Genomic DNA, 59,799 nt, shown 5'->3' on the forward strand with positions numbered 1-59,799 from the left:
ACGGAGGTCTTACGGGCTTGGAACGACATGAGGGTGAGTCATTAATGACATAATTTTGATTTTTGGGTGAACTAACCCTTTAAGCTTAGTAGTGAATGTTTTATGAGCAGTAGTAGGATAATCTCTCTCTCTCTCTCTCTCTCTCTCTCTCTCTCTCTCTCTCTCTCTCTCTCTCTCTCTCTCTCTCTCTCTCTCTCTCTCTCTCTTTAGTTATGAGAAAGAACCATATTCATCCGCACAGTCACGTTGAGCTGAAGCACAACCAAAACAATGTTCTTCCGCAAAATGCATGCAGTTTTGTTTTTTAAAAGGGCCAAAAGCTAGTCCTACATCGTGTACCCATAAAACAGTTTTGAAAATAATTGAAAATGCCAATTGTATTGAGTATATTTTGATTAAAATATAAACTGGATTTAAAAGTAAATTCATAGTAATTAAAAAAAAATCATTTTCTATTTGTGAATAGACCTTTTGAATCATAAAATTGAAAAGCACTCCCAGTACAAAAAAAACATGCAGATAGCAATAGATTTCTCTCCAGAAACAGAGCTTGTCACATATTTATGTGTGTTCATCACAGTGTGTTGGCCAACAAAGAAGTGATAATCTGTTATCTCAACAGCTGCAGCGGGGATGGAATTTGGACATCTGGAAGCTCCAGACACCTGCAATCAAAATATATTGATTTTGGCTGCACATTCTCATGTATGTGTGATTCCTCAGGTAGTGATTTGACATCCGCCAAGTTTATGTTTCCATTATGGATCTTAAGTAATCTCAGCTCAGAGCTTAAAAAAGGTAAAATGCAAAAGTGTCTAGTTTAACGTCTATCATTACAGCTTTTGGCAAGGCAAAGTGTGTGTAATGACACTAATGGTCTTTAGCTAATGCCATCGTAAAGCTTTCGAAATCCTTGTAAGCTTTCAAAATCCTTAGCAAAGGTATTGTTATCACTTACTGAGTTTTTTTACCTGCTTGTAGAGAGTTTAATAGAATAGAATAGAATGGTAATATTTATTTGCAACAGCGGTAGGCCTATTTCAAGATAAATAGGAAACATCTATAGTGAATACCACGAGGACATAATTAACAGTACATTTTTCAACAGGTCTGATGAAGGTAAGAGACATTATTATTAATTATTGATTGCCAGGTATTTTTTGTGGCCTGGAAAGTATGCGTGGCTATTCATTTTCTCTGTTAGCTTCATAAGGATATCCTATCAGACCAGAGCTCAGTTAGTCTGGATATAATATTTGCCTCTTCACGATGACTCGCTTGGTTTAGTCCTCAGTTGTAAGTCGCTTTGGATAAAAGCGTCTGCTAAATGACTAAATGTCTCTCAGTACATCATTAATAAATTATCAAAAGGAATTCCCGCTTTTATTTAAGCCATCAAACTTTAATATCAAAGGGAAATATTAACAGATGACAAAGTATCAGTGTGAGCTTCGAAAGTAAATGCAGAATGCATCTTAAAATCACACAGTGCTTTTTTAAATTGATTTATACAACTATTCATGCATTTTAAGATTGGAATCAATCTGGATATAATATAATATAATGTGTGTATATATATATATATATATATATATATATATATATATATAATATAAAAGCATCTTATATATGCCACACTTGTTTAGAAAGTAATTTGTGTGGTACAATATAAGCCCTCAAATCAACTGCAGTGCTGTATAAAGTTCCTGTGAAATTACTCTTCAAGTGAAGTCGTGTTTTACTAAGGATTTCGGGGTTTTCAACAAGGATTTTTGAGCTTCCAAAAAGACAGATGAGAATAAAAATGTATGAATTTGTAATCATATATAAACAATTACCACATAGTTTGTCTTCAAACCGTTCAATCCTTCCTCTGTCAACTGAGGCTTTCACTTTGAAGATTGTTCACAAGCCTCGACATAGAAAAGTTTTATTCCATCAACACCACATTGAATCTCTGTAGCTGTTTAAGACAAAGCATCAGAGACTGCTAATGATTACTGGAATCTTTCACCCTAAAACTCAAATTCTGTCTCATCGTTTACATCATGACATTCCAATCCTGTAAGCTGTTTTATTTTATTTGTAATATCTGTCCAAACACAGAGGGAATTTTAAAGAATCTCCAAATGTATACATGAATGCTTACATGCTTGCATGCATTCTGCTCCTGAATGAGTCATTTCAGAACTGTCTCTGCTTGCTTGGTCTCTACGGTTACCGACGACAAACCATATACACATCCAGAGACGGGATAATAGTTTTGCTGGATACATGAGACATGTTCTCACATCTATTTCCCAACAGGAAATTTTTCTATTTTTCTATTTTCACAACAAATGTTCATGAGTTCAGGTTCCTCATACCATGGAATCAAATTGCTTTGAATCAAAATGCTTGGAGATAAAATAAGGAAATTATATATATGAAAACATACTGCAACTTTCAGAACTTAAAACGTACTCTCCAGTAAAAAAGAAAAAAATAGAAGTGCAGTCATCAAAACTAGCACCATAATTAAATTCAATTATGACTGTTTGTGGCACACACAAAAAAGAAAAATATGATTTGACCCGTTTTAATCGGGTCTGCTGGCTTTACATGAAGCACAGAGATTTCAAGAACACCCCTGCTACTTTTCTAAGTGGGACTCCTCATTGATGCTAACTAATCACAACATGTGCTATAATGTATTACTGTTATTTGACTGTTTGCACATGCTATTTATGGATGCATTTTAGTAGTCCAAGAAAAAAAACTGACAAATAAACTGAGCTGTTCCCTTACAAAAAATGGTTGCAGAATAATAAATATAATAAAACCATACATTTAACTGACAATAAAAGACATGAGAAATAATATCAGTCCACATATACAAACTCAATCAAGTCATTTTCTAGAATTCACAGTTGATAGGATGTCTGATGAAAAACTTTTTGTGTTCATATTCATACTGTTGTAAAAAAAAAAAAAATGTGTCTAAGACTATAAGGAAGGGTTGAGGAGAGTAATACAAGACATGGTCACAAGAGGTCAAGGGTTGTCTGGTTAGCATGGTCCAGTTAGCCCCTGCTGGTAGATGATGTAACTACACCAAAACATCCTTATCCATTGATGGTCATTCAAAAGTTTGGGGTTGAAAAAAATAAATACTTACAGTATATTCAGCATAGATGCATTAAATTCATCAAAAGTGACAGTAAAGATACGTATAATGTTACAAAAGATTTATATTTCAAATAAATGTTGTTCTTTTGAACTTATTATTTATTAAAGAATCAGGAAAAAAAACTAATTATAAAATAATAAGCAGCAAAACTCTATTCAACAATGATAAAAACTTGAAATGTTTCTTGAGCACAAACTCAGCGTGAATCAGCAAAGATTAGAGTAATGATGCTGAAAATTTTATTTTAAAATATGAAACTGTTATTTTAAATTGTAATAATTTTGTCACAATATTACTGTTTCCACAGTATTTTTGATGAAATAAATACAGCCTTGATGTAGTGGTGCCTGGAGAAGTGGGTATACTCTTAATTTATGCCCCCAATATTTTTTTTTAAGAATCCCAGCAAAGGATGAACGCTCTGTGTTATAAACAGTGACATGTAAGACTAGTCTTGCATTAGTATTGAATATGCAAGACTATGGAATATAGAATATAATGAATACAATAGAACATATAGAATCACTAGTATTCTTGCATATCAGGGCCGTACGGGTTTTCTAAATAGCCAGGTCCAATAAATGATATTGCTAGGGGGGTTGGGGGGCATGCCCCCCCGAGAAATTTGTTATTTTCCTGATCTCGACATGAGCATTTTAAGGTGTTTTGATGGCCAAAAAATGGACAACAGTAGCTTTTAAAGCATGAAGTATTTGATCAGATTCTTAAACATGAGAATCAGTTCCAGTTTCAGCTACTTTTTCTTTCCTAAATTAATCAATGTTTTTGGACTAATCTGTTCATTTAATTAATGGTTCAATTGCTCACTCATAAAGACGCCGCCTTCTGGCTTAATGATGCAAGTTGCGCAAACACAGACAAGCGGTGTGATACAAACAGTGAAAAGTCGAAAACATTCGAGGAAACGTTATACAAATATATTTATACAATAATAATGGCAATATATTTAATAGGGTGCTTGTGTTGTTAAATTGAGCTTATAATTTCCACTGTCTTTGATCAAACTGATTATTTCTGTCGGTCATTTAAAACTTCTATCGAAAACCAGCCGTATATGTGGTTAATATTGTATATTTTAGTTACTTGCTTATCTCGCACTGTATGATCGTTAACTGAAGTGAAGCGTCGCGTTGGGATTCGCGCTCGGCTCGCGCTTCTGTGAACAAAAATTCTGCATGCTTTGATTGGTCTCAAACATTTTGACATTGACGAGCGGGTGTTTGAGTGCTGAAGCAGATCAGATGAGGTCAGTTATCGTCGCGATGGGAGAATCATTGCAGCAACAAATTAGAGTTAATATTAGGGGTACGACCCTGACTGGGTGTTTTTTTTATTCACGAGATTGGATTAGTAACTAAATGATGCGCATCAGAGGGGATTTAGAAGTGGGTAATACGCAATGCCGACTGAAAAAGAAGTGGGTATACGCCGTATACCTGCGTATACCCTGCACTACACCACTAAGAGGCTCCTTTCAAAAACATAAAAAAAATCACACGGACCCCAAATTTGAATGGCGGTTTATTTGTCTGACCAATAGAAGACATATTTCACTTTAGTAGGCTACTAAAAATGACACACTTCACCTTTAATCTATACAGACCTAAGTAGACCAGTTATTAGTTACAGTCTCTCTAAGTATAACATGGCACTAGAAATCTAACCAAGTTCACTGACTGACTCAGCAGTTTTACACTCCCGACAAGTCTCGAAACGCCTGGAAAAACTGGAATCATCAGGTATGGCCGTGGATGGACAGCTGCTTTGGCTTTCAATACCAAACATATGGTGCTGACGTGACAACGAACAGACGTAACTAATCACGCAAACATATCAAAACTGCTGTCAAAGTTGTCAATGATATCAGATATGGCAAAGAGGTCAGCAGGGATTAAGGCTGTGGACAGGGAACTGGCATGAGCCAAGATTAATGAGTTAACGACTGAAAGAAGATCAGTGGATTTTAGGATCAGTTGCTGAATGTGTAGGCTGGACTGTGCAGTGCATATTTGGATACGGGTCGACATGGCTGGTGTCATACCAAGCACTGAATTATGACCAATCTGGAGTGCTTATTATGTGATAGTAGATGTAGAGGATCACTGCAGTTAGTTTGAGTGAGAGCAGAATCTCTTGACTGACTGTTAAGAAAGAGTCTGATGACAGATTGTTCTGAAGAGAGGCAGGGAGGAGATAAAGGCTATGTGAGAGGCTTAGTGTCGCTGTTTGTGTTGTGTCAAGCATGTGCTGCATAAGGCCTACTACTTAATTATCTTGCATTGATTTAATGAAAAGTTTTTTTTTTTATGAAAATGAAAATAATTATGTTTAAGCACATAGCTGTTGCAGTTCTTAAATCACATTTCTTTGAACTTTTCTGTGAGTTTAAAGAGTTTAGAGTTTAAAGTTTATTCAGCAGTTTATATATTTCTGTGCGGTAGACCCATGTATGCATATCGACCTATAGGGGGCGATATGCATACATATACACCATTTAGTATGTTTTCTCTCGTGTTCAAGACCTTTTAAATGAGAATAGGCCTACATTTTGTGAATTGTTCCAAGAAAATCAAAAGTCAAATATAGAACTGTGGTCTTAGTTGCCATATATATACTGTGAAAGGTTGTTACAGTTGCTTTAAATAATTACAGTATTTGTTGGCCAAACAATATATTGATATTTTTGCATTGAGCTTTAGAATTGTATTAACTGAGCTTGAAAATATTTTAAATAGTCTATAATATGCAGTGTTGGGGAAAGTTGCATTTAAAAGTAATGCATTACAATATTGAGTTACTCACTAAAAAGTAACTAATTGTGTTACTTAGTTACTTTTTATGGAAAGTATTGGATTACATTACTGGAGCTAAGAAGGGAGGAAAGCAAGCAAGGAAAGGAAACGAGGATGCACAAATTAGAAGTAAGAACGAAGCACCCAATGGAACCGCATACTGTCATACTACTCTTTACGGTACTTCTGCCATAAAAAAGATCATGTCAAATTAGTAAGACTGCTGGTATGAGTTTAAAAATGAAACCGAAATGTGATGTTTATCTAAAGTCATTTTTGCTTATTACTATGGTTGAATAAGATCATTGAAGATCAGCAGCAGTAACATAATTGCTTAATAAAGTGAGAATAAATGCATAAAGTATATTTGTGTAATTGAACATGTTTAATTAAACTAGGTTTGCAATATTGTACTGTTTTCACTGTTTTTATTCATTTTGAGGAATACCGAATAATACATGCTCGCATTTACATGTAGTCCAGAAGTTCAACCATCATGTTTACACAGCCTCTGCACTTCATGATGTCTCTCAACATGGGGACAAGAGAGGTGTCAATCAATACATGGGTAAACAAAGTAACTCAGATGTTTTGTTGTAAATTTAAAAGCAATGCCTTACTTTAGTTACTTGAAAAAAGTAATCTGATTGCATAACTCGCGTTACTTGTCATGTCTCACCCCCAATGTCAGATTCCCATTGTCCAAACTACCGTAGGCCGTTATTGGGCCATGGTCCCACAAAAGGTTAAACATGTTAAAGGAACTGTTACATTTTTTCCTTGGTGGAAAAGACTTTAAAACTTGACTGTGGCAGGAGTGTTTATCCTCTATACTCTAAGTAAACTTTAAAACAAAACAAAAATCCAGATAATAAACACAAATACCTAAACACTATTACAATTCACCTTTAAACCAAATAAAATATTTGCAGATCTGAAATTTGAGTCCAATTTTGTTGTTTCAAGTTCTCTGCAGTGTTACTGCAGTGAACAACACAGAATACTACACACATGTAGAAACCGTGGGCAACAACTTGCCACTACTTGAGTTGTTATCTTAGTTGCACCCGCTCATGTGGTGTATCATATCAGGTTTATTAAGTCAGTTAGATAACTAGGGGCAGCTTTGAAGAACGTTTTAACCACAGATGATAAAATAAGGGATGCAGGAACATTTCATTCACAAGTACAGTATGGATAATTTGTGAAGAGAGAAGAGGATGGGGGAAAAGTACAGGACTGAAAGAAAGAGAGAGGGTCTGTGGGTGATAAAAGGAAATGGAATGTAGGCCATTAAAAAAGGAAACAATAAATTATTTGTATGGCACAAAGACAGGAACAACTGTGTGATGGCCGCGGATGTGAGAGTGAGTAACTACACTCCTCTACTCTATAAAATTGTTTTCATCATTATTTTATAACTTTATATATTTTGTTTTTGTTTTCATTCATTTAACTTGTCACAATAATTTCTGCAATTTCTACTGTTTTGAATGCAGTTAACTCATAACTGCATGCTGTCACTTTGGAACAACTTTGAATTTACCTAACATTTATGAAAGCAATTCACATTTACTTGTTATCCCAATCGACTTATAAATTAGGAACATCAATTTATCATGAATTAAGTAATTTAAAGTAAAATTTTACCACAGTCACATGGGTCAATTTTGGATTTCAAAGCTGAATAAATAAGCTTTCCATTGATGTATGGTTTGTTAGGACAGTACAATATTTGCCCGAGATACAACTTTTTGAAAATCTGGAATCTGAGGGTGAAAAAAAATCGATACATTGAGAAAATCGCCTTTAAAGTTGTCCATTTATGTTCGCAATTTTGCTCCATTCACTCACAAAAATAAATGTTTTATATATTAACGGTAGAAAAATTTACAAAATATCGTCATGGAACATGATCTTTACTGAATATTTTAATGATTTTTGGCATTAAAAGAAAAATCGATAATTTTGACCCATACAATTGTTGGCTATTGCCAGAAATATACCCGTGTGACTTGTGACTGGTTTTGTGATCCAGGGTCACATATTTCACCTGCTTCATGATCAGGTTAGTTTACACAAAAATGTTAAAATGATAATAATAGTAATTCTGTCATCATTTACTTTATCTTTTTTTTTTTTATGCTTCATGTTTTTGTCAATGCAGACAGACTCACAAACACACACATGTTGGTGCAACAGCATTATGAGGACTCTCCATAGGCGTAATGGTTTTTATACCGTAAAAACTATATATTCTATCCCCCTACACTGCCCCTATCCCTAAACCTACCCATCACAGGAGACATGCAGCATTTTTAATTTTTTAATAAAACATTGTTTTTTATGTTTTTTAAGCCATTTGATTTATGAGGACTTTTGAAATGTCCTCATAAACCACCCATAAGTTGTAATTCCAGTGTAATACACATGTCATTATACAAATTTGTGTCCTCATAAATCACATAAACCAACTCACACACACACACACACACACACACACACATGATAAATCTTTTTTTTTCTTCCACAGAGGAAAGAAAGTCATACAGGTGTGGAACGACATGAGGATGAGTAAATGATAAAAGAATTTTCAGTTTGCTGAGTGAATTATCTCAGTTTCAACTTGTGCACATTTCAAATAACACTTATTTAAATTAACGCATTGTGGCACTGTTGAGCTGTGCCACAACACTGCATCACGTTATACCAGATTAATCCATGCAACATGGTTAATAATAATTCCCAAGGTATGTAATCCTGATTATCATCAGCTATGGACATGGAAGCGCACGACAGAATGGTGTGCAACTCGTATTTGAAGCGTTTGAGAGCCAAAGAGGAGGGGAATGAAATATGAGTTATTTTTTTTTCTATACTCAAAGGGAGTGGTAAAATGTCGAGATTGAGAACGAAACCAATATAGGAGAAGGCCTCAGTCTTCTCATAGACGCTGCTGTGGATAGTCTCCAGGAGATTCTGCCTTCCCACTCAAGCTCTTACCATGATGGTTTCTGATGATAATTTGCGCTGAAATACAAAACCGCAGCATCCTCTTCGGGGAAACTTTAAAGATAAAGGAGCCAAGAAGCACCGCGCGCACATAGTGTCATTTAATACAACGAGGCATTGGGACAGAGAAAGCACTTCTGGTGAGAATCTTTCCACTCGTGCCAAATTGGACCACCGGAAGATGCGCGTTACGAGACGGTGATCCAACAAAATTAAAATGCAGTTTTTAAGGAGTGCTCTTAACGCGTTTCTAATTAAAGACATGCCGGGGTAATCCACATGGGACAGCTCCTTACGTCTGCAACTGACAATAAAAAGTGAGGAACCCATGCTGGATGATCTGAAGCAACTTTACGCACCGGAGGGGGAAAATAAATAAATTAAAAGCGGCGGACTTTCGTCAATTTCCACCCACTTCGAGTCAACACGATCAACATATGACCACGGCTGTCTTTAAACATATAAAAGAGACTCGCTCTCCTTGTGTCATGGTGCGCTAGAGCCTGTGGAAGTACCTTTGGAGAGGCGACGCCAGCGGAGTCTATTTGATGTGCTTTGCGTTAACATTATTAAACCCACGGGAAGGCCGTCGAACAAGTGTAAGCTAAATCTGCATTGAAGAAAAACAGGTAATTTGTTACTTTACCAAACAAACACGTGTTCCCGAAGCCTTTGCGCAAGAGCGTGCGTGCGTAAAAGTGGAGAAAACTTGGGATTCTTGTGTGAATCTGTGATGCTATGATTGTTTAGAGATATTGAACAGTGACTGAAGCTCCACTAACTTGTTTTTAAGTGAATCGAGAATTTAATTTATTACATGTTACAACTTCAGAATAAGTGAAGAGATTGTGTACTTCTTTTAGCTTGATATTATCAAATTATTAACAAACTATGGGTAGTTGACATATATAAATTCTACTGGGATGTTGACGTTTCATGCTATACTTCATCTAAAACTGTTTTAAACTGCTTTTTTTTGGTAATTATTTTATCATTATGCATGCAGTTTGTATGATCTCATATTCATTTCAAGTTTTTGGAATACATTTGATTTTTAAAAAAAAAATTGAAGTGTTTAAAATAGTGAAAAATTTAAAGACGTATGCATTCTTATACTTTTAAACCTAAAATGTCCATGATCAAATTATGTGTCAACTATCCATTCATGGCATGTATTAAGCAATTTAATATGAATCAATAAATCAAGTGGGTGCCAGGGAACTGAAATGATGATGGTGTTTTTTGCAGGTCTATAAGACTGAACGAAGGGCAGAGGGGCTCTCTTTGCCCACCTTTCAGCATGAGTGCAGTGCGCACACCTGTCTTCATAGGGCTCCTTTTGCTGATCCTCACCGCCGGCTACTGCAAACCGAGAGACAGGGATGACACAAGTCTGCTGGACCTCCTAATGGACAGAGTGAGACAGGCACGGGAGCATCACAGCGAGGGAAACGCACAGCGACCCCCCGAGATCATCGAGCATTCGGTGGAAACAAAAGACGTTAACAAAGTTACAAAGTCATATCAGCATGAACGCATTCTTGGTAAGCATCATCACATTCACTGACTGACTGTGTTTGGAAAATGAGAGCATTGTAGTCCATACTTGACCTGATCTGTTATGTGGCATTTCATATTCTGTGGCCAATAAATATAAATAATCACATTTTGGTACAGTCATTTACCTGAGTAATGTCTCCTCTTTTAACAGAGGTCTTTCCGAGAGATCTTCGACAGAAGGAGAGATTTTTAAAACATTTAACAGGTGAGCAAATGTCAGTATCTCTGTGCACTTTCCTCATTATCTTTGTGAATTGACAGCAATTTAAAATCTGTCTTTTTGTATTTTTGCAGGGCCGCTTTATTTTAGCCCCAAATGCAGCAAACACTTTTATAAACTCTATCATAATACCAGGGACTGCACAATACCAGCCTGTAAGTGGCATTTCATTATTTCAGAAGCTAGAGTGTGATGTATTGATCGGAAATATATCATTTTAATGATTGATCTGAACTGTTTTGCCATTTATTCAGGTGAATGATTAAGCATGCATATTGTTTTTATGTGGTACTGGTCTTCAAGATAGTTTCTATGTCAAATGAAATGTCTGTCTTGTCTTTTTCTAGATTATAAAAGATGTGCCCGGCTTCTTACAAGACTAGCAGGGAGTCAGCGGTGCACAGAGGGATAGATGTCGCAGGTGAATAGTTAACATAATAGTTAACATAATGTATGTTATGGTAAACTTGTTTCCGCTATTAGTGCTAAAATGTTTGTTATGAAAATATTTACCCAGAACACACACTAAGTGATCAAATGTCTAGTCGTTATCTTCAAGGACACAATCATCCCAACATTCTCGCTACCACATTCTGAAAAAAGACCTTGATAGACAGTTTCTGGTTACACACACACAATGTGTAATCTACGCACAGAAGTATACTTAAACATAATTCTACAGGAGAAATATTACACCTAACTGTTTTATGACCTTTCTAATATTACGGAGCTCCCACCCAGAATAGCTTTTACTTCACCAGTTTGGAATGAAGGGGGTTTTATTATTTGAGTTAAAAGGCTGTTCTGGTGGAGTTTTAAGTGCAGAGGTTCTCAGACTGTGGATGATCTATGAGTAGATTGTATCAATTCAAAATGAATTAACTAACTTCTTAGCTATAGTGAATAGTTTGCTCATGTAAGTACCTGTGTAGTTCATTTAAATTCATTATTAAAAAAGAGGCTGTTCCAAAAGAGTACAAACTAAAGATAATTTGAGCTTTACTTAAAATAGGTAATTCAAAGTTAAAGTCCCCGAAGGGACAACAAATAACATCCCAAAAGCATCAAACATTACACACACATGGTACATATAATAGCATTTAATCAAGCTTAACTATACTGGTAAAGTATACTTAATTGGCATATTGGGATACTGTATCTTCTCCCCTGTTTTGAACTTGTGATCCTCAACCTAAAAAAAATACAGTACTGCTCCTCTAATTGAACAAAAAACATAAGAAAAGTGTAAGCGGGTCAAACTGTGGCACCAGTACATTTGTCAAAAAAAGTACATGAATATAATCGGGGATTATGTTCTCAATTGACTGTAAATGGCATGTTAACTATTTGAAGTGAAGAACCACACTTATGGACAATGGCCTTTTTTCTTAATGGCACTGCTTTAGTTCTCAGTGTAACATTAAACCTTCAGTCCTTTCACCATCTGTGTTGCACAATTTGCTCTTATGTGTGGCTTTGTATCCACACTAGTGAGGTTTATTTTAGATTGTTTTCATCCTCTGCCTTGTAAAAACGAATTATCGCTTATATTGTACAGACGTTGTGTTCCACTTGTTTTTAAAGCTATTTGTGCTGAAGTAATTTTTTGTTAATGCCGATTTATTTGTTAATAAATCATTGTTTTATTTTACAGACATCAACAGACCTGAAGAAGTAAAGAGAACCAAGAAAAGTGCCTTGGAGAAAAACAGGGAAATTAAATGAATTCAGAACAATCATATTTATCACATAAACATAGCTATTTTTGCAATGAAATGGAACTCCTCTTTTGACCTTTTTCTTATCACATACAGCTCATCAGTCTTGTGAGTTGACAAGACTGATGTTAGAACCAAGTTTAAAGGAAATGGTCATGGTGAAAATGAAGAAGACAATGTTTAATGGGAAAAACAAACAAATATGTCCTGCTGCCAAACCACAAACTCTGGCTGTCACTTTCATTATAAGTTGAATATGCCTTCACAGGTAGTTTTTGGTTGAAGAAAAACTTAGATATTGTTTTGCAGATGTTCAAAGGTGGTTACTGGCTGAAAGAAGCATTTGGTCCAATATATCTGACAACCTCAAAGCCACATTCCTCAAAGCCAGAGCTAAATCCTTTAATTGAATTATGATTTGCATGATATTTTCTTGCCTTTTTTGTCTTTACAAGACATGTCTTGGCAGTGATTAATGCTACTGGTTGCAGTTTATTCTGTGAAAGAAATGAATTGCATTTTGCTAATATTGAATGTCTTATATTATGTATTTATACATTCAAGCTGTTAAATATTGCTATATTGTCAAATGTATAAACATCTAAGTTAGAGTTCAGTTTGTAAATATTGTAAATATATACAGTATATATATAACATATGATCTTTAAATAAACATATTTGTTATATAATGTTTAAAGAGTGTTGACGGATGAATTTTAAGTTATTTATTCCAAATAAATGCTATATGCTATTGCTGCTTGTAATAGTTTCCCACTCCATTTTGGCGATAAATCCATCTTTGAGAGGTATGAGACCCATAAGGGTGTGGGAAAGCAGTACCCTGCTCTTAGCTGATGTCATAACAGCACATTTAAGCGACAGCCTTCTGAAATAATGTTTGCATTGGCATTCTGCTCAGGGAAAAAAGGCAAAAAGAAAAAAACATTTCAAAAGGTAAAAAATGGGTGATTTTTTTTTTTTGGTTAATCAGCTCATTTTATTCCTGTCTGTTAAGCAGAGGAAATGCATCATTTCAGTCATTACAGCTATTTACAGTCCAATTTAACAATTTAATGTTCACATCAACTATCCCTATATATACTGCACACACACACACACACACACACACACACACACATATATATATATATATATATATATATATATATATATATATATATATATACGCATTTGGCAGACGCTTTTATCAAAAGCGAATTACATTGCAAACTTATCAATTAGTTCTTGCTTTCCCTGGGAATCAAACCCATGACCTTGACGGTGCAAGCCCCAACGCTCTACTGTTTGAGCTACAGGAATACTATATATATATAGTTTTCAATTATATATATATAATTTGCTGCTTAGTACTCTTACTCTTACTTGGTATGTATAATGGTGTATGTCAAATGTATGTCAAACGGTATATATATATATATAATATATATATACACTCACCTAAAGGATTATTAGGAACACCTGTTCAATTTCTCATTAATGCAATTATCTAGTCAACCAATCACATGGCAGTTGCTTCAATGCATTTAGGGGTGTGGTCCTGGTCAAGACAATCTCCTGAACTCCAAACTGAATGTCAGAATGGGAAAGAAAGGTGATTTAAGCAAATTTGAGCGTGGCATGGTTGTTGGTGCCAGACGGGCCGGTCTGAGTATTTCACAATCTGCTCAGTTACTGGGATTTTCACGCACAACCATTTCTAGGGTTTACAAAGAATGGTGTGAAAAGGGAAAAACATCCAGTATGCGGCAGTCCTGTGGGCGAAAATGCCTTGTTGATGCTAGAGGTCAGAGGAGAATGGGCCGACTGATTCAAGCTGATAGAAGAACAACTCTAACTGAAATAACCACTCGTTACAACCGAGGTATGCAGCAAAGCATTTGTGAAGCCACAACACGCACAACCTTGAGGCGGATGGGCTACAACAGCAGAAGACCCCACCGGGTACCACTCATCTCCACTACAAATAGGAAAAAGAGGCTACAATTTGCAAGAGCTCACCAAAATTTGACAGTTGAAGACTGGAAAAATGTTGCCTGGTCTGATGAGTCTCGATTTCTGTTGAGACATTCAGATGGTAGAGTCAGAATTTGGCGTAAACAGAATGAGAACATGGATCCATCATGCCTTGTTACCACTGTGCAGGCTGGTGGTGGTGGTGTAATGGTGTGGGGGATGTTTTCTTAGCACACTTTAGGCCCCTTAGTGCCAATTGGGCATCGTTTAAATGCCACGGCCTACCTGAGCATTGTTTCTGACCATGTCCATCCCTTTATGGCCACCATGTACCCATCCTCTGATGGCTACTTCCAGCAGGATAATGCACCATGTCACAAAGCTTGAATCATTTCAAATTGGTTTCTTGAACATGACAATGAGTTCACTGTACTAAAATGGCCCCCACAGTCACCAGATCTCAAACCAATAGAGCATCTTTGGGATGTGGTGGAACGGGAGATTCGTGCCCTGGATGTGCATCCCACAAATCTCCATCAACTGCAAGATGCTATCCTATCAATATGGGCCAACATTTCTAAAGAATGCTTTCAGCACCTTGTTGAATCAATGCCACGTATAATTAAGGCAGTTCTGAAGGCGAAATGGGGTCAAACACAGTATTAGTATGGTGTTCCTAATAATCCTTTAGGTGAGTGTATATATATATAAAATTGTCTATGTGTGTGTGTGTGTGTGTGTGTGAGTGAAGTTTGGTATTGAGCAGCAGCCCATCCAATTTGCCTTATGAGTTAATGTATATCATAATGTTCTCTATTATTGAGCATGATAAAACCCCCAATTATTTCTGGTTTACTATTACAGAGTTATATTGTAGTTCTTGATTTGTCCAGACATGCTAGTGACACTTGTGCTCAAGCTTAAGAAAGAACAATGAAATTAAGGGATGACAAAATTGTAAATGAGAATTCTCGTTTTGCCAAAAGTCCTAGTTCTTGTATGTAACCATCAAGACTAGTTTACTGCATACACTTGCTGTGGTTACAATCAGCCACATTGCATGCAATTTTATCAGTCTGCTGAGGTAATGCCTGTGTATCTTTCTTCTGTCTTGCTTAGGAACTCCCACTAGTTACCTGATGCCAACACTGTGGTTTAGCTGGTCTGACTATAATTCTGGGCAGCGGCCAAGTAAGAGTAAGAGTACAAAGCTGCAAATGGTACATTTACCATTGTGACTGACCATCAAGAGATGATGATAAAGATTTGGACATTTCTTTAATTTAATACATGTTGAAAAATTCAATGCATAGAGGTTATACACAGTTGGATTTTGTCCATATGTTCCACATAGCCACTGGTGGTAATGTAAAGTGACATGAATGGGCACACAGCAGTGATTTTAAACCAAAGATCAGGAACAAAACTGGCCAAATCTGACCTGATGGTGATTATAAATGAACCGTATAACATCTGGTGACTCATACCTCCACGTCAGCCTTAACCGCATGCAACGATTGTGTCACAAGCAACTGAGCAACAGCACTGAAATTTGCATTTGCTTTAATACAAAGTCATTGATATACGGTAATCTAAAATTCTATTTGAAGGTCCATCAAACTGAAATTCATCCTGGAACATTCAGATATACAGTATATTTACATTTAAGCAATATAATTATATATATATATATTATCTAATATAATAAAGACTAATTATATAGACACATTTCTTCCCAAATGAATGTATTGTAGGAATTTTGGCTAAAGACATTTTGTGCTTTGTCACAAGTTGAAGCCAGGACATTCTCTTTAAAACGGCTCAAACAGAAGTCAAAAACATTACTGAGGGGCTTAATTTCAATTGTCTAGATAGGTGTTCCACAAAATGCCATTCTAGGCTTAATGCTTCTTCCCTTTTCCCACTCCAGTTGGTAATATGCTGGAAAAAGTTCCCATAAAGGTGACATGAAGCATTCAAAGAACTCCATAAGCTGATTAGACTTTGCTGAGCACATGATCTGAAAATGTTCAAAGTAACAATGTATTCGCCAATGAAAGCGCCTCAAGCTTATAGCATAAAGGCTGAAAGATGCATATACGATTAGGCTATAAAAGATATTTGTCCATCCCTGACTTCATAAACAACACATGCCATTAACAAACATGCTTTGTTAATGAAAAACCTTCACAAAATCTTCACTGGAATATCTGTACGAAAGGTTCCATTAAACTGTTTTCCATCCTTGTGTCTCTTCCTCTGCAGATTCAAATGATCAATTTTCAATTATAGGAATCAAAAAATGCCAACCAATAACTTAATTCATGTCAGTTCTTTAAGGATTACATTGTCAATCCGATAAACTGAGTTATAAAAGAATATTCTCCTTATAATAACAAAGAATTCAGATTTCTGTCTCTCTGTGTAATATAATAATCTGTAATATAAGTCTGACCAATAAAGTTCAAAATGTTAAAACATATTGGCATACTGTATAAGAAGGAATATAGCATGTGAGTGAAGAGAAATTTGGCATTGAAAAGGTATCTTTAAAAAAAAGAAGAGAGAGAGAGAGAGAGAGAGAGAGAGAGAGAGAGAGAGAGAGAGAGAGAGAGAGAGAGAGAGAGAGAGAGAGAGAGAGAGAGAGAGAGAGAGAGAGAGAGAGAGAGAGAGAGAGAGAGAGAGAGAGAGAGAAGGCCCGTTTTATTATGCCTTTGGTACTTTTAAAAATGTTGCTGATAAAACGACCTGAGCTGCGTTTCCCAAAAACATTGTAAGCCGTAGATCATAGAACCATTGGTCTCTATATACGATCAACTTAGCTCACGATGCTTTTTGATCAAAAATACAGTAAAAAATAGTAATATTGTGAAATATTATTAGAATTTTGAATACATTTTCTATTTAAATATATTTTAAAATATGATTCATTCCAGTTATGGTAAAGCTGAATTCTCAGCATCATTACTCCAGTCTTCAATGTCCTGACCCACCAGAAATTATTCAATGCTAAAGAAACGTTTCTTATTATTATCAATGTTGAAAACCGTTGTGCTCAATATTTTTGCGCAAACATGATCATTTTAGGATCCTTTGGTGAAAACATAGTTCCAAAGAATTGTTACAATTCTGCACTTTTGAGCAATTTAATGCATCCTTGCTAATTTCTTTAAAAATATAATAATAATACGATCTGACCCCAAACTTTTGAAAAGTAGGTTACAAATAACTCTACAAATTATTAAAAAACAAAATGTCTACCCCAGATGATTTCCACATTATTAGACCCTCTAAAGCGTCACATAATGGGATATAAGCCTATAGAGCAAATTTAACGAGATGACAAAAAACAACATCTGAGGATCTTTCATTGGTTACGGTCATTGGTCATGTTGAGAGTCAAAATCAATTCGATTTTCCAAACTGCAGTCTTTAATCCTCTAATTTAGGATTTCTCCAGAAACAGTGGTGTTGCAGTCCTTTGAGAGATTGACAAAGACTTTTGAAAATCTGTGTTGAACATATCAGACCAGCAGTGTCTGCTGTGTTTTGATGAGGAGCAAAAACTAGAGCATGTATCTACATAAGGTCTGTTTATGTTGAACCCAGGTGTTTGTTAAATGCCAGAATGCTGTCTGCTACGCAGAGAGGATGAGACGCACGATACATTTCTTACATAATTGGGTGTGGATGACTGACAACCAATGTCGTGGTTTGAAAAAAGCCCAGATTGGAGCAGCGAGCTGCACGTCTTTCTCTCAGCTTCCAAGTAGGGGCAGGGAGAGGAATGTTCTGCCACTGAGATTTTCAAGACATAACTTTTGGGTAACCTCAGGAAAAGGGTCTTAAAATTCTGATGGACTGTCTGTGTCTATATGTGTGTACATTAGATTGTTTGATCATTCCAGATCAGCGAGCCATGACAAGCCACTTCTGCCAAGAGCCCACCAGTGAAGATGTGAGGATATAGCAAGAAAATACAGTCTCTGTTTTTTCATATTTTAAATACTTAAGTAAATAATAAGTAACTTAGTAGATATTAAAGTTAGGATTTGAGAAAAACTTCAAATGCTTTAAATATCGCACTACATTATTAGTACAAAACAACTCCTATACGTATTTAGGTATTTTGAACTGGAATTAAAAAAGTGAATGAAAAATATGCAAAAAGTCAAGTGTTAAATGCACATAATAAGTAATAAGATAAAGATTTGAAGTGGCTCATGTCCATACAAGTTGCATTTAAATGAGAATAAGAGGATTAAAGGATATTGAATAATGCATTTATATAAACATAAATAAGTATGTATAAAATATTCTTTGTTTGATTATTTTAAAAGAACTTACCTGACAGCCTGATCAAAAACTATGTCCGCACAATTTGGCATGTTTCATTGCATTATCACAAATAAAATAATTGACTCCAAGCACAATACGCAGCTTACAAAATCTTTAACACATTTTAATAATTTGTGAATAAAGAGTGAATATGTCAATTTTCCTATAGGCCGTACATCTCTTTTGGCCACTAACGTATGATGTATTTTTATAATGACAACCTTATATGTAAATTTTTTGGCATACAGTATAGATCCACATGTCAATATTGTTTAGTTTATGTGCACTTTTCTAAGTCATGTTGAGCTTTAGGTTATAGGCCTGCTGTTAGTAAGAAATTCCATAATAAGAAATTTAACAGTACAATGCATCATAGTAGCCTAGGCTATCAATATAAAGTATTAATTTGTCTTTTTATGGGTTTAAATTTAATGTGACAAATGATGTTGTAGATTGCAGTCTCGACATGCCTTATGTGCAAAAGCGTATTGTGAAGAAAGCAAACGGCAAGAATGGCTCTATATAATAATTTCAGTAAGTTCTTTAGGACAATATGATCTGTATGTTCTCCAAACACCCTTTTAGGCAAAAGAAAATATTTGGCAAAGGAAACCAGGCTTTAGAGGCCTGTTTAGCCTATATATTGCAACAACAATAGTGAAAGATGAGACGTGTTTCTAAAAACATTTGTTTTAGTCTAGATTTACCACACATACATTGTGCTTATAGCAGATGATTCCATATAGGCTATAAGGAGGAATACCTCTGATGAAAAGAGCTGTTACCGTCTTTGTTACAGGTTCCATCAGACGAAGATGAAACCTCATGAAAGAAGAACTTTACTGGAAGGTTGTTTAAAACACACATATCTCTTTATTAAAATATAAATCTATTTAGGTTACATGAAGATTTCGACCCTTTTTTTTTTCTCGACCTAGTGCCAAATGGACTTTTTATCAGCGAGGATAGTTTAACACACGGATTTCCCCTAATAATAAAAAATTATATAAGTATACCTCTATTAAATCAACACTGACTGAAATAAATGAGAAATGTCACTCATCACAAAACTGCAGACGCGTTTGGTTTCACGCATAGACTGTAAGAAAAAAAAAAGCACGCACGCAACCAGGCACGCAAAGCGCGCAGCTGAATTCACCAGAACGCGCTTCTGTGTACACCAGAGCGCGCTAGGGGTCCTAATCATGTCAAACGTCATTTTCCCTTGCTGCGTCCCATTGTTGCCTGAATCAAAAATGCTCACTAGAACTTTGATCTATGGCTTAAAATAATGGTCTATAATTGTGACATGCGACTTTGTTCACAAAATTCTTTAATAATATGTATAGGCTACATGTTATTTACCAAACTTATTGAAATACATTATATCTGGCTTCTCTTCTTTGCGGGTCCTTTAAGTCTAAAGTAAACCGGTTGGGCAGGTGTATCGGAAGTGTTCACTATCACTTTTAACTTCTCTTACCTGCACCAGGTGTGGCTACATAAAAGTCAACTTAAACTTCGAGAAGTCCCCGAGCCTGGCGAATAAAGTCCGTTTTTGATAAAAGTAAGTAGAGAAGGTTTTTCATATTCCCTGAGATGAATCGGTAACCCAACGTGTACAGTAGCCTAATCGAGTCGGTTTATTGTGAAGTGGCATTTGTTTTGGTTTACTACTTTTCTAAGTAGCCTATGACATCTCTGCTATAGGCTAGATTAAACATAGCCTACCCAAAACATTTTCAGAGTAGCCTATTCATTCAAAGTCAAGGTAAGTAAATGTGATATGGAACATATTTGATTGTCCCATACAGGAAAACTGACAGAATATGTTAAAAAGAAAATCATTATGTTGAGTTTGACAAGACAGTATAATAACTGGTTCTGTTAGCCTAATTATATAGTGTAAAATATCATTACCAGCTGGTATTTATATGATATAAATACCAGCTGCATTATGACGTGCACTTTATTTGACGTCACTGCTGCCTGCCACACGTGATAGGCTGTCTGCGGTCTTGATTGACAAAAGCAATTCATTTAGCCCCTGTGGGAAAGTAGATATTAATTTCTCCACCTTGTAGCAGACAGCTTGACATGATCAGGAGTGTCCCTTCGACATTCCAGTAGCTTTGTTAACATCCATGATGAAAATTGTTGAATGTGTTTAAAAGCTTTAAGGCTATAATTATGAACAAATTATCACTATTAGGTTGAACTTGAGGGGTTTGTTGGAACCGGCTCCAGGTGTCCATCATACTTTGTGCCATTTTTTGACTTTATTTATTTCATTCTAGAACAACATTTCCGTCTTTATTGACATTTGCATTTGATTCGATCCCTTTAGCTAAAAAACAAAACAAAAAAACACTTATTATTTATTTTAAAGGGGTAAAACGCACTGAATGAAGATTCTTGAGCCTCGCTGATTAAGTTGTTTGTCTAAACTAAGTGTTAAAGCAACCTCCACTGTAAGTGTCAGTGACAGTCAGATGTTTGCGCTCTCTCTCTCAATGGATCAATGCTGCATCCGTAATTGTTCATTATATCCTCCAACTACAAATTAAGAGATAATTGCACTGTCCCAACATATTTGCATTTTTCATGCTTTATATTGCTATGTTAATCTGGGATTGACTAATTATCTGCGTAAGCGGTAATTATTTGTACAGTAGTAATCACAAAAATCATATTCTCATAGTTACGCTTGTCACCACAGCTGCATTTATTAGTTCACCCCCTCTCTATGACAGTCACAGCACAGGTTTTACATGAATGAGAAAATGAGTGGAAAACAACACCATCCACTATTACCTGGGGACAGTAATAAGCCTTACTAAGATGTCCCAAAGAAAAGCTTTGTTGGTACCGTTTCTTGTCAGATTTGGGGGACGATATAGGCCTATGCAATGCAAAGTTTACAGTATGCATTATTGTTCTCAAGTCTCTTGAGATAAATAAAAAGAACTGCATCAGTCCTGCAAATCCCCTTCCAGATGTTGTCAGTTCACAAAGTTCAGTGCTTTTTCTGTCGCAGACACATGTATTAAAGCCGTAGGCTTATAGAACAGAAAGAGGGTATTCTTGTATTAGACATAAATCAGAAAAAGACCCAAGGCTCACGTTATTCAGTGGCAGCTGACATTAGGGTCGGAAACAGTGCTTCAATTGCTCTTTAGCAGTGCTTTTCAAATGATTTTGCTTCAGGACCCGGATTTTACTTTGAGCATCATGCGTTGGTCCAGTACAGTACCAAAAGTGTTATTGTACAAGCTAAATTTTAATAAGTCCTTGAGATCAAACATGGACACTTACTTATATTGCCAAGACTTCCATAGGCCCACCAATATGCAAAGTTCTGTTTGTTTTGCAAATGTTCTCAGAAGCCAATAATTAACCCCAGTCTGTTTGTGTGGTAAACACAAACTATTTATCCTCACTCTAAATCAACCTGTATTTAGTATATTTGGGTTGCATTTTCTTTCACGTTGTGTAGTTTTGTTCATGGTTTTTGAGGATAAAGGCATGTCATGCAATCTGTTCATGTTGGGATCTGCTGATTTTGTCTAGCTTCTAACAAGTGACATGAATTCGGACCAAAATACTGTACATATATTAATTTTGCCATCTTAAATATGCATGATATAATATATGGTTAGTTGCATTTTATTATTTGCATTTAGCATGGCTCAAACGGATGGCCTACTGACCCAGGGCCTGTGTGAGAGGGTTTTGGTCCAGTTGAAGAAACACTTTTTCCCTTTTGGTTGCCCCTTTTGGGCTAGTGTTGTGTTGCAAAAAAAAAATTACATTCATTGATATTATAGATCCACTTTTTTGCCTTGAAAACTTAAACGTTTGGTTTTCTGTGATGGTTGTTATACCTATATGATGGTTTTGCTGGCTCAAATATTTTTTGTTTAAATCACAAAAAATACTTCTTATAGTCATGAAAGCATCATTATCATACTGTATGCATTGTTTTCCGGAAAAACTCTATTTCTGAATTTGCCAAATTAACGTGCATGTTTTCTTTTAGTGAACAAAAATAATTTTTAAATGTTTGGGGCCTGTATAATAAAAAAAAAAAAATGTTTTTGGAAACGTGCCTCACAAAGGCTGCATTTATTTGATAAAAAAACCCAGTAAAAATATAAATATTTAGATAATATGTTGTTACTCCAGTTCACTCTTCTTACAATGTTGTTTCTCCAGTCATACTCTACTCACATAATCCTTCAGAAATAATTCTTATGCAGATTTGGTGCTGACATTGCTTATTATTATGTTAAAAACAGTGTGCTGCTTAATATTTTTGTGAAAACCATGATACCTTTTTTCCAATATTTGTGATGAATAGAAAGCTCAAAAGAACATCATAAATGTCTTTGTTCTCACTTTTGATCAATTTAATGCACCCACGTTGAACATATTCATTTAATTTTTTTAAATCCGACCCCAAACTTTTGATCAGAATTGTAAATATCTCTCGAAAATGAGATCACTAATACACCTTTAACATTGTTTTGTTTTGTTTTGCTTGTAGCACACCTGATCCCTCAAAGCACCATTACGTTGCTCAGTGCGTACTAATCCTCTTTAAAACCACGTCATGAGATCAGGTTAGTCTGATGATTCAGACAAACATTCTTTTGTGAGGTGATTTGGCAGAATATCTGATAGATGAGATGCTATTTGACATAAGTTACTTACGTAGAAGTCTTTAGGTATCTCTTGAAAGCGCATAAAGTTTTATGTACGTTGATGGCAGTTCAGTAGAGCAATTTTTCCAGCGCATTACATCAACAGCTGTATGACAAACTAGAGAAGAATTTACAGCACACAGCTGTATAATACTAAAAGATCATGGGAGTGAAAGAGAATCATAGAGGTGTTACCAGCCACAGCCTGGCATTTACTGCTACAATGTATATATGTAATGAGAGATTATTACACAACAGCACTTTGTGAAAAATGACCAATTTGATGCTAGTTCTATGATCTTCATGCAGGTCTTACAAAGTTCAGGACTCCAGTTCACTTTCAGATATCTTGTGTCCCATTGTGTGTGCAGTTCTTTTCAAGATATGCTTCTTATAATAAATATGGTTTGTAGGCACTTTTTAATCGGTAAAAAACAAAACATGGTCACAACTTGGTCCTCCTTTTTTACTTTGGAAATAATCTGAAGCAACTGTGAATGACTTCTTTGTTAGTCATCTGCTTTTTCATGTGATGTCCTGAACTTAGGGTAGTTTTTATGTGAAGGCAAGATTTTTTTTTTTTTTTTTTTTTTGCTCATTCTTAAGGTTAGGAATATAAACAAACAAACTGTAACTTGTGTGCAACTCGTCCTGCATATTTATGCTAGGAATCTAAACGAGCCATAAAATGGATGTGAATAGATTTTTGACCCTTGTGTAAAAGTAGTATTATGATTGATAGTGGTGAGTTATTTAAAAAATAACCTTGAGTGATTCATTTGAGTGATGTCATCAATATCACTTTAACATTTAAAGAATGCCAAATTACAACAGTCCTTGTCAAACTGTTACTTTTTAGTTTTCATTTTTTTACTGCGTAAAAAAGGTACATTTCAGACAACATTTATCTTGAAAACAAGGGTAACTGGTAGAGCAACTAGTTACGAATCCCTCACATAAGAAAGCAAATCAATGTATATTTAAATTATCCTCAGATTTAATGCAAAAAAAACAAGAAGGGGGAGGAAGTCACAGAACCATCACAAATGCTTTATATAACAAACATTCTTCCAACCAAAATGTATTTGGTTCAATAGGGGTTATATATTTAAAGGAGAACTCCGGCGCAAAATGAACCTTTGGTCTAATTACACATTGTTACCTAGTCAACCGTTATCTGAGATTTGTTTTCATGATTATCGAATGTAAATAGTTTTATCTCTAAAAACAGTTTAGCCTATAAAGCTAGTATAACGCTAGTATATTGGGCATAGTGTAATGACAAATAAAAAACGCTTGTTAATACCACTAACAAGGCTCAAAATAGCCCCACACTAACACGGTAGCATAATGAGGGTCCCTACCTTCAAACTGAAGCATTGAGAACTTTGTCAGTGTCCAGACAGTTTAATAAGAAGATATTTAATACATACAGTCAACTTCGCGTATACAGGCAGGAGCCATACTTGAAATACAGTCTCTACCAGTCAATCTACAAACGCCGATCCAAGTGCGCTGGTGAGATGTGAACGAGCTATAAGTTGTGATAAGGTGAGCGCGAACAGCAGGCTTGGATCGGCGTTCGTAGATCGACTGGTAAAGGCTGTATTTCAAAGATGGCTCCTGCCTGTATACGCGAAGTTGACTGTATGTATTAAATATCTTCTTATTAAACTGTCTGGACACTGACAAAGTTCTCAATGCTTCGGTTTGAAGGTAGGGACCCTCATTATGCTACCGTGTTAGTGTGGGGCTATTTTGAGCCTTGTTAGTGGTATTAACAAGCGATTTTTATTTGTCAATGATCTATGCCCAATATACTAGCGTTATACTAGCTTTATAGGCTAAACTGTTTTTAGAGATAAAACTATTTACATTCGATAATCATGAAAACAAATCTCAGATAACGGTTGACTAGGTACCAATGTGTAATTAGACCAAAGGTTCATTTTGCGCCGGAGTTCTCCTTTAAGAATGTCTCGAGTAGCATTAGTTGGAAAGAACTGTCTAATTGGTGGGCGTCCTGGTATTACTATATTAAAATATTTAAGCAGGTGCATACAGGAGAATCGTCTTGTTGATGTGGCTGGTTTTCCAAGAATTCTTCAACTGAAAAGACTGCGTTGAAAGTGACGTTTTGCAAGTACCTCCCTGAGTAAACCACAGAAAGGGTGCACATGCCAGAAGCAACTCTTATTTGTTGCAAAAGGGTGCTTGATCACCCCAATATATCCAGTGATTCATCCATCAAAAATTAGTTAATAGAAAGTGATGGATTAATCTTTGTCGCAAAATGAGGGTGTGGTGGTATTTAAAAGGAATGCTTTTGTATTATACTTGTACATCGGGTACAGTTTTTTTTTTTTTTATAGATTCATATTATTCGAAATAACTTTAAAAATGTCATACTTGCATACACCCTTTTTAGATATATGTGTAATTTGTGATTCTTTTTTTTTTGGGACATAAAGGCGTTGAAAATAAATAATAAAAATGAATGCCTCTAACAAAGTTCTGTCATAAACCTCTAGATGGCGCAGGCTTATAGGTCCTAACCTTTACAGTCTATGGTCCTAAACTCAACCTGCTTGTAATCACATCATTATGTTCTATTCATACTTTGCAGTCACGTGACTGCCATGGATACCTGGCGGGCAACAAACGGGTATTTTCAACGTAGAGTCCTGTAGTTCCAGGTCTTATGGGTCTTTTAGTAGCTATCAAGTCTGTTAGCGAGCTAGCTGCATAACTATAGACTAGGAATAGGATTAACTCCAAGGTAACTAAATTGTGTAAAGCAGACAAGGTTTTTTAAGATAATCGAGCAGTAATAATTCCTCCGTAAATAATCTAGCTCTACTGTTGGGTCATCTCTGGTTCTCATTGAAAACCATAGATATCACAAACCTCAAAACACCAACTTTTGTATAGTAAAACTGGCGACGTCCTGGCAAGATCCTTGATTAGTTTACTGGGTTTCGTTGCTGGAGAACAACGTTCTCGCCCGCCAGCCAGTACTTGTGACGTCACGTGCAAAGTATGAATAGGGTGCTGCTGATTGGTTCCTGCTGTATCAGTAGCCAATGAGCTTGCGTGCTCAACCTTCAAATACATGGGTAGCGTTTTCCTTAGCACTGCAGCGCGCTTTCAGAAACCCTCCACCTTCCCCAGCTCCACCTGTATAGATCTGCTATGGGTAATTCATGGATGCTATATTGTACAGCAGAAGCATGTCTTACTTGCTCACAGCAGTGTGTTGTGTATGTATTTGCAGTAGCAAGTACCGCAGCAGGATAGCAGATCTATTCCGCCAAGACACTCGCTTGTATTCAAATGTTTTTTTTTTTTTTTTTTTTGATAGTTACATCACATTAGTCAGCATTTTAAATTATATTTTTAAGAGACTTTTCTTTTTCTTTATCTTGGACATTATTTTTTTTTTAACTTTGACCTGGTATCTTTCTATATGTTGGAACTCTACCAGCATCAGTGTCTCTGTGGCTTGTAAATGGGCTTGGATAAGATGTAATGAGTAACAACAAGAAGGAAAGGCAAATCTGACTCAGACAGTGACACATTTTTTTTGACCCAGTCATCAGCATGAATATTAACACACTAATCACTGACTGACTCTGGCTAATATAATTTGTGCAATTATCAATGAGGTGAGCAAAATAACTTGTTTGGTTATGTTGACATTTGATGTATTAATGAATAATTTACAGTTTGTCATATTAAAATGGAGAGAGACTTTATAATAGAGGGACATGCAATTGTGGTGATTTCATAGTCTGTCACCTTGAACAAGTGGTTAAATATTGCCCATAGCCTTTAAATAATTTTGGTATTTAAAACATAGTTCAGGTTCATAGTAACAGATGCCATGAGAGAGTCGTTTTACATAGTAGAATTGAAAGCATTCAGGAAGATGCAAAACATCCTACAAATTTTCTCTATAGACATTTGACGTTTCAGAATTTTGGAATGTGAAGGTGCAGAAGAAGATAAAATTATGTATCTTAATGTTTCTTTTACAGTGAATAACCCTATTCCTGCTAACCTAAAGTCTGAGGCCAAGAAGGCCGGCAAGATCCTTAGAGAGTTCACGGAAATATCCAACAGAATGGGACCTGACAAACTTATTCCAGGTAACTGTTGTGCTGCTGTCATAAACCAATTAGAAAACATGTATCTTTTAGTGATGGGGATTCATTAAATTAATCAAATTCAATTTTTCCCTTTTTTTCAATTGATAAAAATCTGACAACATAAGGATCAGTATCATATTTGTACCAACTTTTGTTTTTGGAAAACCTTGTGAAAAAGCACTGCAAGATTCATTAAAAAGAGTTACTCACCTTTTTTTATTGATTTATAATTGATGGATTGCTTGCAAATGTTCTGTTTAGGCCAATTTAATGTATAAATTATTACATTCATTGTTTAAAAAAAAAAAAAACATGAATTAGTTTAATCACTCCTTCCGACCCATATAGAAACCGAAAATTCTCTGGCCAGCAGCATGTGTCCAAATTTCAATCTTAACCGTTCTATTTCATCAGAAATGATCTTAAAACAGGGCTTTAAGTGTAAAATACCGAACTTGTCCTTTAAATTTAGTTAATTTTGAACAAAAAAGTTACATAGTGTACCTTTAATTTTAGTGAAATGTTTTAAAATGGTGTTGTGCCAAAATAAATGCCACTTTGATGTTTTGATATGTATATGCATTGACATTCATACTTGTTGAAGCCACGGTTAATTGTGCTTTAAGAGCGTAGGCTAATCCTGATGTAGTAATAGCACACATGCCAGACATGTAAGTGCTATTAACAGCCCAAAGTTAGCATTTCTGTTGACATATGTCATTTGTGTACAAGACTATAGCAGTCTTTCTACCGGTCCATTGCCAAGTATCTGTTCATGCATGTCTTCAGAAAGTGACATGAATGCAGTTCACTCAGTGACTTCTCCATATCTGTGCAACCTGTGCGAAAAAACACAATGCACCAATCAACTCTGCCTACCGGTTTCATCTTGCATTTGCACATTTATTCTATTTTTACATTTCAGTACTTGTGTCTAGATTCAGAACAGTTTTGCCTGCACAAGTCCAATTATAATATCTCCTATTCATTTATTTCTATCTTTTCCACAACCTGACACCAGCTCATGTCATTGCCAAGGCTCAGGGACTGGCCATCTTGTCAGTCTTCAAAGCAGGTTTCATGATCACTGCGAGGGGCGGCAGTGGGATAGTGATCGCAAGACTCGCTGATGGAAGTAAGTGGGTTTTATTGACGTCCATTCTGACATTTATTCTGAGTGTCAAATATATTTACACGTAGGCCTATATTTGCTTGGGGAGGTCAGGAGATTATATAGTTTGTGACATACTAGAGTACATGTTCAGATAAACTCTAAATCACAACTATTACGACAAAATAGACCAATTTGTGAAATGGGTTTTGGTGTAATTGATGTCTGGCAGCTGCCTTATAGCAACATTCTAAACTGAATAAACAAACATTTTGAGCTTCATTGACTTAAGTGTTTTTCTTGTTTTTACGCATTGAATTTTTACATTATTCAGAGACATTACAAGTTCAGAATTTTTATTTTGAGGATTGTAGTAATCATTATTTAAACTTTGGTAATAGCGATTATAATGGACAAAGGGTCCCACATTTGGGCACTATATATTTTAATAAAAAAATAATAATAAAGTTGAGGAAAGGCCATACTGGCAACTTTGTTTGTTAAAGTGACATGTATCAAGATTTAATCTGTTTCTACACACTTAAACATCTAAAAAGTTCTAGTATATCCCAAATTCAGTTTTTTGGTTTTCATTTTAATGTTAAATTGTGTAATTGTTTTCTGCGTTCTGTTATGAAGGATGGTCTGCTCCTTCAGCAATAGGCATCGCTGGACTCGGTGGAGGATTTGAAATTGGTCTGGAGGTACGTTTTTATTTGACACCAGACTCTCTAAAAGAACAACCAATTTCTTTAATTCAGGTACAAATAATGTTTTTGGCCAAATTGTCTAAAAATAACCAAAAAAGCTGTGAGAAGGTAATTTTTTATTACTTTAAAATTCCTCTTGGGTTCTTTAGTAGAACATCTGTGATTTTAAGTTTTGTTCTTTTTTTTTTAAACCAATAGAAAATGAATGATCATCAAAAAACATCTAAAGTTAGGTGTTGACAGGACTAAAGCTTATAACATGGTAAGCACCCTAGTAGTAGATACGAAAAGTTTCAGTCTCACAGATTTTGTGCTGAATCAGAGAGTCAGTAAAGTGTGCAAGAACAGTTGTGCAACATGTTTATTCATGTATTAGATGAACATCTTGGACTATACTATGCTGTATGCCTATGGATTAGGTTTTGTATGCAGACACTACTATAGATTCTTCATCAGGGTATAATTTGTAAATTACTTCTCATTCAATGTCATGCAAAAAAACATGTTTTCTTTCCATCGAGAATGTCTGAGTCATGCATAGACAAGAACATCAAGACGTTAAAATATTTGCCCTGTCTGACTTGGCTGTCTTGTTTTGTATTTCTTTTTCTTCCCATCATCCATCATCTGTCAATCATTTAGAATATTTAATTGTGAATAATCTTATAGGTTAGTTTTAATTATGAAGAAAACAAATTAATTTTCTTAAGTTAAAAGAAAACTAATTGATAGACCTTTGTGTGATAATTAACGTTAGCAACAACAAAAATAAATGATAAAACATAGCAACTGTCCCCACACTTTATGGACTTAATCTTGTAAAAAAAAAGAAAGGTTTTGCAAATGACTTTACTTTCGTCAAATATATCACCTGAGTTTGATTAATAATTAAATTACATGTACGGATGGTCTCACTATCATTTACTAATAATAAACAGGTGCCCCCCAAAATAATTGTTTTCTTTTTGTACACATTAAAGTCACATTAACAGTAAGTTTTCCCTGAATCTTGCAATGTGTTCTGTAAAAGCATGACCCATTATGAATTACTCATTACGACCTTTTCCCTAAACCAGATGTCAGCCTTTTGTCAGGAGCTATTATTAGCTCAAGTGCTGGCTTCATCATTTTTCAAAGCATAAAGTGGATCCTCATATCTCTGGCACAGGAAATCACTGTGCATGTGCCCAGCGAGGTCATTTGTCAGCATCAGGCAGAAGCTGCACTTTGTTTCCTGACCTTGGATTGCAGCTCGAATGAGTCATTTGTGTACCGAGCGCCTGTGCATCTTGACACTTTTGATTAATTTCTGGAGTAGCCTTCAGGCGCTGTGGTTAGCACTGCGGTCTCTGTCTCTCAGTATGTAGCAACACACCTGATAAGTAGCAAGGGAGTACAGGAAATATCGATTTTATCTTTAGGCATTAAAACCAGAGCATGTCTGAAACCCGTCCAAATCTTTCGACATCAACTAAAATTAAAAAAAGCTTAAAAACAATTGCTGAATATAGAGCAACTTTTTAATGTTTTGCTGGTGACAGAAGGAGTGCTTGTCAGAGTGATGTATAACATCACATGTGCATGATGGACACACTACTAACTAACATCACATGGTCTGGCGCTTAAAGAAACCTGAGCTGATTTGAATAAAGGGAGAGAGAAAATCATGAAAAGAGTGATGTCAGTTGTGAGATTAGAATAGGCAGTTCTGACTGAGTAATGAAATGTGTTTTAGGGCTGGTAGTATGAGATTCTGCTATATTGTTAGATTCTGCTATATCTATAGCACATCTGTGGCACGATTTAAAAAATTCTACAAGCAGAAATCACCACAGAGTTGATTAAATTATTTGATTATAATGACAGTCATTTCGTTTTTATATATATTCAGGTAAAGGCACACAGTATCTGAATTTTTTTTTGGTTTTAAATTCATAATGTATAAAGTTAAAATAAAATAGAAATAAAAAAATAAATAAAAAAAATTAAATTAAATTAAATGACATCCACCATGGTCAACTTTCAGTATAAGTAAAATTCTTATTGACTTATTCTTATACTGAGTTTTTGGTTTAAAATTCTAAATGTCTAAAGTTATAATTATATAAAAATAAAACAATCAGAAAATGTTACATTAAATTATAAAAAAAAATTTATTCTACAAGCGGAAAACACTACAAAATTGATTAAATTATTTGATTATAATGACAGTAATTTAGTTTTTATTTATATTTAAGTAAAGGCACAGTATTTTTTTTTTTTGGTTTAAAATACAGAATGCATAAAGTTAAAATAAAATATAGATACAATAATTCTTTATTCCAGACCCTTAGGTCCATATCACAAAGTAAAGAAACAGAAAGAAAATAATAACACACAAACTTGAGTTCCAGTGCTTCCAGAACCAGGAGAAATACCTTGTATCACTTAATGTAGGATAATTTAAGACCATTATGATTGTATTTCTCGAATCACCCAATCGACACATGAAATGACATATAATTCCTTAACACAGCGTGCAACGTAGGAACATCACTAGATACGAACATTTGGCTTGCACTTGTCAACCTTGGGAGTTTAAGCTAAATTCTTAATGCATCATTAAATGCCACCTGTAGCTTTTTCATTATAGCTTTACTATATATACACCACAGATGTGCCGTTTAAAATTAAAACAAAAAATCTGAAAAATTAAATGAACTTAAATTAAATTACAGATTTCTCTGAAATGACATCCCTTGGTCACCATTCACATTCAGTGTAGGTACAGTTCTTATTGACATCATTTTTATACTCATTTTTATTAAATTAAATTAAATTAAAAATACTTTTTTTGATAAACCGTCCATCTAATGCTTCACATAAAACATGACACATGTCCTCTTTTTTCATCTCCAGTCATCAGATTTTGTCATCATCTTGAATCAGAGGAGAGCTGTGGATGCTTTTAGTAAAGGAGGGAATCTTACACTTGGAGGAAACTGCACTGTGGCTGTTGGGCCTCTTGGCAGGTATGTGTGTTGATTTTACAGTGTAATACCCCATTCTGTTGCCAGGGGTCAGAATAACGCAGAGTGAAGGTATGGGCAAATGTCCACTGTTAGGCATCGGTGTCGTAATTTGACATGACACTTGACTTTTATTACTAAAGTGTTTTATTTTTTATCAGGATGCATCTGAAAAATCAAAGGTTATGGCTTAAGGAAGAAAGATTTGATTTATGTAAGGAAATTGATATTATGATTGTTTTTTTTATGTTAATGAAAGTGCTGCCAAAGCAATGTGGACAGGAATGAGAAAAGAGTTGTGCAGTCCTTGAGCGTTTGTGAGCTGCATTGTGTTCCATTTGTTTGTAAATCGAGCGTTGAAGTCCGTTTGCTTGGAGAAAGTTTTTAAAGTGTTTACATAGGCGATGGAAGGCTTTGACAGCATTTCTCTGAAGGTATAAATTAGCTGTAATATTTTTGAACTGTTGATTTAGTGCATTTACGGATAGCAATGAAAGAAAAGCTCTTGCTCTTACGGAAAATTACAAATAAAATCAACAGAATATAAAAGCTATCTATATCTTTATCACTTCACAAGGGACTCATTTTCTCTAATGACATGTTTATACAAAAAAATGTATACAGTTGTGAGCTGCCAGCTTAAGCTTTCACCTGCAACACAGTCATTCATAATTTGACAAGCATGAGCCTGTGTGGAAAATACTGTGAGAATTATAGATAATGAAGGGTGTCCATGCTGTACTTTGAGAGCCATTCAATAGTGCTAGTTTAAATGACAGCTGCATTGTTCTAAGGTGAATCAGTGATTTTACCTTTATTGACGGATTCTGCTGTGTTTGTGCTTGTTTGGAAAGTCCTTTTTTATTCTCGTTGCTTTAATCGTTGTTTATGGATCTCGCCAGAATAAAGCTGCAAGAAATATTATACTGAATGGTTGCCTGCTGCACTACAGTAGCTTTGAAAACTAGGACTGAAGATTCCACTTAATGTGGATGTGTTTGATTGTTTTTGGTTTGGATTAGATCAGGTTTGGATTTAGTTTGGCAGCAGTGACTGCAGGGTGTGCTCTTTTGAAATGAGTTATTCTTGGAATAGAACCTTCTTACCACCTACTAGGATATATTTTATATAAATGTCACATCTCATTCTTTTAATAAAATCAAGGTTTGCATCAAAATCAAGGTCTCTTTAGTTGGTGAACAATGAAACAGATATTTTATAAATATTTTAAAGGGGTCATATAAGAAAGACAACGTTTTAAATAAAAATGACTGTACTTTTCAGAGCTGAAAATCATCTCTTTGTTCTGCAAGATTAGTTTGTTGAAAGCTAGTTTAGCCATTCCAAAAATGTTCATGTCGAATCCTTATAGTAGGACTGGCCGATATGACCAACATCTTATATCACGATATATGAGTAATTTATTTCATGATAGCAATATATGTCACAATATAGTTATTTTTGCTTTAAATAAGGTTATGATATAAAAACATTTTGATACCACTGAAATGTCATAATTCTTATCACCATTTTCAATATCATTTAAAAAACTAATACTAGCCTAAAAAAACTCTCAAGCTTACTGAAGACAAATAAGTGATAAATTAAATAGACCTACGCACTAGGAATAAACACACTAGTACATAAAATGTATAAAATAATCAAAAGTATAAAAAAAAACAATGCATACTCTTTACAGCGGCTTTGTGTGCGCACATCTCTCAGACAGCGCTGAGAAACCAGACAGTGCATATGTTTTCTAAAATGAGTCCTCTTTTGCTGCTAATTCGCCTTTGGCTAAGCCACACCCTAGAATGTAGATTGACCAATCACAGCGCAGCCAAGAACGCGCTCCCACAGAGGTCCGACACTTTTTCACAGCGCTCCATTGCCTTTAACACAGGCGTCTCATGTTTTTGGTCTCAGCAGACTATTACCATCGTAATTTTATGAAAAATATGGTTAAAGGTTGTGCCTGGGGCATTTGTAACACAGATACGCGTTACCCAGAGAGGTTGGAGGGGGGTGTGCGTTTTTTTCCCTTCCCAAAACCGAAGTCAAATCCTGACAAGTGTCGTCTAGCACACGCTGCTAATAAATACAACGTTATACTCGCGTAGTCCGTTTGCTTCGTAATAACGATTATAGAAGTGAATAGAGACCTATGCCTCCGTCTCGATTAGTAGGATATGCGGTGGTTCATTTTTTGACTGTGACCGGTATGCTTTTGCCTCTATTTGGATGCCTTGTTGTTCCTTGCGTTTCACCTGTATGTCATGAACGTATGGCTTCGAACGTATATTGCAGCCCCTTTTGACTACTTCTATCGGACACTTTATTTGCTGCTTTATAAAAGTTTGATAAAATTTCAGCAGGAAGAGCTGTCACAGCATAAGCCATGTTGATACCAGAGCCCCAGATGAAGTTTGTTTGTCGGACGTAGCAACAGTAACTAAGGGGGGCGGGGCTTAGCCAAAGGCGAATTGCGCTTCAACGGTTTAAAATCACTTGTTTTTAAACCGCAATGCTTAAAAATGCATGTAAACGGGAGAACCACAAAATCACATGTTTGGAAAGAATTTTGTTGGAAATGTCTATCTCGTTTCTTCATAACACCTTGTCAAAGCGCTCATTTTGCACAGGGAAGTCCTGAGTGTTGGAGAAAGTGTGGTTGTCAGGAGGCGCATCACTATCATGTGTTCTGGGACTGTTTGGTGATTCAAAAATACTGGTTTGAAATCAACAAAGCGCTGCAAATTGTATTTGATGTCCCCATCCTACTGGATTTCAGAACTATGTACCTGGGCCTTAAAACTCCTGCCATGGACACAGCCAATGGATATCTCTGGAGTATACTCCTGGCTGCAGGGAAAAAGGCCATTACAAAAAAATGGATGACTCAAACTGCTCCGACAATCAAGGAATGGGTAGACCTTGTTATGAACATAAGGAAAATGGAAAAAATCACATTCGGACTACATTTACAACTGGACAAATTTGAAAGACTTTGGAATAAGTGGGATACATATACTACTGATTTACTTCTGTCTTAATACTCTGTTGATACGTTGTTCTTGCTCTCTGGTCATGTTTTGTTTTGTTCTGTTTTGTAAAAAAAAAAAAAAAAAAATGCATGTAAACAATAAGCTTTCGTAACAGCGACAGAGACTATGACAAATTTCAACCAGTATATCAACCACCCCTACCTTATAACATTAATAAATGACTGTCCAAACTGAGTTCTTGTATGCGTCTTCTTGCGCTTGAAAGCACAAATACACACAAAATTGTCAAAATATCCTCACATTAGCCCCTAAAGTTTTGAATGGTTAAGTTTAAAAACATAAAAACATGTAAAGTATAAAAGAAAAACAGACCCTATTAAGACATGATCGTATGCCTGAGTCTGCATTACTCTCAACAAATCCCAGTGATTATTACTCTTAGTGTAGTTTCATCCTCCCATTCGATTCCACTATTATCCTTGACTGTGTAGTGTTTATTCCTTGCATATAAACAAGTCTGACTGAGCATATTTGACAGGAATTTGGAGGCAGATGTGGCGTTTCGCAGTACAGCGGCTGTCTACTCGTACTGCAAATCTCGTGGCCTTTACGCTGGAGTGTCTCTCGTCGGTTCTTACCTCATTGAGCGCAAAGAAACCAACCGAAAGTAAGCACATGTCATAGGTTAAAGAGTTTAAATGTTGAAATAAAGCCCTCAGGCTCTGATGTTACCTCACATTTTGACCTACTTTGTGTTTTCATTGTTATACTGTAGTTTCAATATCTTATGTGTTCCTTACTTTTGAATAGGTTCTATGGCCAAGACATTCGTGCTTCTGCTATTCTCAATGGAGATGTGGAACCCCCACCTGAAGCATTTGATTTGTACACCATTTTGCAGGACTACACAGAGAAGTACACCACCGACTGGCAGAACAAACACATGCAAGCTTCAAGCAAGGTTACTTTCTGTGCACTACTGCACCATGTTGGCCCCAAACTAAAGCTGGCCGAGCTTCAAGCTACTCATAATTTGAAAGTAGTTTAAGTACAATCCTCCTGCTCTTTTGAAAAAGTAGTTAGCTAGACTATATGTATATGTAATATATGTAAATATAAAATAATGTAAAATATAGATTTCTGATGATTTTTGGTTTAATCAAAGCTGTACTTTTCTGACTCGATGAGAGTTTTGAATGGATGAACAAGCAGGGCTATCAGGGTGATAGCATCAAACTTGAACAGATGCATTAATAACAAATACACCATCAACAACAACAAAATTAGTGATGAAGTAGCATTTAACTAAATATTTCACTGTAACTAAATATGTTAAATGCAGGACAGGGACTCGAAACTGTGAATTGGTTGTGAATAGTTTGTTATTATTTAAATTGATCATTTACATGAACTGTGTCTGAACAAACTGATTCACTAGAGTGAATCAGACTAGATGAATCACAAGAATGACTGTAGAGCTGAAAGAGATCTCTTATCAGATTTAGAGGAATTGTTGACATATTGAATTCTTTTTTTTTCTTTATTAAGAATCTTATGTGCAGCAATATAGCTAGGGATTTAATGAAAAAAATATTGAAATAGCACTGTTGAAATAGTCTTACAGGATTGATACACTTCTCATTTGTATCACCAGGGGCCTCATGTATCAACACTGCGTACGCACAAAAACACGGCGTACGTCAGCTTTCACGTTCACGGCCAGATGTACTAACAGTGAAATTAACGTAAGAATGTGCGTTCCTCCAAGTAAACTTCATGTCTGGCGTACGTATATTTGTCGTGATTTTTGTCTGTTGGCGACTCATAGAGGCAATAAAGTGAAGTGGCAAACATTACACTACGAATTGTTCTATCGCACCACCAGCTGTCAGATATTGCTTATAATTTGTAATTGATAAATTATTTGACTTATTATTGTCACACGAGTTTTATTAAAATATTATATTATGCAATTAAGTAAGAACATATATAAAGCATGTCCAAATTGATACAACCCGTCTAGCAATGGCAGCGTTGGCTTAACTAGGAATAAAAAATAAACTTCATTAATTCTGTCAGTAAAGATAAAAAAAGAAAGTAATATATTTTTATTCAGCAAGGACACATTGAATGTGTTTAAAAGTGAGAGTAAATGCATTTATAATGTTACAAAAGATTATAAGATTTCTATATCTGTTTGATTTAAGTTTTTATTCATTAAAGAATCCTGAAAATACTATATCACGGTTTCCACGAAAATATGAAGCAGAAGCACACCTGTTTTCAACACTGATAATACTCAAAAATGTTTCTTGATCATCAAATCATCATATTAGAATGATTTCTGAAGGATCATGTGACACTGAAGACTGGAGAAATGATGCTGAAAATTCAGCTTTGATCACAGGAATAAATTACACTTTACTATATATTCACATAGAAGACATTTTCAGTGCAATTTCGTTTCTTGCTTTAGCCATGTTCTTGCAGGTTTCTTTTGCTAAATTGGACTAATTAACATATTAAAATTATTTTTTATTGGGGGAGGAGACTGGGTGGGGCGTTGTGCTCGTGCATGTGCACTCAATTTTACGTTAATTGGGATGTACAAAGAGAATATGCGTGGGATCCTTCGTACGCAGAGATTCATACATCTGCTTTTTTTTGTGCGTACGCACATTTACAGCTTTGTCCGTACGCAATGTTTTAGTATGAATTCAACGCAAGTCTTTGTACATGAGGCCCCAGATTAGCAACAAAATAAATATTCCTCACCCCTTCAGCTACTCTTTAGCTCTGTTTAAATTGCCCGTGTGATTTGTCTTTGCATGCTGAAACATCACATTAATTTGACTGACAACATCACTCATTTGAAGGGTTAAGTAACTTTAATCTCTCTTACTTGATGGGATTTAAAGTCACACTATTTTCCACTGACTCAAGGTTTTTTTTTTTTTTTTTTTTTAAATGAACACATTTTTTGACTCATTTTGTTCATTTGAGTCATGCACACAGGAATCCCTCTAGTTCAACCCCTTAAACAATAAAGTACAATTTATTTTCACAAGTATGCAGTAGTTCTGTGAGTTTGGAATGAAGAAATGAAGAAATTACTCCTACATAAAGCATGAGAAATATAATCTGCTTACAAAGTCTTTCAACACATTAGAAGGTGGTTGTAAGCTTCATTTGATGGCTACTATAAATCAGACATCTATAAAACCCTGTAGATGACAGTTATATAGGCTTTCCACTTGACACTTCATTTTGGTCACTGGGGTTATGTGGGGGAAAAAACAGTGGTCTTATGAAATCAGGTTTAAACAACCCATTTGATTCCCTGTCATAGTAATTAGTTTTATAAGTTGGAATGAATCAAAATCAATAGGTCTGTGAATGGCACAATAGTATTACACTATTAGAAATTCAGTGAATATTCAGTTGCTTGTATACTTTAATCCAATTAATATTTAAGGTGTGAACTGTCCTTGCATACTGATTGTGCCAGTCTCTGTTTATCAAGTTCAATGGGTGAGAGACAAGCCTGTTGATGTATATTCGGGTGTCTCTGTTTTCACAGATGAGTTCAGCACCATCTAGACCAAGGCCTCCCACACAGAGAGCTGCCTCCTCTTACACACCCAGGACTCAAGGTAAGACCCGAGTGACCCCTCAGATCCGCACGCATTTCATCTTTCAGAGTAGAAATATGGTGACTGACTGAACTCGCATAGGTCTAAAAAACTTTTTTCATATGTTTTCTGGGGTTGTTGTAAAATTAGAACGAAGTTGCCATCTCCTTGCCTCTGATTCTGGGTGACTCTTTTATGGTTATGTTGATTAAAAACTATATTTATAACTATACCTATATTTTCACAGCTCCTGCATTTGTGAAGCCAGTTCTTTATCCGAGCTTAGACAGCTGGGATGATGAAAGCTCAGGTGAGTGCTTTTATTTTATATTTATATTAACATTGAGGGCTATGTTAGTGCCTAAGAAAATATCATTCAAAAGGTTTTGTGTATTTCTGTTAACACAAGCTTCTCACACAGATAATATAACCATTTTTCCCTACTTAAGTAAAATTATGCTTATTGTTAAAAAAAATCACTTCACACCTGTGACTATGGTAATAAACTGACAGAAGAGGATTTGACTGTTTTGTAGCCCACCCTGCTTGTTCAAGCATATTGTCAAGCAGAATATCCGAACAAAAGGGATTATTCCTTCCGTGTATGATGAGGTTAATCAGACACTTTTTAAAACAACAAGAAATACCTGTGAGAATAAAGATGACAATGTGGTCATGCATTTCATTCGACACTGATAAATTATAAAGTGGATTAAAACCACTAGATTAGCAACGGCTAATTAAATTGCCGAAATGCACGAGAAGAAACACCCAGTGCTGTGTGAGATCCTTTCATTAATCAGCTCAGCCTGTGGAGGATGATTTGTGTTGTCGTCAATTCAACGCCACTAACATTCTCATTTATTTTCATTAGGTTCCTAAAGGCCCGTGTTTAAAGTTGAATTATAGGGATTAGAATAAAAAAACGCGACGGAGTGGCTTTGCCTGGCCTGTTTCGAAGAAAACCACTCAGACTGGCTGGGAAGATTTCGAAAGAAGCCATGAACTGTTGACTGGCCATTTTTCCCATCTTCCTTTATTCAGGAAGGGCCTCGGTGCTCTTTGCCATGTCACAAGTCAGCTATGCAGCAAACGCATTCTTTCCCACAGTGAGATGACATTTTCATCCATGAGGGGAGATATTTTAAAGGCCACTAGCTAATAGATAATGTGTGTGGATTCAGGACTGGTGGATTCAGACCCGAGCATCAAAACATTTGGCAGCCTCCCTGTCCTTTAAATAGGACAAACTTGGAGGAGATGCTGTCCTAAATCACCACAAGTCCTAAAGGCTACTTTATTGCTAACAGTGCATTTTATTCCCAACGAAACTGCAGACGAATACTTGTGCCAATCTTTAGTACACAAGTATAAAAGACCGCAATGATTGATCATGAAAACATTATAATGCTAACATTTACACAGTGATTTTAAGTCCAGGACAGCCAACAACAGCACTCAACACTCAAGGGAGATTATAGTGTGTTCTGCTCATAAAGGACAACTGAAAGGAAGCAAATGCTGCAGTCTTAAGAAAACAGCTAGATGCAACGCACCAGTAACTTGTTTTTTTAAACTATTGATTAAAATAAGTTGCTCGTAACCCTTCTGAAAAGGCATCTTAAACCAGCCTAAGTTGGTTTTGTGATCTTAGTTGGTCTTCCAGCCTTGTCAGCATGGTGTGTTTGCTGATTTTAGAGGGACACTTTTCAGTTGATCAGGCCAGAGAAAACCATCTTAAACAAACACAGTCTAAAGGCTGGAATACTCTGTGACTTTTGCTCTAATTTACAGTCTGTCCAAGTCAGACACTAGTTGCCGAAAGATTTTGGGCATTGGGAGTTGACAGATTTCACATAAAATCATGTAGTGTAGGATGAGCACAGACTCTATTTTTTAAGCTTCAGACTTTGATTTCTTCCAGTCAGAGGATATCAAACATGTTTGATATTTTGAGCCGATTTCTAGAGCATATATTGTGGTAAAGTATCAAATCTTTGGTCGTAGCGCTGAATATTCAGATTCTTTGTGGGCTAGAACTGAAATATACTAGTGTTTCTGTCCATTGTGAGCATAAGCAAGCTGGAGGGAAAACAGCTTTTGTTCCTGAATGTGATTGTTACTGTTCTGTCCTCTTTAAGTCCTTTATGGTCAGAAGAAACAAGAGTGCCATCAGAACGTTGCACATCTCTTCGAGAAGTGCATGTCGAGAGGTTGTGTTTGCTTCTGGTGTCCCTAACTTGCGCAACTGCAGTTCATTCAGTGTGAGCGAATCACGTTATGAGAGAGGGCGATCAAGCGTGCTAAGGCTAATATAAACTAAAGACGCATTCTGGTCGTAGATAAATGACGTGGGGTTTGTTGTCCCAGGTAAAGTTGTTCTTGAACGCATGGATGCCAACAGTCAAACATATCTGCTTTGCCACTAAAAAAAAAAAAAGCTGGCTGTACATTTGCATCCCTTCTAATAACATAAATGAGTGATACTTTATTCACCTACACATTGATTCAGACAATAATTCCTTGTTGAAGTGCACGCAAGTCGACTCATTGAAAAGTTCTAAAATTAGATTGAAAGAACTAAATTATTATGTGCATTTTAGTATTATCTCCACTTCTCTCACGCATACATCAGCCTGAGAATGATTAGCTGACATCCCTCATTTCCTGTATTTACTCTTTAATTCATTTAGGTGCTATTATGGTGCATCTGTTCGGTTATTTTTAACTGTTGATTCAGATGTGTAAATGAAGGTAATTGTTTGAAATGTGCACGTGCCTCAGCATGATCCAGACAGTTAGAGACTGCTGTAGACAAGGTTTCATTGTTCGCATCTCCTTCAGCTGGGAAAAGGAGTCCAATTTCCTGCTGTGATGGTTAATTACTGGATTTTGTTAAATTACATGTTAATATTCTACTGGTTGATAACAGTCATTCTAAATCAACACATACCTGGCATCCTAAATTATGATTTCGATTGTCAACTGCACAAGACACTAAACCATCAGCCAACAGCAATCCTTTGGCCAGAGGAGGATCATGTATAAGCGAGCCAGATGAGTTGTACAAGGAATAGATACTGTTAGCCAACAACTTGATGTGTCTTTCAACAGTCAGTTGTCATTGCTTAATTCAGGATAAGTAGACAGGTACACCTGTTGTATGTCAAAGCACGACTTGACTTCATCAAAATCAGGACAACAGATGTCTCCCGTTTATTTTGCTAACTTTTATTTTTCTACAGCAAAACCGTACAGAACAATACAAATGCAGAGCGTAAAAAGCGTTTTATTATGGATCAATTGTGCCGGTTAAAGTGAACAGTCACCAAACGAAATTCAAAAATAGTGATTGTTTTTAAAGTTTCCCAAATCCTCCTGCGCTCTACTATTGGTCAAACAAACATATCCCCTCCCGTAGACTTCTGCGATTGGTTGAGCCGGTGTTGCTTACTTTTGAAATTGCCTCAGAGGCTCAGTGTTTTCACTTTTCAGTGGATCATTATCATTTACACAGCCTCATACCTTCCTTTGTGTTCCACAGAAGAAAGAAAGTCATAAAGATTTGGTTGTGATTTTTATTGTTCTGTGAAACACCAAATATATATATATATATATATGTATATTAAAATTGTCCATAGAATAAATGTCATTGGGGTCCATTGTTCTTTTGGACCCCATTGACTTTCATTGCATGGACTGCGTTCCACACAGACATCTCAACTCTTCCGGGAGTCTCCCACATGGTGGGACGCTACTTCCCGTAAAAGAATTTTTGGAATGTTTAAAAAGACATTTTTGGGTGAACTATCCCATTAAACTTAACATTGGGGAAAACACTTTTAATGAAATGGTTTGGAGGGAATGACTTTTGATTTGATATGTGTTCTGTCCACTTTTATAGAAGTTGCAGATGTGTTATTAGAAAGACTTCATCATGATATGATAAAACTGACTACAGTCTTTGAGATTATCATCGCTTTAAGATGAGTCAAAGAGATACTTATCTGTATTGTTACAAGCTGAAAAAAGGTCTCTGGGTGTGTGTTGACATTGCTTGTTATTTTACTGGCAGACATTTCTCTCCCCCTAATTATCATGATATCATTTGTGAAAAATGAGACCGGGAAAACTCTCACTCCTCACCGTTTCATTAACACTCCTTGCCCTCCAGATCATTAAAGCTGTAAATAATACAGTCATTTAGATGGATCCCTGGCCTTAGGAAAAGGTGGTTATAGAGCCACCCTGATTTCTAAAGACTCTTTTGTCTATAAAGGGATAATGTTTTATGAGGTTTTGATTTGTTGAGTGTAATGGCACGTTGAGCAGCTGTTATACGGGTTTCTCTGAATAATCCTGCTTTCCCGTTTCCTTTGGAATGAGAAGTGAATCCAGGTTGTCAATTAGCTCTTGTGCATTCCACCATAAGGTGCCAGCGATTATCTATGGTTACATCAATTGGATTTGGTCACCCTGTCCCTGATGGGGCTTAGCCCACGCTCCAATCTGAGATTTAGCAGCGAAGAGGAGAAACGGCAGGCCCTCTTCCCTGTCATGAGCTGTCACTTTTTCAGATATTGCGTGTGCAAGTAGAAAACCGCATAGCTCAAATGTCACCACTCTGCCAAAATACACAGCCCTTCCAGATCTGAAGAAACTCTCTGGATTGTATTGCTGTCTTACTCCCTGCTTGTCATGTCTTGCACTTGTGGTTGTGGGAATGAACATTATGTCGAATGGATGCAGTTATTTTAGGATACAAGTCAAAAGCGTTTAGTGTGAAAAACGGCTCGACTGAAGCTTTTGGCTATGCCCGAGGTTTATTTGGAGTCAGGAGATTTCAGAGCAGGTGCCAACGGTATGAAACCACATTCCACCTCTGTCTGATTCCCTGCTCCTCTCTTATGTCTCCACTCCTGAAAACCCCTCGCCACCAGTTTTCCCCCATTCTCCGGGTTCGTACTCCAGTTCGCATTCTTCGGTGGCACTTGATTAATGTTGGATGCCAATCTGCTTATATTGACACAAATGAAAAAGAGTCTAAAACCACATTGGAAATCTGGGATTCAAAATTTGTTTTGAACATAAAAAATAAGGCAGGAAGGTTTAGTTAATTCAAAAGTGTTAAACAAAAAAGAGTACCTGAAAACCATACTTGAGAAAAAGTACAGATACCTTAAACCCCTTAAGTGTCACGGGCCCACCGATGGGCCCAAATCCTTTACATTTTTAAAACAGTAATATCCTATACTAAACCTAAACTAATCTTGACAAACTATATATCATTTGAAAGCTTACAATCTCTAGTTTCCATATTTGGTGATTGATTTTCAAAATAAATTACAGAGGAGCCGTAATTTATCAATTTGCAACAATAATATTTTCATACTCTTAGACCTTTATTTTGAAATAGTGATGAACATGAAAAATCATGAAAGAAGGGTAGAAACCTCAGTTTGTTTTCATGCCAAGAGTTCAAAAGATAGCATCCATTCAATTATTTTTTAAAAAAAGGTCTGATTTTTTTTTTTTATATAAAGAAAAAAATTATATGATGTGGCAGGAAGCTAAAACGCACATGCGTGTTCTTTTTATGTTTCTTAGAGGTTGAAATCATATCAAAATCTGCCAAACTTCTCATATTACTTCTGAATAGGATGTCTACTTCATAAATTGTATGAAAATTGTGGAAATAATGGTTCATATCACTCAAAACACATATGGAAATGGAGGCGCCCTTATATGGGCAGTAATGGAGTCTGCTTGTCATCTAGTGAAAAAGTTTGGTACTGCGCCCAAACAAAATCTTACTGAAAGCTCATTTTTTGAGATATCAACCTAAAATTTGAAACACAACTTGTTCAGATTTTTGGCTTTGATTTTTTTGCAGTTTTAGAGTCGCCCAGGTTTTGAAAATATATATATTTTATATAAAATATGAATAATAAAATTTTTTACATTGTACATTTTCATAAACTCAAACTTCTATAAATTTTTTCTGTTTCACTTTCTTAATTTATTTCACTTCTACAAAAATCTGCCAAATGTCTTCTTTAAAACAAGACCAATCTTACGTCTATATTCCAAAGCATTCTTGAATTACAACCATTTAAGTTCGAAATGTGCATTTTCATGTATATTCAAAAAAAGGGGGGTGACACTTAAAGGGAAAGCGAAAATGACAATTTAAAGTCACAAGTCACCAATTCCAATATGACGAGTAAAAGTCTTAAACTATCTGATTTTAAGTAACAGTACTTAAGTATTTTACTGTACTGAATGTGGGCTCAACTAGTCATCAACACCTAAGATACATCTCTTTTGTAGCAGAAATAAACTGCTGCAGAAAAAGTTAGGTGCCATGCGAAATGTAACGAGTAATTGCATTACTCATCACAAATGTATTAGTGTAGTAGTGTACATATACTTATTCAAAAATGTAGTCAAGTAGAGAGTAAAAGTTGCTAATATCTTTGATGCTCAAGTATCTTTTTGGCTTCTTTGTACATTACATTTACATAAATTACATTTACTCAGATACTTTACATCGTTAAGGCATCAAATAAAGGAAACATAGTTGTGATGTAAGGGATGTAGCGACAGATATTTTTTTTGTACATCAGAGTGGAACGGATTATCGTAAAGAATAAAAAATGTATTGTTCTGTGAAATATATATATATAAATTGTCCATAGAATAAAAGTCATTGGGGTCCATTGTTGTTTTGGACCCTATTGATTGACTTTCATTGTATGGACTGTGTTCCACAGCATGTTTCAGACATCCCACCTCTTCCAGGAGTCGGATGGAGGCAGATCTGAATGCAAGCTTGCAGACGATTTGTAAAAAAAAAAATCTTTTTTTTTAAAGGCCAGGGTTTATGGGAACGATGGCCATTGTAGAGGTTTGCATATGTCCTTCATTTCCCTGGAAGATCGAATTATGACTTTTTAATTACAAATGATGAGGTATATAAATTATACAAATTAAACATGCACAAATGAATTGTTAACATTAACATACATTTATAAAATAGGGTGAATTTTTATTTCATGCCAACTTTAAGATTCTGCTAAAATTTCTAAGTCACTAATCAAAGGTCATCTTTTGGACACTGTTTAACCAGACATCAAGAGTATAGGCTAAAGTGTTTCGCAATTTGGTTAAAAATGTATTGTATGTATCGAAAGAATAACATCGATTACTGTAAATCTTTCATTTATTCCAGCTTGATGTGTTAAATCACATAGTCAAGAGTTTCAGTAATTGAAGGTTCACGCTTGCTGTTTGTTAACCTGACAGCAGAAATGATTGCAGTTGTTTATATCTTAACATGTTGATAGACAGATAAAGAAAGGGGTTTTGCCCCTGGCTGACAGATACTATCTGCAGATGTTAATACTGTTGCACACCACCATCTATTAGAGTTGGAAAGTTTTGTGGTGTTTAAAGTGTGTGTGAGAGAGAGTGTGCCAATTAACTGAACCAAAGTGCGCTAAACTGTTTTAATAGGAACACATGCTGCTCTCTAGTGTTGACCGTTTGCTATTACAATTTCATACATTATAGGCAAGTTTTTAATATCATACAAATTCATGATTATGTTAATACATGTCACTCTAAGCATGTGACATGCTTAAAGGTGACATTATATTAACATAATCATGAGTAAATATGTATGATATTAAAAACTTGCCTATAATGTAAATTGCATGTGCAACATTTATACATTTACATTTAATAATTTATCAAGCTGACTTACAAATAAGGAAAAGCACATTAAATGCACCATACAGTTTAATTCAATAGCCCTAGTCATAATACATATTGTTCCAAAGCAGTGCTGGAATACCATTCAGGATCAATTTTAAATAAATTCAAAATAATTTCAACATAGAATTACAAATGTTAATATTACAAAATATAAAGTTTACATATAATCAAAATTTGAGAACACAAACATGTTAATACAAAAGTAGAACTTTTAAATGTATGTATGTATTAATAGTTTCATTTTAATCAGTTCATGAATATGTTTTACTAAATATTTTATTGTTTTTAATCATTTGGGAATAATATATTATGCTTTAAGTAGCCTTCATGCTGATGGCTGTAATTAGAATTACAATTTAAAAATGCTACAATAACAAAACAAAAAAACAAAAAAAAATTAAATTAGGATTTATATCTGTATTTGTTCATGAATATGTTTTACTAAATGTTTAATGTCTTTAATAACGAGGAATTAGTTTGAGAATCATGTTTTATATTATTACATTTAATAAATTGGCTTTTACACTGATTTGTAATTGATTCGTATTTCAAATCCTGCAATTAAGCAGACGATGAGGATTCCTCTGTTTGTGTTCTAGGTCAAGCATCAGGCGGCGCTCTAGTGGTCACAGCTGTGCATCCGTTCAGCGGCCAGCAGCCCGGGGATCTGAGCTTTGCTGCCGGAGACCGCATCACTGTTATCACCAAAACGGAGTCCCAGTACGACTGGTGGGAGGGAGAACTACGAGGGAAGGTTGGGATCTTCCCTGCCAATTTTGTGTCCTATAGCTGAAGTACTTCAGATGCCCAAGTAAAGCTCAAATGGATGACAAATGATGTCTGGCATTGGCGGGGCCTTTTCTTTTGCACAGTTTGAAATGAAGTTTATGAAGGTTGTGTATATTTTTAGGAGCTCTAGATGTCAGTGTTCCTCTCACGGGTTGTATGAAGGATAACGGGTGTTTTTTAATGTTCCTGCCATAGGTGAATTATTATTTAATTTCTTCCCCCATTTTTTTGTTCCGTTTGATTAATGGTATGTGGGTTGACTAGTAAAACGTTCCTTTTTTTTAGATTTATATTTTTAATCATGTTATAGTCTAAGATTGCATTGGAATACAATTATGCTGTTTTATTTTAAGTGGAGTTGCTCCAGGTATTTGAAACATGATAGCACAATGGTTTGCCATCGGCAAAAACACAACTGCATGTCGTGCCATTTTTTTCTCTGATAACAAAAGTGAACAGTTGTTGCAAACAAATGTTACTACAAACGATAAGCTTTAAAATGGTTATGAAACCTATAGAGATGCCTTATTTAAAGTGTTATGAACTGTAAACTTTTAAACTTCACATCTGACTTGATCTGTTACTTTGAAAATGTTTGTTTTTTAAGGAAGTGTTTGAGGGATTGCTTTCTGTGCTATAATTTAATTTATTGCTCTTTGCACAAATGTTAATTAATCATGAATGATTGTTTTCCTATTGGTTTTAAATGTCTATAAATGTTATCAGTTCTAATAAAGATAATTTCCTACATTTTTTAACTTATATTAATTTGTCTGTGGTGCTGGTGTAAAACTTATAATTCATTTATCTTAATAAAATAAGAGAAATTAAGTTAGAATATATTACATAAATGATATTGCTCATAATGAATGGTGGTAACACTCGCCCACAAGGAGTCATACAAGCTAAGCATCTTATCCTGAGTAAAGCAATCAAATGGGAAGCACCTTCTGTGCACTGCTGTTAAAATTCTCAATAAATAAGCAAATTATGTTGTGTAACAGCAACATGAAAATTATTTTACAACTGGAAAGAAAAACAATTGAAGCGGAATGTTCAGTTACATAAAATACCTATATGTCATTTTGCCTCCGAGGTATACATAGATCAGAGTATTTACACATATGTATATGTAGTGAAAAATATTAATAACATTACTGGTTATTAGTTGTTTCTGTTGAAAGACTTTAGCTGATTGAATGTGTTTGGACCCTTGGGTGAGGTTAATGTATCATGCTGTACTGGGATCTTAATATGTAATCACTTTGTTAAACTTTCATAAAGAAACTGTAAAGACATCCAAAAATCACAAATGTAATACTGGTGACTCATTTAAGAAGCAGCTGGGTTGGAAGATTTTTCTTTTTAAAGGACAAATAGTAGAAAGTTCAAGACACATAATAATTCAGTTCTAGCAATGATTCTATTCCACTTCAGCAAACAAAATATCAAGAAAATAAAATGTTACTTTCCATAGCCAGCATGCATGAGCAGTGGCCTTTATTCTTGAGGAGAAATCAAACATGTATATTACATTGCAGTACCAATGATCGTCACACACACTCTTAAAAATCAAGTTTTTGACAGCAATACCATGGAAAAGCCATTTTGGGTTCCCCAAAAGTTTGTGAGGATCATTTTAATAATCTAAAGAACCTTTTGTGCAATCGATGTTTCCATGGATGTTCACAGAACCATAATTTATAAAAACAGAAATGTGCACATTATATCTGGAGTTGAAGACTCTCCACACACAAACATGGCCATTACTGTAGTATTATTGTTGCATGGTATATATATGCAAGCTGTTCAAAACAATGATTTAACCAACTGTATTTCATTGCAAGACTTGTTTAAGAATTACAGACTTTGCCCCCAAGGTGAAGGTAAACATTTTACTTTTCCAAGAGCAAGATCTTCCAAGATCCAAGAGCAAAATATAAGAGAAATCAATTCTGTAAATTTGTCAATAAAGCTTTTACAAAACAAAGGCTATACACTCAAAGGAGAAAATGTATAAAAACGTGTGTGGAGTTCTATAAAGACAAATTGTGGATGTATCAATAGCAGCATCGAATGATTCCATTATAACATGCGTTTTGGCAGATGTTCCAGGATCATCATCCAGAAGTAAAGTTCATTATTGAAGCATCTCAAAAAACCATTACATAGTAGAATTCCTTTAAAATACCCTTTTAAAATGCTGACATCCTGAGCATAGACACTCACATTTTACTAAATTGATTTTAAAAAAAGGCATTAAAATAATATGAAGTCACTTTCTGCTATGACAGGAAACAGTGTCCACTTGCTGACTATGCTGAGAGGAGACTGCATTCCGTTTGGTTCTTCATGTCCGTCTCCTTGGCAAAAGAAGCATCGGACTCCTGTTTATGCTTCATGGGCAAACTGACATTAAAAAAAAATAATAAACATATTTTATTAATTCATAATGATTTGTATTTATTATTCTTATTAAAATATTGACTATTTGGCTGCAGCTCACCAGCATTTTCTCCCCTTATATCTTTAAAGGGATAGTTCACTTTGAAATAAATTTTTGATATGTTTTAGCTTACCTCAAGGGCATCCAAGATGTAGGTGTCTTTGTTTCCGCTGTAGTTTCAATTTTGATATTTTTAGGTCAAACCGTTCTTGTCTGTCAGTCATATAATGCAGGTCTATGGTCACCACCTCAAAGAGCATGCACAGAGAAGTCCAAATTAAACATGATTTAATGACTCGTAAATGTAAGTACACATTGGTGGCCTAAGACACGAAACGAGCGGTTTGTGTGAGAAAACGAACAGCATTTATATCGTTTTTACCTCTTGTAACCACAGCCACGTCCAAGTGATCTGAGGGCGCGGGCGCTTCGGTCTGTGCGTTACAAGAGGTAAAAACGATATAAATACTGTTCGTTTTCTCACACAAACCGCTCGTTTCATGTCTTAGGCCATCAATGTGTACTTACATTTACAAGTCATTAAATCATGTTTAATTTGGACTTCTCTGTGCATGCTCTTTGAGGTGGTGACCATAGACCTGCATTATATGACTGACAGACAAGAACGGTTTGACCTAAAAATATCAAAATTGAAACTACTGTGAAAACAAAGACACCTACATCTTGGATGCCCTTGAGGTAAGCTAAAACATATCAAAAATTCATTTCAAAGTGAACTATCCCTTTAAACAGGTTGCTATCTTTTGGTTATATAGAATTATATAGATAGCATTCTGATAATAAAAAGCTATCATGGCATGACATTTACTGTTAAGATTAACATTGATGCTGTTCCGCACACTTGTTTTCAACACAATTCTGACATACTGTCCCATTCACCTCTCTGGAATTCAAAATATTCCGTACATGTTCATGTTTTTATAACCTGATCAGCAGCAGCTTATGAAACAGAAGCTTTTCAGCTACCAGAACTTCAGGGCCGTATCATATATACTTAGCTCTTTATTGGCTTTCTATATGGCTGGTTAAGTATACAATGACAACATACAGACACTGACCAATAATGCTAAATTTAATTTGAATATATATTTAAATGATATATGTAATACGTTAAAGGCAAAGACAGTTTGCAGAAATTACTTCTTTGTTCAATGATTGTCATCTTTTTGTCTTGTATTTTTGATTTTTAAAAGATATAATAAGTCATATTATAATTTTTATATTTTTTAAATAAAATGATAATTTTTTCATGCATCTCACCGTGCAGAGCATGAGAGCTTCAGTCTGGGCTGTTTCTCACAGTCCTGTACTGTGTCTGGTAAAGGGATGCCACTGGTCTCTGGGAGAAACAGGCACAGGACTGCACCAATGATCGGCCCACCGCTGTAACAGATCATAGCTGGCAGAGGGATCTCGCCCTCAGGGGTCAACACCGCATTTATAATGCAGGCCGCTCGGTAACAAAGACTAACCAGGCCGATACACTTCTGCCTGCATAGAGTAAAACACTTTGTTAGTGAGGAAGAGACTTCAATTCAATGTGCATTTCATGAACAGTAATGTACTTTGTTGAAAATAAATTATTTGCAACCGCTACACTGTCCCCCAAAGGCAAAACACTATAAATACACATTTTGAGTTCCGACTGAAATTTCTTTTAGGCTTTGTCCACACTAAGGGGTTGTTTACACAACGCCGTTTTGAACTAAAAACAGAAACCTTTTTTTTTTTTAAATGTGAACTAAATATCCATTGTTTATATCCATTGTTTATATCCATTGTTTAGAAAAACAAGTTCTGGCTTGTGGAAACCTTAAATCCAAAGAGGTGGGGTCATGATCGGAGATGACTATACTATGATAGTTGCAGGAATTAACAGAGCGCATCATTTTATCGTCCAAAAGATAAAAAATCGATCCGCGAGTATGAAGGGTGAACATGTGAAAAGAAAGAGAACACTTTACTGGTTGGAAATCTTGACCTCCAGATATCTGACAGGCCAATCTGTTTAGTATAAGACTATTTTAGTATAGACTGTTTAGTATAAGAGTTGGAAAAGTAAGTATGTTTTGAAGAATACCTGTCCAATATTGTATTTTTGAACCAAATTGAAAACTCCCCCTTTATTGTCTTGTTCCGTCAGTATCATCTCAGTGAGCTTTTATGAGGGTTTACGCATGCGCAGTAAGGTGAATTAAGCGCTTTCCGACGTTTCAGGAAAACATTAGTGTGGAAGGAGAAAGTTTTGAAACGAAAACGCCGTTTCCAAATGTATCCGGATTAATGTAGATGTAAATGTAATGTAGCCTCAGGGACGTTTACACGACTACGATGTAATAAAAATAGAAACATTTTTCCTTTGTGTTTTTCGCGTACAGATGACAACATTGTCAAAACGATCCCCGTTCACACCAATCCGTGAAAACAACTAAAAACGTTGTATTATGCAGGCCAGGCCAGTAGTTGGCGATGTCACTTTGTAAAGAAACACTACATGCCTATAGACTTGAACAGGTAATATGCATGCACATAACGTCACCGTTTTCACAAATTCACGTTTTTGTAGTTTACATGGAGACGATAACGCTATCATTTTCAAAAACTTGCACTTTGAAACACGTTGTTTGAAACGTGTTTTTAAATGAACACATAAAAATGTTCCTGTTTTGTTGTGTGATAAATGGGATTAGCTCAACTATTCTCAGATTTAGAGAAAACTGAGTGTGTTAATCAATATCATATATATATATAAAAAAATAACTTTCAGTGTTAGTGTAGTTACTTATTTTTTTGTGACAGAATAAGTAAGCCATGGCTGACCAATGACAGGTTTCAAAAACCTGTTAGAAAACAATCTTTTTTTACATTCCATTTAAAACATCATTAATGGCCTATAAACCTCTAGATTATTATAGATAATAGATAAGTCCTTTAGATTATTAAAATGTTCTTCGCAATAAGAAAAAAACTAACTTTTTTAAGGAACCCAAAAATGGTTCTCCTACCTGTATATGGCATCACTGCTCTGACATTGCTGTTCCTTTTGGAACCTTTATTTTTAAGAGTGTAATTATTAACTAATCAAATTCAGTTAAACTCTGTAACACAGTGTTTTATAAACTCAATCAATCATTTCCTTCTCACTCATTACAGCAGATCTTGTGCAACATGGTGTGCAACAACTTCTTATCTGAACATTTCAGATTAAGTGTGTGAACATTTTTATCTACTGTCTAGTTCTGTAGAGTTTGCTTACATACACTCCACTGCCACTTTACACACAATATTATGTAACTGATGAAAAAAGTGTTTTATAATGTCTACCATGAATCAGCATATTTTACTCTGATTGTCTGCGTCTCGCACTGTGGATCAACAATCCAATATCTCTCTAACAGTGCAGGAAATGCCACAGATGTTCTTTTGATTAATACTGAATACTCTTATAGATCAGCAAATACTCAGACTGTCAGGATAATGTTTGGTTTCACTGTCTTTTTTTCATGTGTCTGCATTTCTTGTCTTTCCTTACCGTTTAGCCTTGTTAATGTTGTTGGTTTCCTTAGTCGACTAAAATTGACTAAAGAAAAACACGACAAGGTTGACTAAATAAGATAAAAGTACGTTTGACACAGGACTAAGACTAAATTTAAAAATAGCTGACAAAATTAACACTATTTCAGTTGTGTAATATTATCCAGTAAATCTCATGCAATCTCCTATGCATTTTTAGATTTGTTATTAAAGACCATTTAAATAGAATTTCCTGGTTCGTGCGTGTTGTTTTTGGCACCACAACGTGACTTACATTTTAAAATGTTTTTTTGAAAAGTGAGGAGCTGTAATGTAGATACTTTTTGCAAAGGGTCTAAATTTTCATTTAAGTCCACACTTTACAAAGAAGTTTGTCCTTGCACATTTAATGATTGAGAGATCTGAACATTACCACGGTAGACTCCAAGGTGTGTTTTGAACTTAGAGACAAGTTATCTAATTATCAATAATGCGTTTTATCAGGTAGGCCTGTCTGGGTATTGTGTACCTTATTACAGTCGGGAACAGCTCAATCCCATAGAGCAGAGAGACACATGTGGTAGACTGCATACACAGCTTGCCCATCAGCGCCAGGCTCATAACAAGAGCAGGCATGTCTGTTGAGAAAGAGAGAATATTGCAAATAATAGTTGTAAGAGTTATATTCTTCTAATGAACTTACACATATATCATCTACACTAAGCAATCTCAGATTATGATCATATGATGAATGTATTTTGTATAGACAGTGTCCCTCACCGCAGAACTTGGAAACGAGGAGGGACAGCATACAGGAAATGCCACTAAGGAACAGCGAGCCCATGCTGAACGGCCTACGGCCCCATCGCTTCAACAGAAATGGAAGCAGCAAAGAGGGAGCCTCTGATAGTCCAGAGAAAAACTGCGCCAGATAGATATTTACACCAAAACTTCCCACACTGAAGCAGATCCCATAATAAGTGAGAGCAGATGCAAAACTGAAGAAAAAAACATGAAAACTGTGTGTGAAAGGACTGTGTGGATAATAGAAATATTTATGGATGTGATCATCAGATATTGCCAGTAGTTACAGAGAAAATAAATGATTAGAAATGTTTCCAACACTGAAAGTTGCTGCTTTAAATTTTTAAGTACAATCAACTTGGATGTTTAAGTCATGTCAACTTAATTGTGTTAAAGGAGAACTCCGGCACAAATTGAACCTTTGGTCTAATTATACATTGTTACCTAGTCAACCGTTATCTGAGATTTGTTTTCATGATTATCGAATGTCAATAGTTTTATCTCTAAAAACAGTTTAGCCTATAAAGCTAGTATAACGCTAGTATATTGGGCATAGATCAATGACAAATAAAAATCGCTTGTTAATACCACTAACAAGGCTCAAAATAGCCCCACACTAACAAGGTAGCATAATGAGGGTCCCTACCTTCAAACCGAAGCATTGAGAACTTTGTCAGTGTCCAGACAGTTTTATAAGAAGATATTTTATACATACAGTCAACTTCACTTATACAGGCAGAAGCCATCTTTGAAAAACAGTCTCTACCAGTCGATCTACGAACGCCGATTGGGGTACAACCACCACTCAAAACCAAAATAAACAGTGTTCCAACTAGGGATGCACGATATAGGATTTTGGCCGATATTCGATATGCCGATATTTTCAAACTAATTTTGCCCGATGCCGATACCGATATATTTGTATTTTTTTTTTAAGTGCAAAAAAAGCTTATTAAAGCTTCTATTAATGTTCTCAGTCAAGAGTAGTGAGTGATTTCCTCTGTGTTTTGTTGTTTTATTAACATTAACGGGATAGTTCTCCCAAAAATTTTAATTGTCATCATTTACTCTCTCAAGTTTCTTTCTTCTGTTGAAATTATAAAAGTTATTTGGAAGAATGTGGCTAACCAAACAGTTGCTGTACTCCAGTGACTTCCATAGTATATTTAAGCACAAGAAAGAAATGAATCCAGGTTTGAAACAACATTAGATAGACAGAATTTTTATTTCTGGGTGCAGTATCTCTTTAAAGACAAGCGGCAGAATATTATTACTGTCTCCTTAAGAACTGCACGCGAGTAACGCGACGCGTCTAATATACACGCATTTGACAAGCAGATTTTCTCTGTTTGCTTTCACTTTAGACATAACCAACTTTGTTTATGTAAACCTTGTGTGTATTTGACAGTATCAGCGCAATAAGACTCGAAAGATTAGTCCAGTATTTAGGCGCTGTGACAGGCTTTTAGTTCCTGTGAGCGCCGGGTGTACGCGCTCAGAAAAGCGGATGTTAGAACAGCGCATCAGCACGTGAATGACATGTTTACCTAGCAAGACTTTGACGCACATGCAAACAATGAACTTTTGTGAATTGCAGTGTCCCGTGAGTGTAACTCTACCTCTGCGTTTACATGTGATGTGATGTGAATGGACGTCGCGTTGTACAGTATGTTGAGATGAAGGCGCCAGAATTGAACTGATAGAATGCACGATACTATGATTTTTCTTCAAAAGCAGATCGTGGAGACATTTTAATCGTCCACGATCAAAAACCGTGAGACGCACACCCCTAGTTGGAAGTTTAAGTTGCTGGCGCTCATGCTTCTCACGGTCGTCACGTGCGCATAGGAAACCCCCCGACCTATCGGCAAGACTCATCGGCAGAAATATTCATATCGGCCGATGCCGATGATGGTCATTTTAAGCTTTTATCGGCCGATACCGATGTTGTCCCGATATCATCGTGCATCCCTAACCAATCACCGACAGGGGCGGGTTTTGCTTTGACTTCGCGTCCAGCCGTGCCAACCCAACCGCAAAACCATACAACACCCGCCCCTGTCGGTGATTGGTTGGAACACTGTTTATTTTGGTTTTGAGTGGTGGTTGTACCCCAATGTTGTTGTGTGCAGATCTCAGAGCCTAGGCTGCCTACAGAGACGCGTTTTTTTGACAGCCTGCTTATGGGGCGGGCAGCTAGCGGATCGTTAGGAAAAATTAGATGAATGTGATCATTTATTTTTGGGCCTGAAATCGCTGATACAACCTTTAAGTCTGTACTAAATCTATGTTGTACAATTTTGATATAGCCTATAGGCTATTTAAAGTTTGAAAACATCCGAGGCTAAGTGGTAGTTCACTCTAAAAACAAGTTGCTGCCTTAAATTTTAAAGTACACTCAACTTGAATGTTTAAGTCATTTAAACTTAAAATTACATTAAACTGACTTAAAAAATTAGTTGAATCTTGTATAACTTATTAAAAAAAGTTGAAAATGGCCTAACTTATTTTGATGAGTTAATGCAATGTAAAAACATATGTTGTCATAAATTATTGATCATATAATATTTTAGTCACACTTGGCAGTGGGGTTTGTTGGTAATAGCCCCTTAACGTTACATCATTCAAGAAAACTATTTGAGCTTTAAAAAGCAACTCCAGTAAGACATTCCTCAAAGTGCAAGGTCACCTCCCTCTGTACCACATACTTAAAAATCTATGAAAAACACACATGCTACTTTTAAAATACAGTAACGTACTTTCAAAAAGTGAAAATGAAACCGATAACTGAAATTGCATTACCAGAGTTAAACTTCCATACCCAATGTAACTCATGATAAACAGGCGCAACAGTATAGTATGTGATGTAAAGTTGGTGAAATTAGACTCTGTTTTTTGGTCTTCGGTCTTCTCTGTGAGTGACTTCTGCTTCTCAATGTCCACAGACTCCAAAAGCTGTCAATGAAAGGAATGTACAATTTATGTTTTCATGTTGCATACACTTTCCACAAATATTTGAGCAATTCTAGAGTACGACTTTGCGTCTTACAAGATCCAAGTAGTGCTTGTCCTCAGGACTTCTATTCTGATAGCCCTCTAGTGTTTTCATCCTCTTATTAAGAAGCAGCCACTGAGGAGATTCTGGAAGAAAGCTAATAATTGCAAAAATAAATAAATAAATTAATTAATAATGCAACACACTTTTAACATGCATTGAAAAATTTGTGTTTATTCTACTAACAAATAAAGAGGCAGAAAGAGGATCTGAGGGATGCCCAGTGCCAGATAAAACTGCATCCAGTCACTTGTCAAGAAAGCTATGCCAGCCAATCCCATCATTCCCAGACTGAAGATGAAAGAAAACACGGTGGGAGGCCAGATGCGATACTTGGGCAGGCTCCATTCAACCCCTGAGAAACCAGATATGGCCTCATAAATTCATTAGTGTCAAGTTATAGTCTGTACTCAATCAATGTTTTTGATATACCCTATAAGCTATATAAAGTTTGGTAACATCCAATGCAGTTCACTGTAAAAACAAAAATTAAAATAAGTTGCTGCCTTTAAAATGTGATAGGCTACACTCAACTTGGATGTTTAAGTCATTTAAACTTACATTAAACTGACTTAAAAATGAGTTGAATCTTGTACAATAAAGGTTGAAAATTGCTTAACTTATTTTGATGAGTTAAAGCAATGTTAAAACATATGTTGTCATAACTTATTGATCATGTTTTTTTTTTTTTACATTGTAGAAAAGTAGTTCTCCAAGACTGACCACCGTTATTCTAGTTTATTTTAAATGGTCTATTTGTTTTCCAGTGTTAATATAGAATAAGAAGACACAAGCGTTGCTGTACCTAAACTGAAGGTGCAGATGTGAATGGCACAACAGGCTGCTCCACTGATGCCGCGGACAGTCAGGTACACGGGTACATACGGCAGAAATGCCACTATCAGAGTAGCGACTGCATGGACCGCTGAGCAGCAAATGAGTAGTAATTTCTTTCCATACCTGATTGGAGGGAGAAAATACAATTTCTGTTATTAACTCGGCTTCAGTCGCAACAGCGTCTGACAGAAAGGGGCGAATACCAACCTGTCAGATACAGCACCACCAAATAAAGAGCCGATAAGTAAACCCGTCATGTATGTCGCTCTCCCATGAGAAAAATTATTATCTTCGTGACACGTGACATCCTGTGGCAAAACAGATACAGTAGCCTATAACTCGTGCTGCGCTTTAAATAGGATATTGTGCAATCTTAATTACTCACACTCGTGAGGTCGCTGTGATTCTCCGTCCGACTTGCTGTGATGTTGGAAATATTAATGTCCACTCTGTGGTTCAAAGATTTCTCTATATTCTCACTGCAAGGCGTAATGTGTAACGTAAACACATCCACGAAAAATGTAAAGGCTGTGCAAAAGATCGGTAAAGAAAGGATCAAATAAACATGTTTTTGTAGTGGACCAACTAACCGACAACAAGCGCCGTCCGTCTTCATTTCGCCGGTGCTCGGAAGTAAAGTTCCCTTATAAAGGAGTTGTAGCCTATAACCTAAATACACTTAGCATAGGCTACGGTTAGAACGAGCACTTATCTTTCACTGAGAGTCAGCATTTGAAACGTGTTAATGTTCCTGACATGACTGGGACTTCTGAAGACGTCTTCTCTCCATCCTCTGTAGGCGAAGTCTTTCTGATTATGTGAATAGCACAGTTGTTGGTTACTTTGGACTCCTAGAGTTAGAATCTCTCACCAGTATGACGCGACGGGGTCAATAAGGCAAGGCGCAGGGGCGCAACTGCACATTTGCTGGGGTGGGGGTTTGCAAGATCAGTGTTGGCGCCCCACACTCATTACACCCCACCCATTGTTGTTTTGACCCATGTAACCTTTTATTAAAATAAATAAGCTACCAAATTTTAGATAGGCCTACCAGTGAAATTTAAATAAAATAAGAACAAATAAACTTACAAGCAATGGCCAAAACAAATTTAAAAGAACAAAGATTAAACAAATGAAATAAACACAGCTTTAAGATGTTCAGGAAGGTATAGCAGTATTCAGGTACAGAATAATCAAATGTTAAATAACACTCCAATATCTTCGTCATATAAATTAGCCAAAATACTGATTAGTAGCCTAACGGCTACATATGTATCCAGCTTTGTTATCTCAGATAATAAACCCCCGACAGGGTAATCAGGTCCCACCTATTACTCGGCTACTTGCCACATATAGCCTAAGTAAATAATTAGACACGAAATATTGATCTGAGTCGAAATATTTTATTAGCGCTTTAACCAACTTGCTTGCTAGCGC

General features: G+C 35.7%; 3 protein-coding genes across 5 annotated transcripts; 2 read left to right on the forward strand and 1 right to left on the reverse strand.

Moving 5' to 3' along the window:
* Positions 1-7,324: 7,324 nt before the first annotated feature.
* On the forward strand, positions 7,325-13,184 carry alkal2b (ALK and LTK ligand 2b). Of its 2 annotated transcripts, none has more exons than XM_056266383.1 (6): positions 7,325-7,349; positions 10,243-10,538; positions 10,706-10,759; positions 10,849-10,929; positions 11,122-11,195; positions 12,429-13,184. In XM_056266383.1, exons 2-5 carry the CDS (start codon positions 10,295-10,297, stop codon positions 11,184-11,186), a joined length of 444 nt encoding a protein of 147 aa, XP_056122358.1. In that variant the 5' UTR covers positions 7,325-7,349; positions 10,243-10,294; the 3' UTR covers positions 11,187-11,195; positions 12,429-13,184. The 2 variants fall into 2 exon arrangements, with proteins under 2 accessions (XP_056122358.1, XP_056122357.1); XM_056266382.1 differs by lacking the exon at positions 7,325-7,349 and adding an exon at positions 8,721-9,623.
* Positions 13,185-20,236: 7,052 nt separating this feature from the next.
* Positions 20,237-48,027, forward strand: sh3yl1 (SH3 and SYLF domain containing 1). Its single transcript, XM_056266372.1, has 10 exons — positions 20,237-20,371; positions 27,545-27,655; positions 28,677-28,790; positions 29,406-29,470; positions 32,375-32,487; positions 36,028-36,156; positions 36,300-36,450; positions 39,070-39,142; positions 39,369-39,431; positions 47,497-48,027. Coding segments are annotated over exons 1-10 (1,014 nt in total). The 5' UTR covers positions 20,237-20,370; the 3' UTR covers positions 47,691-48,027.
* Positions 48,028-49,954: 1,927 nt separating this feature from the next.
* LOC130100777 (solute carrier family 22 member 6) lies at positions 49,955-59,028 on the reverse strand. 2 transcript variants are annotated; one of them, XM_056266378.1, is made up of 11 exons: positions 58,953-59,015; positions 58,748-58,841; positions 58,570-58,670; positions 58,331-58,485; positions 57,712-57,880; positions 57,520-57,622; positions 57,292-57,425; positions 54,447-54,664; positions 54,196-54,304; positions 51,414-51,644; positions 49,955-50,095 (listed from the first exon to the last, which is right to left on the reverse strand). In XM_056266378.1, the coding sequence occupies exons 1-11, from the start codon at positions 58,976-58,978 to the stop codon at positions 50,002-50,004; spliced, it is 1,434 nt and encodes a 477-aa protein (XP_056122353.1). In that variant the 5' UTR covers positions 58,979-59,015; the 3' UTR covers positions 49,955-50,001. The 2 variants fall into 2 exon arrangements, with proteins under 2 accessions (XP_056122353.1, XP_056122352.1); XM_056266377.1 differs by having other exon boundaries at positions 58,748-59,028.
* Positions 59,029-59,799: the final 771 nt, after the last annotated feature.

The sequence above is a fragment of the Rhinichthys klamathensis genome, unplaced genomic scaffold (genome assembly GCF_029890125.1).
Source record: "Rhinichthys klamathensis goyatoka isolate OS25496 unplaced genomic scaffold, OSU_Roscu_1.1 h1tg000247l_1, whole genome shotgun sequence".
Taxonomy (NCBI): Eukaryota; Metazoa; Chordata; class Actinopteri; order Cypriniformes; family Leuciscidae; genus Rhinichthys; species Rhinichthys klamathensis.

Excerpts from the sequence above, each read along its gene's own strand:
- alkal2b (XM_056266383.1), top strand. The coding sequence starts at position 10,295 with ATGAGTGCAGTGCGCACACCTGTCTTCATAGGGCTCCTTTTGCTGATC. Across the intron at positions 10,539-10,705 it reads TCAGCATGAACGCATTCTTG|AGGTCTTTCCGAGAGATCTT; the intron begins GTAAGCATCATC and ends CTCTTTTAACAG. Across the intron at positions 10,930-11,121 it reads GGACTGCACAATACCAGCCT|ATTATAAAAGATGTGCCCGG; the intron begins GTAAGTGGCATT and ends GTCTTTTTCTAG.
- sh3yl1 (XM_056266372.1), top strand. Across the intron at positions 36,157-36,299 it reads CGCAAAGAAACCAACCGAAA|GTTCTATGGCCAAGACATTC; the intron begins GTAAGCACATGT and ends ACTTTTGAATAG. Across the intron at positions 36,451-39,069 it reads ACATGCAAGCTTCAAGCAAG|ATGAGTTCAGCACCATCTAG; the intron begins GTTACTTTCTGT and ends CTGTTTTCACAG.
- LOC130100777 (XM_056266377.1), bottom strand. The coding sequence starts at position 58,978 with ATGAAGACGGACGGCGCTTGTTGTCGGTTAGTTGGTCCACTACAAAAA. Across the intron at positions 51,645-54,195 it reads CTGTTCCCGACTGTAATAAG|GCAGAAGTGTATCGGCCTGG; the intron begins GTACACAATACC and ends TACTCTATGCAG. Across the intron at positions 50,096-51,413 it reads AAGCTCTCATGCTCTGCACG|TTTGCCCATGAAGCATAAAC; the intron begins GTGAGATGCATG and ends TTTTAATGTCAG.